Source organism: Arachis ipaensis, chromosome B6 (assembly GCF_059453495.1).
Source record: "Arachis ipaensis isolate K30076 ecotype BB chromosome B6, ASM5945349v1, whole genome shotgun sequence".
Lineage (NCBI taxonomy): Eukaryota > Viridiplantae > Streptophyta > Magnoliopsida > Fabales > Fabaceae > Arachis > Arachis ipaensis.
This window is the reverse complement of record NC_142441.1, coordinates 32,159,660-32,231,536: the sequence shown is the minus strand read 5'-3', so window position 1 is coordinate 32,231,536 and position 71,877 is coordinate 32,159,660. Positions and strand designations below refer to the sequence as shown.

The following is a 71,877-nucleotide window of genomic DNA, read 5'->3' as shown; positions in this document are numbered from 1 at the left end:
AATAAAACAAAACTTTAAAACAAACAAAACGAAATAAAATTAAAATTGAAAAGGAACGATCATACCATGGTGGGTTGTCTCCCACCTAGCACTTTTAGTTAAAGTCCTTAAGTTGGACATTTGGTGAGCTCCTTGTCATGGCGGCTTGTGCTTGAACTCATCCTGCAACTTCCACCAATGCTTGGACTTCCAATAAGCTTTATCAATACCAAGTAAGTTTTTCAAGCTTTGATGGAGTTCTTCACAAGTTTTGAGCTCCCAAATTTTATCCTCATATATGCCTGGATCCCAAATCTTGTTTCTGCACCCGTCTTCAAGTTGATCATCATGGTTCCATCCGGGTGGCAAGCACTTTGAATTCTCTATGGAGTACCAAACTCTTCTTTTAGATCTAACCAAATTATCACCAGTTGAGCCCTTACATCTTTCTCTTGAAGTATCAACCTTGATAAGCCTTGATTTGCAACTCCAACCACTAAACATTCTTCTCTTACGCTTAATGCCACAAAGGTTCCTAAGTTGGCCGTCCGTTTCAAGAACACCATACTCAAGTGGGATAGGAAGACGAACAGAGATAAGTTTTACCCACTCAAGTGAAGGAGTAGACAACAACCTAGGTGGAGAAGTCTCCAACGTTCTTGACAAAGTATACTCAACTCCCGTCCATCCTTTTCGAAGGGCTTCTACTTCCACATTATTTGCAGACTCAATCAGAGAAGAGTCTTTATACTCAAGGAGTTCGTTTGCGGATGTAGATTTATCACTAGGAGGACTTGATGCATGATTCTCATCACCAAGGGAACTTACTTCTTGATCTATCCCATCCAAATCTTCATAAGGAATATGCCATGAAGGTTGTGCACTGGCCTTCTTGACATCAATTTCAATCTTATTGGAGGGGTACTCTATAATTCTACATTCCCATGGAGGTTCAACATCTCCTAAATCTTCAACCACTTCTTCCTCTGCAACTGTTATGACTTCCTCCACTTGTTCCAATACAAAGCCATGTTCCTCGTTGTCCACAGGAGTTTCTAGTGTCTCTTTCATGCTACGCTCTTCTTTTGATTCTTCACATGTAGCCATGGGAGTACTTTGAGTGCTCAAATGTTGGGAAGCTAATCGATTTATTACCTCAGTAAAGGCAGTCGTGAATTCTAGTACTCCCCGTTTTATCTCTCTTTGCCCTTGAAGAAGAACACCAATAGTATCATGCATTGAAGGTTGAGGTGGATGCGAGGGCTCATTATTTGGGAGGAAAAGTTCATGATAAGAGGGTGGTTCATCATAAGAATGTGGTGGTTCATCACTTTCCATCTTTTCCACTTGTTGCACAGCACACTTTAATTCCGTATTCTCAAGTTGAGATTCTTTAGCCATGAAAGCTTCGGGTGCTGTTCGGCTTATCGCTCGGTCCAATTGACGCAGGGTTGCTTGAAATTGATCCATTATTTCCTTGAGACGATCCCTTGACTCTTGTTCTGCTCGGATATCATAAGTAGGATTATAAGGCTCTTGGATTGATGGATATTGATGTGGTGTATATGGAGGTGGTGGTCCTTGGGAGTAACTGGGTTGGAATTAGGGTGGATCTATCTATGGCTCATATGGCGCATAGGGTGGTTGATATGGTGGATAAAGGTTAGAATCATGTGATGATGTTTGGTAGTAGGGGGCTTGTGAGTATGGTGGTCCAGAGTTATGTTGAGGAGGCGGTTCATAATCATATGGTAGGCCTTGTTGGTAACTACAAGGGGGTCCATCATATCCATCATCTTGGTACACTCCCTGGAATGGCTCTTGACTATAGTAATTTGGTGGAGGTTGGTTGTCACGAAAGGGTCCACCATAACTATTGTCTCGACATGCATTGTGGAATGGTCTTTGTCTGTGGTACTGTGGAAGGTGTTGTTGCCGAAAGGGTTGATCAGATCCTCGTGGCTCCTTCCATCTCCGATTGTTTTGACCTTGATGCATGTTCCTGTTATAATTTCCATTCCTTGCAACGAAATTGGAACCAAACTCAAAGCGATGGGGTGAGAACTCATAGCAACTAATAAAAATTAAAAATAAAAATAAATAAACAAGCAAAGGAAAATAAAATAAAATAAAATAAATAAGAGAAAAGGTTTGAAAAAGATTTTTAAGATTAAAAAAAAGATAAGATAACTTAGGTAAGAGAAGATAAGTTTTTAAATTAAAAGGTTTTGAAATTCAAATTTTTGAATTTGAAAATTAAATTTTGAATTTTAAATTTTGAGATTTGAATTTGAAATTTGAGTTTTAAATTTTGAAAATTGAATTTTGAAATTTTAAATTTTAAAATTTGAATTTTTGAAAAAGTCAACAATATAAGATAAAGATTTAAAAAAGATTTAAATTTTGAAAAGGTTTGATTTTTAAAATTTTAAATTTAAATTTTGAATTTTGGAATTTAAATATTGAGATTTGAAATTTGATTTTTAAAATAAGATAAGATAAGATTTTGAAAAAGATATGATTTTTGAAAAAAGATTTGAATTTTGAAATTTAAAACTAAGATAAGATAAGATAAAAAATTTTAAAATAAAAATCTGAATTTTTTTTTCGAAAAAATCAATTTAAAAGTAAATATTTACAATAACCAATAATAAGGCACACGTTTGTAATTCCCCGGCAACGGCGCCATTTTGAAGAACGAAACTCTCGCGCGATCTAGAATTTTCACAAATAAATTTGCGTTGTAAGTATAGCTTCTAGACCGACAAGAATTCCTTTCTTACAAAAGTTTGGTTGTCACAAGTAACAAAACCCAATAAAATTTATAACCGAAGTATTTAAACCTCGGGTCATCTTCTCAAGGAATTGCAGGGAGGTATGATTTATTATTGGTTATGTAAAAAGATATGTTTTTGGGTTTTTTAAAATAAGGAACAAGTAATTTAAATGACAAGAAAAATAAATTAATAATAATAAAATATCTTGGCAAGGTATAAGGAATCGAAGTCCTATCCTAGTTATCTTTATCAGGTGTGATGAGAATTGGATTTTTGCTCCCACTTTTAATTAACCCTTACTAAATAAAGGAAAGTCAAGTGGACAAATTAATTTGATCCTCAGGTCCTAGTCAACTCCTATGGAGAGACTAGAGTTATTGGAGTGCAAATTAACTAGCTAAGAATTCCAATTTCAATCAACAGCTGAGTTGATAACTCAAGTGTTATAAATTACTTAACCAAAGTCAAAAGGGAAAAATAAATCTAATTTGAATTGAAATCATTCATAAATAAATTAAAGCAAAATTAAATCTGGAATACCTCAAAATGTATTAATTAAGAAAATCATAACATGAATGGTCCATAAGCAAAATCTAGAAGATAAATATCAATTAAATTAATGAAGTAAATAAAACTAGAAAGTAAATTAAAGGAACATTGAACCTGTGATTGAAGAGAAATAATCCTAAACTTGAGAGAAATCCCAATCCTAAATCCTAAGAGAGAGGAGAGAACCTCTCTCTCTAAAACTGCATCTAATCCTAAAAATTGTGTGAATGAAAAGTATGATGATTGAATGGATGCATTCCCCCACTCTGTAGCCTCTAATCTATGTTTTATGAGCTAAAAATTGGGTCAAAAATAGCCCAGAAATTGCCCCCAGTGATTTCTGGTACGTACAGGTCGCTGCAAAGTCACGCGGAAGCATCGTCCACGCGTTCGCGCGGATTGCGTTTTTGCCAGGTCACGCGTCCGCGTGACCCACGCGTTCGGTCGTCTGGCTTTAGGATAGATATGGAAAATTATATATTGTTGCGAATCCCCGGATGTTAGCTTTCCAACACAACTGGAACCGCGTCATTTGGACCTCTGTAGCTCAAGTTATCGTCAATTTAGTATCAAGAGGTAAGGCTGGACAGCTTTAGCAGTTCCTTCAGTTTCTTGTATTCCTTCCACTTTTGCATGCATTCTTTCCATCCTCTAAGCCATTCCTACCCTGTAATCCCTGTAATCACTTAACGCACATATCAAGGTATCGAATGGTAATTAGATAGGATTAATATTAGCAAATATAAGGCCAAAGAAGCATGTTTTCAATCATAGCACAAAATTAGGAAGGAGAATGTAAAACCATGCAAATAGTATGAATAAGTGTGCAAAGACTTGATAAAAACCACTCAATTGAGCACAAGATAAACCATGAAATAGTGGTTTATCACCATCACATGCACTTGCTATGTTTCCTTTGATGAACTTTTCACATGTAGTCTAGACCATGTGTTAACGACATCCTTCCTTACCGTGCATTGATTACCACTCATAATATTCGCTCCCTTGCTCGAACCCTTCACTTTACATATTACTTTCTCTTTCCTTTTTCAAGATGGCCACCAAGAAAGGCAAAGAGAAAGCTACTCCCAAACCACCAGCAAGGAGAGGAACAAAAAGAGCATTAGTGGCAGAGCCATCTTCAACAGCAGTAAAGCCCTCAACAAAAAAAATCAAGAGGATCATCAAGGTCGATGAAAAAGAAAAAGCCTTCCCAGCAAAGGACACTGCGCGGTTTCCTAACCGCTACTGTGAGCAGATGTTCCCCATCCTGGCAGCAAGGAATTATAACAACGAGCACCTTCTCATCCTTCCGACCCGCATTGCTGAATTTGTTGAGCCACAAATTGAACAAAGACAATGGGGATTCCTACAGAGACAGCCACGGCAGGTTAATCTCTCATGGGTAGTAGAATTCTACTCCAACTTTCACATGCCAACCACGCAGTCTGTTTATGTCTGTCAGAAGCAAGTCCCCATAACTGAAGAGGCCATTCAACAAGCTTTAGATCTTTCCCCTGCTCCAGAAGGATTGGACGCATTTCAAGAAACCTCACTCAAGCACCAGACATACCAATTTGACTGGGACGCCGTTCTCAGAGTTATAGCAGAACTTGGCAGCAGATGGATCTACGGATACTATCGATCCCGACCAAAAGGGATATCAGCTTCAGCACTTACCTTGGAGGCTCGAGTATGGGCACAGATTATGTCTCATTACGTCTTTCTGAGCATTCACGAGTCCTCCTTCACTACAGACATGGCTGTTTTACTTTGGTGTATCCTTACAGACCAGCACCTAAACTTACCAAGACACATCCGGAATGCAATGGGACACGTACAAATTGCGGGCAACTTACCTTTTCCCGCCTTGGTTTCAGATCTCGTCTCGGCAGCCGGAGTCTCCTACAGAGCTGGGGACACCAAAGCCTTACTTCCACGGGATGACCAGTACGTCCCTAACGGGAAATATATCAGACCGCCAGCAGCCACTACAAGCCAGCCTACAGAACCGGCTGAAGACATTCCTCCTTCAACACCACAAGCACCTACAACAAACCAACTGCTTCATCAGATACTTGAAAAGTTGGATCGGCAGGAACACAAAGCAAAGTTAAGAGAGCGCCGTAACAAGCACCGATTCACATACCTCAAGGAGCTACTTATGGAAAACTACAAAGACCCAGACACCCCGGACTCCACTTCATTTACCAACACAGGGAGCCATGACGGTCCCGATGGTGGAGATGCTGCTACTAGCCCCACTTTGTTCCTGACAGATGGCACTGAGGACGGTGCAAAGCCTTAAGTGTGGGGAGGTCGGTCAGTACCTGACTTCCGGAGGTAAATTCTCTTCCTTAAACACCAATAAAATAGGATATTTAGTTAATTTTTCTTTTGTTTAAGATAGAATAGATTGCATAGTAATAGGTTAATTGCATGCATGTTCTATTTAGTTAGAAAATAATAAGTTTCTTCTAAGACCTTATTTTTTGAAAAATTTCACTAATTTAAATCAAAACTTTTGTGTAAATTTGCTTGAAATTGTATTTGGAACATAGTTTAAAAAGCTAAGAACACACAACCTGTGAGATTTGAGCTTAATTACATGGTTACATTATTTAACCATAAATATTTTATTCTTGTGTGTTTACTTCTCTATGATTGCAATCTTATTTTGTTTCATCCTATATGTCCAATATTTAATATGTTATATGCATGCGTATGATTAAGGTCATTATTTGTTTAGCTCACTTGTCCCAAATAAGCCTACCCTTTAAATTACCTTTGTCAGCCACTTTGAGCCTTTTTTATCCCATTTGTTCTATATTTTACCACATTACTAGCCTTAAGCGGAAAAACAATTAAATATCCCAATTGAATCTTTGGTTAGCTTAAGATAGAAAGTGTGTGTTAATTGAGTATGGGAAGATTGTGGGAACAAGGGTTAAAAAGGGGGTGTGTCATGATAAAATAATGGGAATTTGGGTACCTACTCATGTGAGACCGGAAAAATTAAAAATCCATGTGCATTGATAAGTTATGTTTATTTTTTTTATTTTAATTTATAAAAAAAGAGAGAAAAATCCAAAAATAATCAAGTAATTAAGTAATTAAATAAATGAATAAGGGGACAAAATTACCCCAATGTTAAGTCTAATGAAAAATCAATGGATATGTGATGCAAGTTAAGAGAAAAGTTGATGCATGAGTATGTAATGCAAAAGTGAAAACTATGGGTAGCTAGACATGATTCTAAAGTTATATAGAGTATATGTATGTTAGGTGAAAGTTTAGGTTAATTAAAAATTCAATTTATAAGCTCACTTAGCCATATATATATATATATATATATATATATATATATATATATATATATATATATATATATATATATATATATATATATATATATATATATACCCTCACCCTTACCTTAGCCCCATTACAACCTTAAAAAGACCTCATTATGTTTGCATTGGTATGTTAAATATTGTTGATTGGTTAGGTGAAGAACAAAATTTAGAAAGCATGATTAGAAAGAGTAGAGTGATTACCCTATACACTTGAGAGACTAGAGTGCACATACACCATTAGTGAGGGTTCAATGCTTGATTCTATGTTCCCCGCTTTCATGAGCTATCTTCTTGCATTTTTACCTGTTTTTACTATATAAATTGAATTAGTGGAATTTGATTTATACTTGTCTTGAAGAGTTTATTTACTTTTAACCAAGTAGACAAGGATCATATAGTTGCATTCATATATATATATATATATATATATAGGTTGCATTGCATTTCATGAGTTTTACATTTCCCTACTCATTTACTTTATCTCCTTCAACTAAGCATGAGGACATGCTAATGTTTAAGTGTGGGGAGGTTGATAAACTATTATTTTATGATTTATATTGTATTTAATTGTGTGGTTTTATCAAATCTTTACCCACTTATTCATATGATTAGCATGTATTTACAATTCCTTCCCAAAATCACTCCATGGTTGAAAACTTGCTTCCTATAGACTTTTAATTATGTATTTTAATTCTCCTTTATCTCATTCGATGCCGTGATCCATGTGTTAAGTGTTTCAGGCTTCATAGGGCATGAATGACTTGGAAATTGGAGAGGAGGCTTGCAAAAATGGAAGGAACATAAGAAACTAAGGAGATGACCAGCGAGCAATGACGCGAGCGCATGGCCCACGCGAACGCACGAAATGGAGAATTCGCAGTGACGCGAACGCGTGCCTGACACAAACGTGTGGATTGGAGTCTGCACGAATGATGCGAACGCATGAATCACGCGAACGCGTGACAAGAAAAATTGCTGAATGACGCGAACGCGTGGACGACGCGTACGCGTGACCTGCGCGATCTGCAAAAATAACAGAATATGCTGGGGGCGATTTCGGGCCGCATTTTGACCCAGTTTTTGGCCCAGAAACACAGACTAAACCTAGGGAACATGCTGAGACTCAACACGCATCCACACACATTCAGATTCATCACATTAGGATTACGTCAGTTTTAGATCGGAGTTTTTTTAGATTTGCATTACATTGATAGTTTATGTTTTTGCTTGGATTTTTGGATGCTGAGAGTCATTACCTCCGTTGAAGACATTACTTTAGTTTGTTTCCTTACTCCCTTACTTTCAATTAGTTACTCATTGACTCTGTTCAGATAATTATGTTGCATTTTGAATTTATTAATATATAGAGTTATTTTTATTTTAATTGATTTTAATTCCCTATTTTATTTTATTTAATTATGTCTTCTCATATTTTTATGATTATTAATTTCATGTCAATGGAGTAGAATTTCTACTTGACATGGGGTTGATTAAGAGGAGATACTTGAGTTGGAATGCTCAAGTGCTTGGTTGAATTGGACGTTGTTAGCTAATTCCATACTTACTAGCACTAGACCTCCCCAAGGGAGAGGACTAGGATTTGAGGGTAAGAGTTAGTTTAATCACCATACTTTTCCTTATTTAGTAAGGGATAACCGAGTGAGAACAACACCCTTTTACACTACACTTGAGAAGATCCCAACAAGGATAAAAATTCCATTTAATTATTCCCCCAGTCAAGGCCTTTTATTTAGAGTATCAATAATTATTCTTAGTTTATTTTTATTGCTTTAATTTTTAATCATTTTAATTACTCGTTATCAAAACTTAATTTTTCTGAAAACCCCTAGTTAATAAAATAGCACACTTTCCTGCAACTCGTTGGTAGACAACCTGAAACTCATACTCCCAGTATTTTATTTCTAAAATTTGTGACAACCCCTTTTTTAAATTGGTGAGGTAGATCTTAGCCGATTAAGAGCTATACGTGCAACGCTGTCCTCTTAATTTAAATCTCTAAATTGGTTAACTTCTGCCATGCATCAGGACCCCAAAGAAAATTAGGGATATATGTTGGATATGATTCTCCCTCTATAGTGAGGTATCTTGAGATACAAACTGGAGATGTATCTAAATCCCGGTTTGCGGATTGTCATTTTGATGAATCAAAATTCTCAATATTAGGGGGAGAGAATAAGCTTCCTGAAAAGGAACTTAATTGGAATGCATCATCGTTGATGCATTTAGATCCTTGATCAGGGCAATGTGAACTAGAAGTTCAAAAGATTATACATTTGCAAAGAATAGCAAATGAACTGTCTGATGCATTTTCCGATACAAAGAGGATAACTAAATCTTATATACCAGCGGAAAATGCCCCAATTCGAATTGATGTCCCAGTAGGACAAGTAGCCACTGAAGCAAATTCACGCCAGAAGCGTGGCAGGCCTATCGGTTCCAAAGACAAAAATCCTCGAAAAAAAAAAGAGGTAAATATGATTCCTGTTGAAAAAGACATAGTAGAGACAACTGCAGTTATCCAAAATTCTGATATAGTTTTAACGCCAGAAGACGTTTAGGTACCTGAAAATTGTGAAAATGACGAGATCTCGATAAATTATGTCTTTACAGGAAAGAAATGGGACCGAAATAAGACAATTGTCAATGAAATATTTGCATATAATATGGCATTAAATATCATGCATGAAAGTAAGGATCTTGAGCCAAGATCAGTCGAAGAATGTCAACAAAAAAATGATTGGCCAAAATGGGAAGAAGCCATGAAGGCTGAATTAGACTCACTTGCGAAACGTGAAGTCTTTGGACCTGTAGTCCGTACACCTGAAGATGTAAAACCTGTTGGATACCGATGGGTATTTGTGAGAAAATGAAATGAGAAAAATGAAGTTGTGCGCTACAAAGCCCGACTTGTGGCACAAGGTTTTTCACAAAGGCCTGGTATAGATTATGAAGAAACGTATTCCCCTATAGTGGATGCGATAATATTGCGTTATTTGGTCAGTTTATCTGCATATCATAAACTGCATATGCATTTAATGGATGTGGTAACAGCCTATTTATACGGCTCATTAGATGGGGATATCTATATGAAAGTCCCTGAAGGACTAAAGATATCTAAACCATCCAATGAATATTCGCAAGGGTTATACTCAGTCAAATTGCAAAGATCTTTATATGGTCTGAAGCAATCTGAATGAATGTGGTATAATCGTCTTACGGAGTATCTGGCCAAAAATGGATTCAAGAATGATGATATCTGTCCATGCGTTTTCATAAAGAAATCTACATCTGGATTCATTATAATTGCTGTGTACGTTAATGATTTAAATATCATTGGGACTCCTGAAGAGATTCCAACAATTATAAAAACTCTAAAAGAAGAGTTTGAGATGAAAGATCTTGGAAGGACTAAATTTTGTCTCGGCCTGCAGATCGAGCATATAAAAAATGGGATCTTTATTCATCAAACAACATACACAGAGAAGATCTTGAAAATATTTTATATGGATAAGTCACATCTCTTGAGTACCCCAATGATAGTAAGATTTTTGGATGTGGAGAAGGTTCAATTCCGTCCTAAAGAAGAGAATGAAGATATCCTTGGTCCTGAAGTATCATATCTTAGTGCCATTGGAGCGCTAATGTATCTTGCTAATAATACACGACCAGATATATCATTTGCTGTGAATTTACTAGCAATATATAGTTCCTCTCCAACCAGAAGACATTGGAGTGGAATCAAACAAATCTTTCGATATCTTCATGGAACGGTTGATATGGGATTGTTTTATCCCTATGGATCCAAGTCACAACTAGTTGGCTATGCAGATGCTGGCTACTTGTCTGATCCACATAAAGGGAGATCTCAAACAGGATACCTGTTCACATATGGTGGTACAACTATATCATGGAAGTCCACGAAACAGATGATAGCAGCAACCTCCTCTAATCATGCTGAAATACTAGCGATTCATGAAGCTAGTCGCGAGTGTTTTTAGCTGAGGAGTCTGATTCAATATATTCTGTCATCATGTGGGCTGATTGATCATAAGATAGCTCCAACTGTCCTGTTTGAAGATAATACAGCATGCATTGCTCAACTTAGAGGTGGATACATCAAAGGTGATAGAACAAAGCATATTTCTCCCAAATTCTTCTTCACTCATGATCTTCAAAATTAAGGGACAATTGATATCCAATAGATCCGCTCAAGTGATAATCTGGCAGATTTATTTACAAAGTCACTCCCAAAATCCTCCTTTGAAAGATTGATACATGAGATTGGGATGCACCGATTTTGAGACATTAAATGATGTCGACAAGAGGGGGAGACTGTACTCTTTTTTCCTTGGTCATGTTTTTTCCCATTGGATTTTTCTTGGCAAGGTTTTTAATGAGGCAGTTCCCATCACAAAGGATATTGTACTCTTTTTCCTTCACTAAAGTTTTTTTCCCACTGGTTTTTCTTTAGTAAGGTTTTAACGATGCATATTCCTAAATGGTCATCCAAGGAGGGGTGTTAAGATAAGTCTGGTGATGTGGATGCCCATTTAATGGGCGGTTCACTCTTCCCAGGATGAGAATTCAGTTTTTCAATATAAAATGAAATAAATGAAACCAAATATCAATACTTTTGTATGCCTATAAATAGGCATGACCTGATGCAGAAAAGGATACAACAGCAATAAAAATATTCCCTTCTCTCTCTCTCTTACTACAATATTTTACTCTTTATACACTCTAATAAATTCTCTCTTTTATCTCTCTGTGATTTCAAACTATAATATTTATAATATTAGTAAATAGATAAACTACTTATATTATAGTGAGATAAGAGTATATTTATATTTCTCTATTTTATATTTATTTCTCTTCATTATTTATTTATTTTACAACATTATTGACGTTTTAGACAATAAAAAAAAAATCCCGATCAACCAAAAATTACTGGCAATGACAAAATAATTATTTTTTAATAAATAAAAAATTTCTTATGTATCATTTTTTGTGTAAAAATTCAAATTTTTTATAATCCTAAAAAATGTTTTAAGTATTTATGTTTCCGTATAGTATTTGTTCCTGTGTGAAAATAGACTCCGAGGTATAGCTCGTTTTGCTAGCGCTTGAACTGGCTTTCCTTGGAGCGAGGGGAGTGGAATGTAGCCTTCTTCTGGGGAGACGATGTTGGGTACCTGAAAAGGGATTCCAACGCTCAAGTAAGTATGAGTGTGAGAGAGTTCAGAGTAGAAACTAGAATGAATAATGTACCTCTTTACTTGCAGGTCGCTGTTATATAGATTTGAATTATTGTTGTGTTGTTTGTTATTCGTATCATGTTTGTTATTGGTATCTTCGTTGCTAGTTTGACGGAGTCTATGTTGGTTGTTATCCGAACTTGTTGGGGTAGTGATCGTTTGAGTGGAGCGGTTGTTAGGGAGGTTATCTCTGCCAGTTATACCAGGTTCCGAGATTGTTGCTATTGTGGGTCAGGGTTTGAGTAATGGATCATAGCCTCCAGGCTTGACCTGTTTTTCAAGGCCGAGCTATAACAGGTCGAGCTTATTGTATAGCTCGGGACCGAGTATAATGGCAGCCCCCAAGGTCGACTTGTTTGATTGCGGGGTTTTTTGAAAAATTAGTCAAGGTTGAAATTTTGAGTGGTAAATTTATTGTAGAGGAGAGAGAGTTTCGGGAGACGTGTGTTTTTAATACTGTTATTGAGAATGGGGAGGGTCGTGGATCAGGGTCGTTGATATGGGAACCGGTATTCGCAATCAATGGTTAGTATGAGTTTAGGGAATTTGGTTTTTTATCTAGGGACGTGGTTAATGGGTTGGTGGATTTTCTGGACTCTTGGTCTACTGTTCTTGTTCTACTTCCTTTCTGTCGCATTTGGAAATGAGCAAAAAAGGTTAGTGTTTTCTGCCTTCTGTTTTTGCTTCTCTTCATCTGGTTTCGTTGTTTCTTTGCTGATGGATAAGGGGAAGGGTGTAATGGTTGACAAGAGAGTTAAGGGTAAGAAAAAGAAAGGGGTGGCTGATGACACCGATAAGATTGTAGAAGAGATTTTTGTCTGGGATCCTTTGAATCCGTACGGGTGGGTTGCCGAATCAGTGAAGGGCTGGGGTTCTGGTTTTGATGATGACCTCAGTGTGTCTCAATTGGGTTCGCCGTCGTCTTGGGTTAGGGAGGGTAGTGATATAAACCTTAGGTTCTTTCCATGCAAAGCTAGTGATCAAGTTTTCCATCGGGGTTAGGGATTTGAGTACTTCTATATGTACAGTGCTGTTTTCGTGGAGTTACGGGTTAGGTTTCCGTTTACTGAGTTTGAATGTGGTGTTTTAATGCAATTGAAATGTGCCCCATCACAATTGCACCCCAATTCTTGGGCGTTTGTTAGGGCTTTTAAAATCTTGATGGATGTTTTAGAGATTGAACTGTCGTTAGAAGTGTTCTTCGCGCTGTTTCAATGTAAGGGTGTGAAGAGGGGTGTTGGCTGAATCTTGCCAGTGCTCCCGGGCGTGCTATTTTCAGCTTATACCGTTTGTCGTTTAAGGGTTTTAAATCCATTCTTTTGAAAATCAGTGTGGTTGAAAGTGATTTTCCTTGGTATGTTGATCATTTCTTGCTTGAAAGATTTCCCTTATTCTGGGTTCCAAGGCCTAGACAAATTCTAGGTATGAACACGATGGAGTATAGGAATGAAATGGTTGTTGAATTCTTAGTAAATCATATATCATCGTCTTCTCTACTTTCTGTTGTGGATATTCTTGAACTTGAATCTGAGAAAGATGCTTTGTTTAAGTATATAGGTAAATGATTCTGGTCTTTTTTGTTTGTTTGTATGTATATGTTGCACGTTTGTTTATTCTACTAGTTTTGGCTTTTGTAGTTGAGAGAGTTCCCAAGGTGACATCCAGTAGTTTACGGGCTTACTTTCGGTCAAAGAATGTTGAGAGGCAAGGTTCGAGCAGTCAGGTTGCTGCCGAGGTGGGTGCTGAGGTGAATCAGGGTTCCCCGGTTAAGAAGGTTAGCTATAAAAGGAAGAAAATAGAGAGGAAAGAGAAGGACATTGATGGGGCCGAGGATAAGCTCGGTGGTAAGGGCATTGATTTGGAACAGCTTAAAAGATTTACTGAGAACCAGAGGGCTTTGCATGGGTATAGGGGAAGTGAAGATGTGACATCTGTCTGGGGTGAGCATTTTCCCTGCCCTAGTATTGCTGATGAGCATGCTCAAAGTCCCTCTGACGTGAAGCTTATCCATGAAGTTGGTTATGTTGGTGTTGCTCAGTACTTGCAGGTAATCCTTCTTATTTTTGTATTTTAGCTTTCCTTTGTATTGTTTGCTTGATTGAGGTTGTTTCTGTGTTATTCAGGTTCTTGGAGTTCGTTTGATGTGTATAGGTCGGACTCAGGAGCTTAAACATGCTCGGATGCCTTTGATAAAGCTTCCCTGACTCAGCTTATGCAGGAGAATGTTGAGAAGTTGAGCAAGCTTCATGATGCTCTTGACTTGGTGAACACCCTCCAAGAGAAACTGACGACCTGTGAGAAGGCTGAGAAGGAACTGAAGGAGAAAAACACAGCTTTGGAGGCGAGACTGGTAGTTCTTGGAGTGGAAAAGAAGCAGACTGAAACTGAGAAAGAGGACCATGGCTTGGAGATGTTCTCGGCTGGATTTGAGAGGGCTGTTGAGCAGGCCAAATTTCTTGCTCCCACTGCTGATCTTTCAAGAATGAATCCTTGTAAAGTTGTAGTGGGGGATGAATTAGTTGAAGACGATGATGGTGTTGAGGGTGAGGGGGAGAACCCTGATATTTGAGTTCTGTAATAGATAGTGTTATGAATTTGTTTGACTTATAATCGTTTTGGTGTTTTGTTTTGAACTGCTGGTCTGTTGGCTAAACAAATATAATGGTTGGTTTTGTTCATGTTTCATGATTTGAATATTTTGGCGTATTTGATATATGTTCGCTTTCGAGGATCGAATGATTTAGAGGATTGAGTAGGGTACAGGTGTTTGTACCTCTGGAAAGTTTGTGTTTTGGTTTGATGTATAGGGTTTGTGGAACTGAATGCTTATTATCAGTGCTGTTTAGGCTTGCAATCGATTGATTATGTATACTTGGTGCTATGCGTTTTTGGTTTGAGGAAGTTTGATAAGGTTAGAACTGGATTTGATAAGCTTGTTGGACGTTTGATTTGTTTTGCAACACTTTGAATGCGTCGGAAGTTCTAGTATTGTTTGTTTGAATTTAGCCACGCAAATGGTATGGGAGATAGGATATAAGCAGTAGTGTTTTTTAGTTTGCAATGTGATTGATTGAAAAGAATGCGGGGTGGTGTGCCTCATTAAAACTCTCCAGCAAAATCCTCCTTAGGGATAAAATCTGGTAGTAGAAAAAAGAGTGCATCACCATGTCCGACTTATAGACTAACTGAAGTACATTTTCAGAGAGGATATGTTCCAAGTATTTGGTAGTATAGCTCCGTCGAGTCTTTGTATTTTGTATGCTCCCTTGCCGACGACTTTTTGCATTCTGAATGGTCCTTCCCAATTTGCGCTTAGCTTGCCATGTCCTTGTGGCTTTCGTATGTCCTTGAATTTTCTTAGTAGGAGGTCTTCTTCTGAGAATGTTCTCTGCTTGAGCTTCCTGTTGTATTTTCGAGCTATAGCTCGTCTTGCCGCTGTTTGTTGTAGTGCGGATTTGTCTCGAACTTCCTCTACAAGGTCGAGCTCGGCTCTTCTGCTTTCAGCATTGTCGCTTTTGCTTGTATTTGTGGTTCTGGTGTTTTGTAGGGATACCTCAATTGGTATCATTGCGTCGCTTCCGTAGACTAGCCTGAATGGTGTTTCCTTTGTTGCTGATTGTTCAGTTGTGTTATAGCTCCATAGTACTTCGGGAATAAGCTTGGCCCATTCTCCTTTTGAGTCATCGAGCTTCTTTTTGAGTCCCTGCAAAATGATCTTATTGGCGGCTTCAGCTAAGCCGTTAGTTTGTGGATGTTCGACAGAAGAGAACTGTTGAACTATTTTGAAATTTTATAAAAATTTTGTAAACTTTTCAACTATAAATTGTCTATCATTATTGATAAATCCCGATTTTGTGGTTTATCTTGTGCTTAATTTGGGAGATTTTATCACCTTTTCTCACATTTATTCAATGAAATAGCATGGTTTTGCAATTCTCCCTTGATTTGTGCTTAAATGTGAAAACATGCTTTTTAGGCCTTAATTTTGCCAATTTTAACTCACTTTAATTCCATTCGATGCCTTGATGTGTTTGTTGAGTGATTTCAGGTTCATAAGGCAAGCATTGGATGGAAGAAGTGAGGAGAAAAGCATGCAAGTGGGAGAACTCATGAAGAAATGAAGGAACCGTAAAGCTGTCAAGCCTGACCTCTTCGCGCTCAAACGACCATAACTTGAGCTACAGAGGTCCAAATGAGGTGGTTTTAGTTGCGTTGGAAAGCTAACATCTGGGGCTTCAAAATGATATAAAATCGTGCCATGTACGTGCGCACATCGATAGAGCACGTGGGTCCACTAAAGAGAAATTGTGGCCAGCAATTTCTAGCTCATTTTGGGCCCAATTCAACTCATTTCTGATGCTATTGAACCCAAAGATTAAGGGAAAAATGAACCAAGTAGTCATAGTTTAGTTTTCATCATGTTTTAGGGTAGAATTCTAGAGAGAGAGGCTCTCTCCTCTCTCTAGATTTTAGGGTAGTTTTAGTTAATTCTTCTTGGATCCAAGTTATAATTCTTGTTTTGATTTAGTCCTTCCTTTTAATTTCTTGTTATTACATCTCTATTCTTCTAGTTTTACTTGTCATTTCCTTTATTTTGTCATTTTTATGTTTATGAACAATTGTTGGATCTTAATTTTCTTTAATGCAATTTATGTTTGATGTTCTTTTAATTGTTGATTTGAGTTGTGAATTTACTTTTCTTACAATTGATAGTTGGTAGATTTATTATTCTTGCACTTTTACTATGCTTTCCTTTATTACCCACCAAGTGTTTGACAAAATGCTTGGTTGGGCTTTGGAGTAGATTTTGAGCATTCTTGGCTTGGAAAGAGTAATTGGGCAATCTTGAGTCATGAAAACCCAACTTATGTTGGTGACCTAGAGTTGTTAGCTAATATTGTTTTCATTGACGCTAATCTTTTGCTAATTTAATTAGTAAGTTGATTAGGACTTTTGGATTGAAATTAGCTAGTCTTATTAGACTTTCTCTCATGGAAGATAATATGATACCTTCTTCCAATGTTGGAGATGACGTAATAAGATAAATTCTTGTTATTATTGTGGTATGATTGATTAGTCTTGTTTGACTTTCTCCCTATTTGTTGGAGTTGACTAAATAAGATGAATTAATCATTGCATGGCTAGGATAGAAAGCCTATGATCTCAACACTTGCCATGAATGTCTCTCTTTATTAATTGCTTTTCTTTATTACTTGCTTTCTCTTATTTACTTGTTTGATTTACTTTCCTTGTCATTTAATTTCTTGTCCAATTATCAACCAACCCCCCCCCTTGCTCTTCATAGCCAATATGCATACACTTCATTGCAATTCCTCGTGAGACGACCCGGAGTCTAAATACTTCTGTTAATTTTCATTTGGGGTTTGTTACTTGTGACAACCAAATTTTTGTATGAAAGGATTCTTGATTGGTTTGGAAACTATACTTCACAACGAGACTTCATTAGCTAAAATGGCGCCGTCAAGAGTTCGTTCATCAAAATGGCGCCGTTGTTGGGGAGTTGCAATGGTGTTATGTTATTGGCTATTGTATATATGTTAATATGCTTCTTTGTTAGTTTTTGCTTGTTTTAAGAGTTAGTTTTTATTAGTTATTACTAGTTTTGTTTTTATTTTCTCTTGCTATTATGAATTCTCACCACTTTGGCTATGAGTTTGGCTTAAATTATGTTGTAGGGAATGGGAACTATAATGACAATATGCATCAAGGATGGAATGATCAAAGGTGGGAAGAGCCTCAAGGGATTGATCAACCTTCTTGGCAACAACAACCTCCGGATTCTTATGGGTATAACTCTCATCCTAATGCATATCAATCTAATGGATGTGGTAACCCTTATTGTGATTGTCAACAACCACCACCACATGCCTATGAACCACCTCCTCAACCTAATTTTGAACCACCTTACTCATAAGCCTCCTACCACCAAACACCTCCATATGACCCAAACCCTTATCCATCATATCAACCACCTTATGAACCATATGAACCACACATGGAACCACCACCATTCCAACACAATTACTCTCAAGAACCACCTCCATATACACCATCTCCATACCCTTACCAAAATGAACTACCTTCCAACTATAATGCCTTCCCCTCAAACAATGAACCCTCTCTTCCACCACCGCCCTCCGATGAAGCCTCCATGTTGGAATTGAGAGATCTTGAATCTCATATCTTAAGGCGACAAGAGGAGGATGAAAAGAAGTTTAAAGAGCTAGGAGGCAAGATGGCTATCCTAGTGGAAGCTGTTAGCAATATGGCCCCCTTCCGACTAAGCCTAAGCAATCAAGACACTCCCATTGACGAATGTGGAGAGGTAATTAAGGAACATAGTGAGGGAGTGAATTTAGAGCTTCAAGGTAAAGAAGAGGAGTTGAAGCAAGGAGTGCAACAAGAGGAGGAAGTTAAGATAATTGAGCCGGAAGAAGTGGTTGAAGCCTTTGAAGAGGTTGACCAAGAGATGGATTCAATCATTGAAGAGTTCCTATCTACAATTGAATCCTCTCCCATTGGGCTTGAAATTAAGATCAAAGAAGAAGATGCACAACCTCCCATGCCCTTGGTAAGCAATGAAGAAGAGATTGAATTGGAAGAGAGCTACCAAGAGGAAGAGGTTGAATTTGAAGAAGCTTGTGAAGAGGTGGAGGTAGTCAAAGAAGAGCACAAGGGAGTGGAACTTGCAAGATCATTAGGACTACCCCTTCCTAAGTCACCATCCAATACAACATTCAAGTGGGTAAAATTCTTATCCCTAAGCTTTAAATTCTCACTTGAATATGGTTTGCTTGAGACGGATTGGCAACTTAGAGCTCTTTGTGGAGTTAAGAGTAAGAGAGAGTTGTGTAGTGGTTGGAAACATCATTCTAGGTTCATTATGGTTGCTTGCTCAAAGTTTGATTGCAAGGTTTGGTGTGGAGCTAAATTTTATGGGTCTAGGAAGTTGTTTGGGGGCTTCTTTGAGAATTCCAAGGCTAAACCACCCAATTGGAATCATGATGATCAATTTGAAGATGGGTGTCAAAACAAAGTGTGGGATCCCGGATCGCACAAGGAAAATCAACTTTGGGAGCTCATGGTTTGTGAAGAACTCCATCAAAGCTTGAAGATATTAACATTGAAGAATGGAGCTTATTGGAGATTCAAGCATTGGTGGATGTTCCAAGATGGTTACAAGCACAAGCCACCTTAAGAGGAGCTCCCCATAAGTCCAACTTAAGGACAATAAACAAAAGTGTTAGGTGGGAGACACCCCATCATGGTAAATTCTTTTCATTTTTCCCTTTTGTACATATTGGTAATTAGTTCAATTTCATGTTTTGTTGAGTTTGTTGAGTATAATTGGTAGTTTAGTAGGTTAAATAAGGTTTTATGGTGTTTTGGTAGCTGTTTGGAGGTTTGGAATGCTTGGTTTGGTGCAAGAACTTGGAAAAATTTTGAAAAACAGAGCACCAACCCGCGCGTGCGCGCACATGGTGTGTACACGCGCCTCAAGCATTTTCGACCATCCACACGGACGCGCCATGTACGCGTACGCGTGGATGTAAAAATTTCACCCCTCCATACATTGACCCGAGAGTTGCGCCTACACTGCGCCAACACCATGCCTGAGGCACAAACCACCCGCGCGTGCGCGCACCTGGCGCGTACGCGCCGTTGAAGCTAATTGCGCAATGCGCGCGCATGCACGCTGTGCGCGTGCGCGCTAGCGCCACCTTCCCTCCTGGTACATGTTCCAGAGAGTTATGCCTAGCTTGTGCCTATTCTGTGCCTACAAGCCACGTGTGCGCGCACCTGGCGCGTACGCGTCCTTTGTCCAAACTGCGCATCGGCGCAGAAGCGTGCATGACGCGTCCGCGCCGGTATTAAAAAAAGGATTTCTTTTCTTCCATCATCTTTTATTGCATTTGCCTAGTTTCATTCATTGCATTTTAATTTTGTTTTTATAACTTGTTCTTGTTTTCTTTTCTAAGTCCTTGTTTTAATAATGGTGTTGGATTCTTATATTCAATTGTTGAGAATTTCTAGGTTAATCTTGGTGCTTTGTGACTTGTTTGGCATTAATCGTAATACTTGCTCTACACACAAGATTAGTTCTTTAGTTCTTCCTGACTCATGATCCCTTGTTTTCGTACATCATCATCATTGAGTTAGGATGGGACCAAATGCTCTCATGCTTATCATTAATCTTGTTTGTGTCAATTATTGATTGAACTTGATGCTCAATATGCTCTTCATGCTTTGACTTTACTCTTGCATCAAGTGTTAGTTAATATGCCTTAGCTTATATTGTTTTCTCACTCACATGTTGTAGCTACCATGTAGTGAGAACCTTACTCTTATTTGGCATTAGCCCTCGCCTATGTTCTATTTGCTTTGCTATCTTTGTTGTAGGCTTAATTCTCTTTCTTTCTCTTTCCTTTTAGGTTGGCCACCAAGAAGGAGAGGAAAAGGAAAACTTCTAGATGGAGCACCAAACAAGTTCACCCGCACAACCTTTGGAAGGAACTCATCAATTATAGAAATCCATCCACCTTGCTCTTCTTTGCATGTACCGAGGACGGTGCAAATTTCTAAGTGTGGGGAGGTCGTCCGACCGACCTCCATGGGTAACAACTTCCTTTTTCAACACCAATTTTTAATTTTTGTCTATGTTAGTTAGTTGTTGCATTGCATGATAGGTTGCATGTTAGTTATAATTTGTATATATTTTACCACTTCTTTTTATGTTAGGACTACTTGGTTAGGGTGATGATTTCTTTTCCAAGAAAAATTGTTTTTTTTTAGGGCACCCTACCAATTTGAAAAAAAAAAATTTGTGACAAACTTGCTTGAAGAATGTATTTTGGAACATAGTTTTTGAGCTAAGAACACAAGCATGTGAGTTTTGAGCCCAATTGTGTGGTTACATCATATAACCACTTATTTTCCATTCTTGTGTGCATTGTTCTCTTTCTATGATTGTAATCTTTGATTTGTTTGATTCTATATGTCCATTGTTCCATGTATATATGCATTTATATGATTGAGGCCATCATTTTAATTAGCTCACTTACCCAAATAGCCTACCTTTCATCAACCATTGTTAGCCAAATTTGAGCCTATTGAATCCTTTTTGTTCTTAATTATAGCACATCACTACCCCTAAGTGAAAAACAATAAATGTCCTTAATTTGGATCTTTGATTAGCTTAGGCTAGTGAAGGTGTGTATCATTTGGGTATGGGAAATTTGGTACATTGGTTGAGGTAAAAGTGTAATTTTTATTTTTGTTAAAAGTATTAGGAATTGGGTACATATTCATGCACCATATGTAAAACCATATGCATTGATATGTTTGTATATATTTTTCAAAAAAAAAATGTAGAAAAAAAAAATATATATATATATATAAAGAAAAAAATATAGAAAAAGAAAAACAAAAACATATAGAAAAAGAATACAATAAAAAGGGGACAAAAATGCCCCAAAGTAAAGTTCAATAAAAATCAATGCATATGGAATGTGAATTAAAAAAGAATGCATGAGTATGTGAAAAGTGGGAATCATGGGTAGCTAGGTACTATATTAGAATTTTATAGGTTGTTATATAGGTTAGGTGAGAGCTTAGATTAATCAAAGATTCAAATTTCAAGCTCACTTGACCATATGCATCCTACCTTAACCCTAGCCCCATTACAACCTATGAACAAGTCCTCATGATGAATGTATGCATGCATTGAATAATTGTTGATTGTTAGATGAAAAACAAATCATGGAAAGCATGAGTAGAAGAGAATTGAGTGAATCGACCCGATACACTTGAGCGACTAGAGCGGATACACTTCCGATGAGGGTTCGATGCTCAATTCCTTGTTCCCGGCTTTCATGAGCTTTCTTCTTGCAAGTCTATTTGAACCTCATTTTGATATTTGAATTGGTAGGATTTTTGAGTCGTCATATGACCTTTGCTCTACTTGTTCATACATGTTCTTGGAGATTGATTTACTTTTAACCAAGTAGATAGAGTCATTTTGCATCTAGTTGCGTTCATATAGATAGGTGTATATAGTTTCTTTGCATTGAATAAATGTTCATACCCCTTTTCTTGTCCTTCTTTATTCTTAGCATGAGGACATGCTTGGTTTAAGTGTGGGGAGATTTGATAAACCCTGATTTTGTGGTTTATCTTGTGCTTAATTTGGGGGATTTTATCACCTTTTCTCACATTTATTCAATGAAATAGCATGGTTTTGCAATTCTCCCTTGATTTGTGCTTAAATGTGAAAACATGCTTTTTAGGCCTTAATTTTGCCAATTTTAACTCACTTTAATTCCATTCGATGCCTTGATGTATTTGTTGAGTGATTTCAGGTTCATAAGGCAAGTATTGGATGGAAGAAGTGAGGAGAAAAGCATGCAAGTGGGAGAACTCATGAAGAAATGAAAGAACCGTAAAGCTGTCAAACCTGACCTCTTCGCACTCAAACGACCATAACTTGAGCAACAGAGTTCCAAATGAGACGGTTCCAGTTGTGTTGGAAAGCTAACATCCGAGGCTTCGAAATGATATAAAATTTACCATATGTTGCCTGACGCATAAAGGCGCGCACGTGCCATGTACGCACGCGCACCGATGGAGCACGTGGGTCCACTAAAGAGAAATCGTGGCCAGCAATTTCTAACTCATTTTGGGCCCAATCCAACTCATTTCTGATGCTATTGAACCCAAGGATTGAGGGGGGAATGAACCAAATAGTCATAGTTTAGTTTTCATCATGTTTTAGGGTAGAATTCTAGAGAGAGAGGCTCTCTCCTCTCTCTAGATTTTAGGGTAGTTTTAGTTAATTCTTCTTGGATCCAAGTTATAATTCTTGTTTTGATTTAGTCCTTCCTTTTAATTTCTTGTTATTACATCTCTATTCTTCTAGTTTTACTTGTCATTTCCTTTATTTTGTCATTTTTATGTTTATGAACAATTGTTGGATCTTAATTTTCTTTAATGCAATTTATGTTTGATGTTCTTTTAATTGTTAATTTGAGTTGTGAATTTACTTTTCTTACAATTGATAGTTGGTAGATTTATTATTCTTGTACTTTTACTATGCTTTCCTTTATTACCCACCAAGTGTTTGACAAAATGCTTGGTTGGGCTTTGGAGTAGATTTTGAGCATTCTTGGCTTGGAAAGAGTAATTGGGCAATCTTGAGTCATGAAAGTCCAACTTATATTGGTGACCTAGAGTTGTTAGCTAATATTGTTTCTATTGACGCTAATCTTTTGCTAATTTAATTAGTAAGTTGATTAGGACTTTTGGATTGAGATTAGCTTGTCTTATTAGACTTCTCTCATGGAAGATAATATGATACCTTCTTCCAATATTGGAGATGACGTAATAAGATAAATTCTTGTTATTATTGTGGTATGATTGATTAGTCTTGTTTGACTTTCTCCCTATTTGTTGGAGTTGACTAAATAAGATGAATTAATCATTGCATGACTAGAATAGAAAGCCTATGATCTCAACACTTGCCATGAATGTCTCTCTTTATTAATTGATTTTCTTTATTAATTGCTTTCTTTAGTTACTTGCTTAATTTACTCTTCTTGTCATTTAATTTTTCTTGTCATTTATTTTCTTGCAAAAATATAAAACCAACCCCTTAACCCCTTTATAGCCAATAATTGAGCACTTCATTGCAATTCCTCGTGAGACGACCCGGAGTCTAAATACTCCGGTTAATTTTCTTATTGGGGATTATTAATTGTGACAAACCAAAATTTTTGTATGAAAGGATTATTGATTGGTTTGGAAACTATACTTTACAACGAGACTCCATTAGCTAAATTCTAAACCGTCAAGAGTCCGTTCATCAATCATCAGTGATGATGGATTGAGGAATACTAAAACGGCATAGTATGTTTTTCCATACGAAAGAAATCATTTTTTCAGAAGTGATTTTTGCCAATGGTGTAGCCTCTATCCATTTTGTGAAGTAATCTATGGCGACAATTAAAAATTTAACCTGGCCTGGAGCGGTGGAAATGGTTCGAGGATATCTAGCCCCCATTTGTTGAATGGCTAGCATATCTCGGATGTGCGTAATTGCTCGGCTGGGTGATGGATGATTAGTGCATGACGTTGACAGTGGTCGCAATGTTTGACTTTATTCATGCAGTCTTGTTGTAACGTCGACCAATAGTAACCAGCTCAGAGGATTTTGGCAGCTAGACTTCGGCCGCCGATGTGTGTGCCACAGATTCCTTCATGAACTTCATCTATTGCCAGTTTGGCCTCTGCTGTATTTAGGCATCTTAGCAGGGGTCTTGTGAATCCTCTTTTGTATAAGTCGGCTCCGAGCATTGTGTAGAAGCTCGCTCTTCATTTAAACTTTCGTTGATTTTGGATGTTGCTGGGGATGTTACCTGTTTGCAAGTAAGTGATGAAGGGTGATCTCCAGTCATCCTCCTGCGAAATACTCGAGATTGATGTTAGTATAACACTAGGTTCTTCGAGTGTTAGTTGGGATAAGATGGGTGGTGTAGTTTGACTTCTTGTTGTTGCTAATTTTGAGAGAATATCTGCTCTGTCATTTTGTTCCCGAGGTATATGGGATATGTTGAATTTTTTAAAATTTTTGACGAGGTTATTGACTATGATATTGTATTTTTCTAACAACGGGTCTTTTACTTGGAAAATACCTGTTACCTGTTGCACCACAAGGAGGGAGTCGCATTTGACTTTTAGACGTGCTATTCCCATTGTGTGAGCCAGTCGAAGTCCTGCTATTAGGGCTTTGTACTCTGCTTGTTTGTTGCTTGCATGAAAAGTAAACTGCAGGGATTGCTCGAATTGTGTTCCGTGTTTGTCTTCGAGGAGTATTCCTGCTCCGGAACCTTTACTGTTTGAGGCACCATCAATATATAGTGTCCATATGTTATCTTCGGGATCTTGCTCTTCTGTAGTGAGTTCTGCAATGAAATCGGCTAGTGCTTGGGATTTGATGGCTCTTCTGGATTGGTATTGGATATCGTATTCTGACAGCTCGATCGACCATTTGATTAATCTTCCTGCTAGCTCGGGCTTCGTCAGTATTTGTCTTAAGGATTGTTCTGTTCGGACTACGATGGTGTGGCTTTGGAAGTAGTGTCGTAGGCGTCTGGCCGTTGTGACCAGAGCTAGGGCCAGTTTCTCTATCTTTGGGTAACAGACCTCGGCATTATGAAGGGATTTACTGACGAAGTATGTAACAACCCAATTTTCAGTACGCCTAGGACATACCAGAAACTGAGTGCTACCAATTTGTCCTCCTAATTATTATCTATTATTTATTATAGGAGCCTGGTTCGTTGTTAAAAACGTAGTTAATTTGCGGGGTATTTTTTTTTTTGAAAACATTTGGATTAATAGACGGAATCATTCATAATGAATTCACAACTGATAACAGATAAAACAGTTATAAGCAACCACACATAAATACATCACAAGTAGCTAGCAACATTCAGTTATCCAGCCTTTATTAGAGTATAGACCTTTAGTTAGAACACCTCTAGATATAGCTAAATAATATCTATGTACATATATATACATACAACATCCTAGGCCCTGACTTGTTCAAGAAGTCCCTAAGCTGGCGCCCAGGCTAGCCTAGACTCTATACTCACCTAGTCCCTCTAAACTACTAAAGCGAGGGAAAGTACGTTCTAGGTCTTCAAAACTCAAGTCAGGTGGAACGTCACCAAAAGGTAGAACATCATCTGCTACTCCTCTGCACGATCATATGTCATCAAAGAGCGTCTCTCAAGTACTTCATCGAGTGGCCACATAACAGCAACATCGTACGGAGGACTTAGGCTAAAGTTTGTAGAAAAGCGGGGTGCAGACGTTGGCTGGCCTCATAGTATATACATATAAACAGGTAACGGAGTTCACTCTAGACTCAGAAGACTATTTAGAGTGGAATCCTTTTTGTGAACGATCATCAGCGAACTACGGAAGGGTACTCATGCTTCCATCTGAAGGGGGAAGGGAGAGAGAAGGGGTAAGAACTGGGGAGTTCTTAGTAGGGTCGGGGTTATTAGTTAAGTTCATTAATTCTATGTTGTCTAGCAGATAAATAGCAGAATACCGAGAAGCAGTAGACAGAAGAAACAGATAAATAGAGAAAATAGAAAGCAAAACACAAACAAAAGAATACAAGAAAACAAAACACAAACACAGAGAATAGAATGAAAACAAAGAAAGCATACATTCAAACAACAATCATAACAGAGGAAATGCGCAACCAAGTATGATGCATGTCTGTCCTATGCAGGTCATGAGCTCACGTGTCAGTTTACACCCTGCAGCCCGACATTACCCAGGAACTAGTCCTAGATATGGCTTATTCTCTGTAGGTGAACTTCGGCCTACAGAAACAGCACTCCTGTAAGTGAACTTCGGCTTACAGAAATAGTTCAATCACAACATAACAACTTTCTATAGGTGAACTTCGGCCTATAGAAATGGCACCTCTGTAAGTGAACTTCGGCTTACAGAAATAGTCTAATTACAGCACAACAACTTTCTGTAGGTGAACTTCGGCCTACAGAAATGACACCTCTGTAAGTGAACTTCGGCTTACAGAAATGGCGCCCCTGTAAGTGAACTTCGGCTTACAGGTATCACAACTCACTGTAGGTGAACTTCGGCCTACAGGAGCAACACCCTGAGATACACAATTGATATTCACTGCAGGTGAACTTCGGCCTACAGGAATAACAACTTACTGTAGGTGAACTTGGGCCTACAGGACCTCTAGGGCCAACAGAAAAGCAGCAGTTGAATATACAAATATCTCTGGAGTTGCCTTAACGCAACAAATGACCTTTCAACAGGCCCTCTGCTTGTTCTCTATTCTCTTTATCATATTACTCTTTTCACTTTGTCTTTTTGCTCTGCTCTGATTACTCTATTCTCTGTATCTCTTTACTTTTTTCTGATTACTCTTTCTTCTGTATCTATATTACTCTTTTTCTCTTTATCTCTTTACTTTACTCTGGTTGCCCTGTTCTCTGTGTTTCTCTACTCTGCTCTGATTTCTCTATTTAACGTATGTATTTAAAGCTTATGTAAATTTCGGTATGAATAGTTAGTCTGTCCCAAGTATAGGTTCATTAAGTCTATACTGAAATAATTTAACTTTTCATATAATACCTAACCCTAGTCGCAACTCAAGGACTAACTATGTTTCCCTAGTTCATTCACTAATTTCTGTCTGTTTTTCTGTCATTAAAACTTTACAGACTTTTTCTTCGATTTTTATCTTTTCTTCAACTTTTTATCTTTTATTTATCTTTGCCTCACTAATATGTTTTTACCACTCCCTAAGTATTTTATGAAAGTAATTATGAAATTTTGCACTTAAAGTTGTCTTTCTAAAGCTTTTACAGAAAACTGCCTTTTCCGTATTATTTTATTATTTTTATTAAAATATTATTTTTAATTAAATATTATTATTTAATATTTTATTATTTTTTATTATTTTATCATTAAATTTTCGAAAATTAACTTACTTTTACTTTTAACCTTTAAAATTCACTTTTTACCACCCGTAACTTTTAATATTTCTACTTTTACCACCCTAACTTTCAGAAATTACTAAATAACCCCTAAAACACCAAAAATTTTACTTCCTTGCCTTTTTTAAGATCTAAGGCCTGTTCTTCATTGTTCTTCATCACACTCAAAGTGTTCTTCATGTTCTTCATAAATTCTTCAGATTCCTTCTCTGTTTTTACCCGTTTTTCAGTCTTTTCAGCAACCGATTTTTACTATAATTCATAATAAATTAGCAGCCACTAAAGCCCCATCTTTTCTACATGATTTTAACACAAATTGATCCCCAATTTAAGCTTAGGGTTTCGTTTTTCCAGCTGCCCAAGAACATGAACTTTAAAGCTTGAATTTCATCAAATTTCATCAAAATTTCACCAAATTTTCACCAAGAATCAATCATATATGCAACTAATTTTTAGCACAGCCAAATAATACAACATTCACACAACTCAAACACAAATAATCAAGATTAATTTCGTGACACCCTACCTTGATTTGCTGCTCCAAATCCGGTTACTCTTTGAAGTGTTCTTAAAGCACTTTTTCCTCCTAAAACACATCAAAAACAACTTTAAATCCACAAACTCTCAACTGACCAAATCTCCCTCAGAATGTTAGGAAGAGATATCTCACCTTAGACTTGGAGGAAATTAACATTTCTTGGCCCTCAAGTCAAGTTAAGCATGATTCCTAAGGAAGAACATCAAGAAAACACATGTTTTGCATGGTTTTCCTTGAAAACCGAATTTAAATGGGAAAGGGACAGCCATCTAACCTTATTTCCAGCCTTGATAAGTTACTTGGTTATGTAGAGGAAGAAGAGAGGATCATTTTGGTGAAATCGGAGTTTTGATTTGAGTTTTGGTTCAGAAGAAATCAAGCTTTGAAGATTAAGTGTTCATGAAAGTTTCTCTCTTTTCTCTCTTGTTATTTTTGGCCAAAATGATGAAATGAGACAGCCTTGGAGGTCTTGGGGGTGTAAGGTGAGTTGTGATTGGTTGGCTTGGAGGTGGATTAAAATAATATTAAAATATCTCTGGTGTACAACTACTAAAACTAGGTGTATCGGAACACTCGTAAAAACATCTCTAAAAATTATTTTCTGAGCTACTAGCATAAATGACACTAGTAACATATTTATTATGATAATAGAACATGTATAATGAGGCCTTAGCATTGCTAAAGTCATCAGAGAGTGCTGGTGCTAAGCTGCACTAGTAAACCGTAAATACGGTTAAACCGATTTTCTGTTTTTAACTAAAATAGACCAGGTAACCTTATAATATTATTCAAGAAGCTTCTAATACTAATATAATGATGATATTATCATATTATCTCTCTTCTCTCATGAATCGAGTCCGGTTCATCAAATTGAGACTATTTACGAAAAACCGAATCAAAACTCCTAACCGATACGGTTCAAAAACTAGGTTCTTCGTGACTGCGTTATCGAGCTTGCCTCAGAAAAGGTTCTAGCTTAAAGATGACATAATGACAATGAGTATCGAGATACTTGTTGATATAGAAGAGGTGTTCTCTTTACTGATCTTCCGGAGAAATCCGTGCCTTTAGAAAAGATCTCGCGTACTCGAAAATCAGGATTGTTACAAAGTACACTGGGTGTTGTTGCTTTTCTGCTTCTGTTACCAAGACAGAACTGATAGCCTGGTCAGTAATAGATAAATATAGATAGAGTGGTTTACCAACTTTTAGAGTTTGGAGGATTGGAGGAGCTGAAAGTATGGCCTTGAGCTCGGTGAAAGCTGTTTCGCATTCCTCGGTCCAGTGAAACTCTTCTTGTTTTCGTAGATTTTTGAAAAAATTGTGTGATCGGTGAGCTACTCGAGGCAGAAATCTGGCTAAGGCTGCGAGTCGGCCAGTTAGTTGTTGGACCTCCTTGACTGTTTTTGGGCTTCTCATGTTTAAGATTTCTTGGCATTTTTCGGGATTTGCTTCAATACCTCGGCCAGTGAGCATGAAGCCGAGGAATTTTCCGCTCTGTACCCCAAAAGCACATTTATCAGGGTTAAGCTTTATATTGTACCTTCGGAGTTGTTGGAATATCTCTGTTAGGTCTTTAACGTGGTTTTCCGTGTGTGTTGATTTCACCACCATATCATTGACATAGACTTCTATGTTTCGTCCAATTTGATTTGTGAAAATTTTGTCCATCAGTCGTTGGTAGGTAGCACCTGCATTTTTGAGTCCAAATGGCATAACCTTATAACAGAAATTTCCATTGTCAGTAATAAAGGCAGTTTTATCCTGGTCAGCCTTATGCATAAGGATCTGATTATAGCCAGAATAAGCATCCATGAAACTTAAACATTGGAACTAGAAGAATTATCAACAAGTTTATCAATGCATGGGAAGGGGTATGCGTCCTTTGGGCAGGCCTTGTTAAGGTCTGTATAGTCCACACACATCCTCCACTTACCGTTGTTCTTTTTTACCATTACCACATTGGCTAACCAGGTAGAGTATCTGAGTTCTTTGATGAATCCAGCGTTAAGTAGCTTTTGAGTTTCTTCCAAAGATGCTGCTCTCTTTTCCGTGCCGAGGTGTTGTTTCTTTGGGGCTATAGGTCGGATTGTTGGATTGATGGCCAACTTATGGCAAATGACGTTAGGGTCTATTCCTGGCATGTCTGCTGGGGTTCATGCAAATAAGTCAGCGTTGTGTCTTAGTAGCTCAGTTAGTTGATTATGTTCTTCTTCTTTAAGCGCATCGCCGAGGTATGTGCACTTGGATTCGTCGTCCTTGGTTAATTGGATTTTGGTTAGATCGTCTGTTGGCATCGGCCGCTCTTGATGGTTTGTTCTAGGGTCCAGGTCGGCCAGGGCAGGCAGTTGATCTGAGTTATATACTTCTTGGACGTATTTTTGTTCGGGTTGTTTTGGCTGTTCGCTTTTCAGACTGGCGTTATAACACTGCCTGGCTTCTTTCTGATCTCTGTGGATAGTAATTACTTTGTTGTCCTGCGAAAGAAACTTAACACACAAATGCACAGTAGAAACAATAGCATTGAATGCGTTCAAAGATGGTCTGCCTAAAATGATGTTATATGGACTTCTGCAGTCCACAACAAGATACTGTATGTCTATTGTCTTACTGTTGGGGTATTCCCCGAAAGTGGTTTGTAACCAGATATAACCCCGAATGGAGACACGCTCACTTGAGAAACCTACCAGTTCTCCGGAAGATGGTTGGAGATTCTTGTCGCTTAGTTTCATCTTTTGGAAAGTTGAGTAGAAAAGTATGTCGGCGCTGTTTCCTGGGTCCATCAGGATCTTCTTTACTAACGGTTCCCTGACTTGTGCTGTGATGACAACTGGGTCATCTAAGTTTCGATCGTTTGCTTTATAGTCTTTGGGGACGAATAAAATTTCTGGCTTGTCCTTGTTGACGGGTTGGGATGGGGTGGATTCTGTCATCGTCATCATAGCTCGGTACGACCTTTTTCGTGCCGAGTTTGTGCATTCGCCACCTGCAAAACCACCAGAAATGCAGCTTATTATCCTGCGTGGTGGATTGATATCGTTGTCTACCTTCTTCCCTTTGTCTCGGGAATTGTCAGTTGCTTTGGGTTGTTGGCCGAGGTCTTCCACATTCCGCCTTCGTCCTCAGCTGTCAATGTACTTGTCAACGAGTCCCTGGCGGGCCAGCTTCTCAAGGACATCCTTTTCTATTACGCAGTCGTCTGTGGTATGGCCGTACTTTTGGTGGAAAGCATAGTATTTTGATCTGTCCACGTGTCGCTGGTCCTGATATGTCCCATCTCTATTTGGGGGTTTAATGAGCTTTGAGTGTAGTATGTCTTTTATAATGTCCTCTCTTTTTGCGTTGAGGGGGGTATAGCTATCGAACTTAGGAGTTAATCTGAATGATCTCTGTTCTGTCCTGCCGGTTGGGTGTCTGTTTCGTCTTTCTTCTTCCCTATTTGTGGTGGGTTTTTCCGCTCTTCGTAGTGCCCGAAATTCTTCGATTTCAATCTGAGTTGTTTCCTTTTCTCGAAACTCGGCCAAGGTTTTTGGTTTCGCAACCACTATGGATTCCTGGAATTTTCCTGGTCGGAGGCCACTTTTTAGGGCGTGGAGGTGTACTTCGGGGTTCAGGTTGGGTATTTCGTTGGTTGCCTCCGCGAATCTAGTCATGTAGTCTTTCAGGCTTTCGTTCAGTCCTTGTTTGATGGTGCTTAGGTAGTCGGAATTGTGGACATATATTTTGGATGCGGCGAATTGATTGACAAACTATCGGCCAGTTCATCGAAGTCTGAGATGGAGCCTTCGGATAGGTTGGAGAACCATATTAAGGCGGCTCCATCCAGGAAGGTTGGAAAGGTTCGGCATAAGATCGGGTCAGACTCCTTATTCATGAACATCATGGCGTGGAACTTGGTGACATGGACATTCGGATCTCCTATTCCTTGGTAGGGTTTGAGGGTTGAAGGTAATGTGAAATTTTTAGGCATTTCGAAGTTCATAACTTCTTTTGTGAAAGGGTTGGTTCTTTTGGCGGTTGTTTTTGTGGTCTTTGGGTTGGTGTGTTTAGTTTTCGATGTGTGCTCGTCATTGTCGTCCTTGTTTTCAGCATTTTTGTGTTCTCCTTTGCTGCGCTCATGCTCCATCTGTCGCAGGAGCTCGGCCATTCTTTGATTTTCGGCCCTGAGGGCCTCATTGATTGCCAAGATTTCCGCCTGATTGATGGAGGGAGCATGACTGTGCTCGTCCGCCATCTCTCGTGTCCTGCAAAAGGAAATGAGGAGATATACAGAATAAAGGAAAGTGGGGTTAGAGAGATTTCGGCCCACGGTGGGCGCCAAATGTTCCTGTGTGAAAATAGACTCCGAGGTATAGCTCGTTCTGCTAGTGCTTGAACTAGCTTTCCTTAGAACGAGGGGAGTGGAACGTAGCCTTCTTCTGGGGAGACGGCGTTGGGTACCTAAAAAGAGACTCCAACGCTCAAGTAAGTATGAGTGTGAGAGAGTTTAGAGTAGAAATTAGAATGAATAATGTACCTCTTTACTTGCAGGTCGTTGTTATATAGATTTGAATTGTTGTTGTGTGTTTTGTTATTCGTATCATGTTTGTTATTGGTATCTTCGTTGCTAGTTTGACAGAGTCTATGTTGGTTGTTATCCGAACTTGTTGCGGTAGTGATCGTTTGAGTGGAGCGGTTGTTAGGGAGGTTATCTCTGCCAGTTATATCAGATTCCGAGATTGTTGCTATTGTGGGCTAGGATTTGAGTAACGGATCAATATTAAATAAAAGAGCTTATTTAACAGGCACATAAATCGCAATTTATTTCTTTAATTTTACACACACTATATATATATATCGGGAAATTAACAAAATACGTAAATAAATAAATACAAGTACCAAGAATTTTGCTATAAGCTTGGGAACTTTTTGAACTAATCATATATGCATAAATGCTTTTTGCTTCTTAGAAGATGACATTCTCACTTTTATAAGCTAACAAGAATTTGGAAAATAATAAGAATCAATAAAATTATTAAACAATTAAACATGCCAAAAAAATTTTGTAAAAGTAAAGATAAAAAAATGAATGATTCCATTACTGGACAAATTTTGTTTTGCTTTAACGTTCATTATTATATATCTTCAGCTATCTGATATAATCGACAGAAATTAGTGATTTGAGATGGTGCGAGCACGAAAATTGAAACGCCATAGCATAATTTTGGAGCAGTCCTCTGGTGGAATTCCCTTTAGTTTTGTCTCATCTTCTAGAACCACTTGCTTCACAAACTTGATTGAATTCTAAGAAAACCAAAAAGACAAGCTAATAAGTACAAACATGATATTCAGAAGTAAAAAAGAGACAAGAATTAAAAGCAACAAAATTCCATTGTAGAGATTCTTTTGCAAAAGTGATGAATGTCTTGCTATTTTGTATTTAAAATATATTATTTTAATTTTCTTATTGAGATAATATTGTTAGTATGTTGGGCTGTGTTTTCTAATTAAGATAATATTGACAATGGGTTGTACCTGTATCTTGTAGCAAAAGGAAGAAGGATTGCCTTATAAGTAGAAAACACAACATAATAATAGTATTCTGATTAGTTGAACTAGTCAATCAAATTTTTTTTTTTTTTTTGGTTTCCCACGGTATCCCCCAACCCGGCAGGTCAAGGACTAATCCGTCGCGGTACTGAGCTCCATTTAAGGGTTTGCCGCTGGCCAATGGGTTGCTGCATGCACAAGGCGGGATTCGAACCCCCGACACTTGCTTAAGCGGACTAGTGAGCTAACCACTAGACCAACCCAACTTGGTTAGTCAATCAAATTTTAATTACCTAATATCTTACTCTTCTTTTTCACCTTGATTTTTTCTTTCTAAAGTAGTTGGAGGTTGGCCAAACGTTAACTAAACCTAAGTAACAAATTTCAAGTTGTTAAGGCATAATCATGTTTATCACAGATCATTTAGATTTAGGAAATATATGAAGATACCAATTTTTTAAAGTCTCAACAAAATTATTAAATAGTTAAAACAACTTTTTGTTTTATGTTTTAGGGATAGCATTTGTATATTGGCGAGAAAAGTCTACTCTTATGCATATTGAATATGACATCGACTCATATATTATTTATTATTAAATTGAATGTGTATCGGCTTAAATAAATTTATATTTATCTAATCAATTAATCTAATATAAATCAACATAATATCTTATGTTATTTTTTATGTGCGTATATTCTCTCATAATGATATTCAAAAATATTATATACACACAAAAATCAATTATCAAATCAATTATCAAATTAATTATTATACAATAATGCTAGAGAATCAAGATGGTTCTAGCAAAAAACCAGCCAAATATCTCTGAGTAAATTCAAAGTCTCTACGTAGATGGTACTTATGTTAGAGATTAGGATGTTTCTTTTCTTTATAAATTGGATGGTTCTGAATCTGTTTTCTGATTTATCATATTTTAGGCATTTGGAGAGAGAAGGAGGGTGAAGAGACGGAAGTTAATTGAATCAGTTTCCGTGATTCACGTTGCAATGATACTGAATGTATTTCCTCCTAATTTGAATGTGGTAAAACATTTAATAACCAATATTTTAAATTATAAATAAATAAAACTAATTACTATATTTATAATTAATTAAAGGGAGTCACTTAGATAAAGGTGTCAAAAACGTCTTTTTTTTAAAATGTTTTTTAAAAATTAAAATTTAACACGTATAATCAATTAAATTATATTATTTTATTAAAATTAGATCGGATAAATTAGTTTAGCAAAAAAATTAATAAATTAAATTTTGAACCGATATAAATTAATATTTTTTATAAAAAATTACTACAATATCCCTATTATAAAAACACAACTAAAATATCCCTATTTTATATATATATATTGAAAATTTTAAATTCTAATCCTATAACGATAGCAAATAAAAGAACTAGAATTTAGGATTCTTAAAATTAATATATATAATAAGAATATTTTAGTCATTTTATATAATAGAAGTATTGTAGTCATTTTTTATAAAAAATAATATTAATTTAGACGGATTCAAAATTTGATTCACTGTTTTTGGGTTAAATTAATTTGTCTGGCTTAATTTTGACAAAAATAACATAATTTAAGTGATTATATGTATTAAATTTTAATTATTAAAAAATATCTTTAAAAAAAAAGACGTTTTCTGCGTCTTTATGGGAGCATCTCCCTTAATTAAATTGTTCCATTCTCAGCTGATTTGGAGTTGGTTCCACATACTTTTCCATTATTATATATTTATGTATAAATATATATATTATTTAATATTTTTTGTATATACATAATATGATTGGATAATATTTACCTGCGAGGTGTCTTGAACAGATGAGGTGCGGCCCCATCTTTCAGGATCCCAGAGAATGGAGCTGTTGAATGCAAAGCTTGAAATATGAATTGGAGGAGTGACTGTCTCGGTTTCATTGTTCATATTCCTAAGATGCCAACCAATGACTTGTCTTGAATCACACACAGGTCCTTCTATTATCACTCTCTTTCTGTTTGCAGCTAACAATGCCGTTGGCCATGTTCCAAACACCCTACAATATTAGCCATTAACACATAATCATAATAATAATTAACAATGGAAATCTTAACTTGATTGATATCACACCTAAGATGTGAAATATAATGCATAATAATTGTTGTTACTATCCCCCAGCTAGTTTGGTATACCTAAAGAACTCCCAGTCGCTCCTTATTTTTCTAATGCTTCTACCCACTACATGGAAATATAGAATATAATAATTAATCTATACACACTAATCCAAGTTCACGAGCTTCCCATAAATATATATGATTATATTGATTAAAAATTTAAAGTGTTTTATATTATGTGAATTAAAATTATTATATATATAAAAAATCAGTTACTAAATTAGTCATATCATATATTTGTATATAAATATATATCTTGTTTCACATATTTTTAATATTTATTTTATATTTTAAGATATATTTAATACAAGTGACTGATTTAATACTAATTTTCTGTGTAAACAAAATATGATGGTACATGAATAAAACAAGATTAGCAAATAGGAGGGAAAGAGTGACATACTCAATGTCTCTAAGTTGTTGGAAGAATTGGAGATCATAAACATTGGAAAGCTCAGCAAAATGAACAATACCACTTAGCCTATGGTGTTCAATGTGCTTAAGAGCAAGGTTCCTCTGGTGATTCAATTCAGCTTCCAAATCAGTGAAGTTCTCTTTGAAAACCACATGCCTATACATGATCCCAGTCTTCCTCAACATCCCTGGAAGTTCCATGGATTCGGTTTTTGCTTCCACGACGATCCAAAGCAATGGTTGTGGAACAAGCCTAATGGTATTTGCCAACCGCCGCAAAAACACTGCTTGGTAAGGAAGCTTTGTGCTTGTTGGTGTTACAATGATGATGAGCCTTCTAGGCTTCAATTGTGAATGTGACCTCACATTCAACATTGTTGTTTTTGAGATTCTTGGCTTCATAGGAACATTAACTGAAGAAATTGGAGAAATGCTCCAACTTCTATTGACATTTATCGAAGGTTGTGGTGAAGAACCTGTTCTATTTGAAGAAGTAACAACTTTGGTTGAAGAGAACATAGAAGATTTACCGGTTGGAGCTAGGCCTGTGAAGAACCCCATAACAAAACAGAGAGAAAAATGGAGCATGGCCTTCTTCCATAGCTGGGTTTTCTTCTTTGATCTCTCAACTACTGAACCCATTATTATTTCAAAACTTTTAGAGTGGAACAATGGAATGAAAGAGTTGTTGTGGTTGGGAGAGAATGAAGAGGAATAATTAGGCCATGTAATGGAATATAAACATTGGTGCTTGAAGGGCACAACAACATGGTATTTTTGATTAAGGAAAACGTTGGTGCTAACTATTGAGGTTATGATTGGTACCGCCAAACTGAATGCTTAGCTTTTGTTTGGAGGTATTTCATTGCTTCACTTGGTTGTCACTTGAAGTAAAAGTAATAATATTATAAAAATAATTAATTAAAAAAGGTTTTTTTTTTTTTTAAGAGCATGAGTTGCTATCTGCACCAAATAGCAGTTGGGGTGGTACCCATCTAACTATAGAATATGTACCAAGTGAATTAACTAATATTAGTGATTAAGCCATATATGGTTTGGGGTTTAATTTTTAATTTAGGGTTGACCAGGCCAGTCCACCAAAATGATGCTAAATTAAAAAAAAAAAATCAATTTAATAATGACATTGGAATCTCATGTCAAAATAATTATGATTTTTCTTTATGATAAGACGGAATTATAGAACTAATTATTATCAGCATGATGAATAGTTTATCTTTTGCAGTTAGTTGGGCAGTGTTTATATATTTTTAGAGATTAGAATTAAGATTGGGAGACTAGAATTTAGTATTTAATTTGGTGGTTAGAGACTAAAATTAAAATTTCAGTCGCAAGACATAAAATTTCAGTCTTTTCAGTATATCAAAAAAAATGGAAATAGAGGGGATTGATATTTCTAGGATTGAAGACTGAAACTTTAATAATATTTCTTTCTAAAAATATTCTCATTTAACTTTTTAAATTCTAAATCTACCACTCAATATTCATATTTATCTTAAATTAAATATGAAACTTAGACATAACTCAATTCAATACATTTTACACCAAATATAATATAAAGACTTAATTTAGTCTCAATCTCTCTGTCTCTATCTTTCAATCTCTATATCTCAGTCTTAGTCTCCACTCCAAATACAGCCTTACAAAATGCATGCTAAGTAGCATATACACATAATCCAGAGTATGCCTAGAAGCATAGTTAGTCTGTCAGGCTCTACAGGAACGAACTGTTAGCTTTATGCTTAAGTCGTAAAACAAAGATAGTGAAGTATTACGACCTCTAAAAATTAAAATATATACGTAGATATAGTTGAAGTAATTCATAACTAAAAGTTTTGAAGGAAAGTTGAAGCAAAACCGTAAAAAAAAAAAAAACACAACACCCTCGAAAGCGTAAAACCGGAGACAGAAAGGATAAACCATAACTCTAAGGAATAAAATACCAATAATATAGAATATCAAACTCCAAGACTCACCTGCGAAACCAAAAAAAATTCTTCTTGCTCAAAACGGGTTGCAAAATACATATGGGAGCAAAGCATATAAAAGAGAAAAACGGTCAAATCAATGTATACATGTCAAATATGCACGGCGTTTTAACACAATGCACCTACAAAACGCAAATTGCATTTTGCCATTTTGCTCTTTCAAGGGAAAAGTGGTCAAAGCTGCAGGTTTTGCGTTTTGCAGGTGCGAGTTTCTTTTTTTTTAATTGCTTTGCGTTTTGCAGGTGCGAGTTTCTTTTTTTTTAATTGCTTCTACTAACAAACGTAGGTTGAGGACGAAAATCCACATTTCTGCATAACACACCAAGATACACCATTTTTCAACCTATTTTTAAATTAATTTCTGTTGACAATTTATGACCAAAAAAAAGAGAAAAAAATAGAAAAAACATATCCAAGGAACCCGCAAAATATATCTAAGATCACAAGGCAAGGGACAAATCGAAATCCCCTTTCAAAAACATAACACAACATGGCTCCACTTGGATATGCAGGCAATATAGTACTGTTTACAAAAATCAAGGTGTGAACTTCCATTAACAAAAATGTTTACGCCCCACCCTCTCACTTGTCTCGATTTTAAATTTCTCTATTTTTTGAGGCGAGGAATAACTCCTAAGATTCCTGTAAATTCCTCTACTGTTAAATATCCGTCATTTTTTTGTTTCAAAAAAAAAAAGTAATCTGATTATATATCTGGTTTGGTTGAGATTGAATCTCTTTTTGGCCGGTGTTTTCTCCACTTCTTTTTTTGTAAGTCCATGAGCCATGATGGAACCTCACAACCTGATGCTGCCATTAAATTAGCTACGTTCCGCAAGAATGGAATGTCTTCCTCCGTGTACAAAGTAATTGCTTCTCCTGCCCTCCCTGCTCTGCCAGATCGACCTATTGAAAAATTAACAATTTCTATTCAACAAGGCCCCAGGAGAAAATGAATGAATAATCCAAACTATAGTTATCCTAAATGTTTCTTCAAGATTTAAACAGGTATAGTAACTACACGTACCAATCCTGTGGATATATGCGGCAGCAGAATCTGGGAAATCATAATTGATCACACAGTTCACACCTTTGAAATCCATGCCCCGAGCAACTACATCAGTGGCAATCAAAACCCATGTTTTGCCAGCTCTGAAGTTATCAACAGCATTTTCCCTCTGAATACATTTCAAAAAATTAAAACAACGAAAAACTACTAAATTACCATGTATTCTGTAGTAGTTAGTGTAGTACATACTAAAATCAGAAGCGAACATCAAAAACAGATTTCGCTGGAACTATACTAATGATGAGTAGAAGAGCTATCAGAAGAATACAAGAACAACATAATTTGACTATATTCATGAGAATTACCTGTTCTTGAGACAGATCAGAATGGATGACATCCACTCTAATATTGTCAAATGCAAGTTCACCATACAGCTCCTTGGCTCGCTCCTTGCTTTGCACAAAAAGCAATACTGGAGGATTTAGACTCTACAGGACATTGCAGTGAGAAAAAAGCTCGTTATGAAAGTCAAATAAAAGGGAAATACTGCAAGGAATGAGCTAATAGGCAATGCTGCAATATTACACCGTGGATGAATTCCAAAGGTAACTGTTACAGCACTGCGGTAAACATTTTAGTCAAAAGGAATGTTCAATTAAATATAGGAAAGCACATAGTGAGAAAAAAAAAAAAACATCAAATGATCAAAAAGATAAATTAACAATTGGAAAATACAGATCAATTATAAACTGCATTAGCCAGTGCTTCTGATTTCTTTTTAAATTAACATATTACAATAACTAACTGTAATCGTGAGACACAAATCTCTTTATGCATTGGAAAATCAAAATGAAACGTAAAGCATTCATGTACCTCTGCAAAGCTTTGACGAATTGCTAGAAGTTTTCCTTCTTCACTTCCAGTAAAAATCAACTTTTGCTTAATTGTTTCAGAAGCCATATTCCTGATTTACATAAAGGCATTAGAATGTGAAGGCAAGTTAGAATAATATAATGCTGTGTAAAACTTTTGCAACGAACTTACTTTCTGCCAATAATTACCCGAACAGCATCATGCATGAGTTCTCGAGCTCGATCCTCAACAAAATCAGGTAAAGTGGCACTGAATAGTGAGCGTATTATTGAGGGATTTGAACATGCTTTGATAATAGAATCAATCTGCTTAAACAGTTCAGGCTCAAACAGCTTATCGGATTCATCCAATACAAGAAACTCAACTCTGCAACATCCAGAATAGTTGGAAACAAAACCAACACATTATAAGCAATTCAGTAGATGACATTGAAACATTGAATGTCTACCAGTTCATTGAAACAGAAAAACCCTTATATATTTATATAAACAACTAGTCCGGTTTAGAATTCAATTCTTGATATTTGTTTTGCCAGTTAACGGAGTAATTGACTGATCAACTGGTCATGTGTCTAATTCACTGGTGTAAAGGGAAAAAACAAATCAGATAAACAATGGTAAAAGTCCACCTAACTACCAGTTGTGCCCACTAGTTTAGGATTTGAAACCAGTAGTAATAAAATGTTGCACTACAAATAATCTCCACAAACAAAAACAAGGTATGTAGCTTATTGATATCAGAAACTCTATTATAACTGTGACTGCATCCTAATTAATTTCACCACCAAGCTAGCGCTTTAATTTTTGAGTTAGCACACTTCCATTAAAAGCAACAAAGTGCTCCTCATGGTTAACATACATACCATCCCAGGAAAATATTTCCAAATTTTGACAGGAATGTTCCTCCTAAAATGCTAAAAACAAGGTTCTAACAGATTTAAAACTCACTACATAAACGATTCAACTAAAACGACAGGACAAGCGTCTAGGCTATATCTATCAACAAAAAATGCAAGTCATCAGTAGCAATCCTAGGACTTCAAATTTTAGTCAAGAATAGAATACTCATCATCACACACCTGCTGAGATCAACCTTCTTCCTCCGGATAGCCAAGCGTAACCGAAGTGGCGTGGATATAAGTATATCACATGGAAATTTTGAAAAATCAGCATTTCTAGAAAGATGTTTAGTCATTAACTTGATACGAAACTTTTTTCCCTTGGCAAGCTTTTTGCACTCTCGGTATGTTTGAGCAGATAATTCACGCGTATGACAAAGTATAACAGCGCGAATGGCACCTGTTTCTGGCCCCTGTAAAAATACAGTTAGTTTATAGGAACCATGGACATGAGGAAGTTGGAAAATACAAAGACAGTTGAACAATAAAAGGAACACCTTGAGTTTCATAAGCATAGGACACACAAACGCGAAGGTTTTTCCAGAGCCAGTAGGTGCACAAGCAAAGCATTCCCGATCCTAACCCAAATCATTGAAGGAATATTCAATTCAACATAGCAGTAAAAGAACATCACTAACACCTAAGTTGGGCAGTAACAAGACGAAACGAATCTTGATCGAACCACAGTAATAATCTCTAAGGAACAAAAGACTTCAAAGCAACTCAATGCAGAATCCAGACCTGCAAAAGTACTGGAATAGCCTGCCTCTGGATTGGAGTTGGTTCTTTGAATCCAAGTTCTGTGATATTGCGCATTAAATATCTTGGACATTTGTATCTGCAACCAATTTTCAGATTCTGAATCATGTTGATCGTGTAAACATGATAAGCAGAACAAACATCAAACAAAATATAGACAGTTCTAGTAGATGAAATATTTGTTATAACACGGAACATTAAAAGGCTAAATAACATACCTAGTTTTCAATTCATCAAAACTTTGAAGCGGGGATGGCACGTTATACCCAGCCACATGGATGTTATTCTTCTTCCTGAATATAGCATCTCGCTGAAACAAACATGGCGAATATATATAAGCTAAATTCAAATTATAAGTTCAATCGAAATTATTAAGTTGCAGAAGAGACATAAAAGAACCTCAAGTTGCCTATTGTGTTCCTTCTTCAGCTGAATGGCCTCATCATCAGCCCTCACTGCATCATTCGATTTATCCACAGGCTCCGCCGCAGAAGCAGAATTTCTAAATACACTGAATCCTTCAACCGCATCTTTTATTTGTCAAGTAATTGATTAATCAAGAACAGAAACGAAGTTAAAGAGTAAGATACAGAGTTCAATAGAATAAATCGGGTGCTAAAGAGGCAGAATAAGCAAAAGAAGAAAAGTGAGAGAGTACCAGAAGAGGTTCCCTTGCGCTTCCGCTTCTTCGAAGAAGGTGGTTTCTGTTGGAATTGTTCCCCCGTCGTTTTCTCGGTTTTGAGTTCAACAGGGTCTGTAATCTTGAGGGCGGTATCGTCATCAGTGGTTTTGTTCTTCCCGAACCTGGCAATGTCGTTTCCAAACTTCTTTCTGTCAAAACGAATGCCGGAAAACAAAAACGACGAGTTGTTGGCCATAGCGATTGAAAATCTCTTTCCCCCACTAGCTACTCCCCTCTACACCTTCTCAAAGATAACTATTTCCTGCTGAACAATCTACATGACCAACAAAATTTCTCATTTTTAGCAACACTTGCCAACAAAGGTATCTTTATACTAAATTCCAAGATTTTGAAAACCAAACCGGTCATCGAACCGCTCTAGCTACTGGTTCATTGGTTCACTGGTTTCACCGGTTCAACTGAAATAACCGTTCTATAATAAAATATAAATAAGCATACTAAACATAATTACAGTGAACTCAATATTTGTATGGAAATCTTAATTTTGCTGTTTGACTTGATAAATCTGAAAGAAAGCATATGTAAAAAGACAGATTCAATGAAAATAAGTAATCCCCACTTAAAGTGAGAACAATGTCAAATATTTTTAAACCAAATGTTTATATTATTCAGCTTTCAGCACCAAAAAATTCTGTGCTAATTCTGCACATAGTTAGGGTTATTTTAAATGGACCTCTCACTCAGGTAAAGTGGCCGTCTTGAGATATTTACATCATAGAGTTTGATCATAGCTTCAGCATAATTGAAGCTAAAGCATGCCAGTTAATAGCTCGTTACTCATTCAGCCCTCACTCTCATGAATCAGTAAACATCCCTTTTCTTAATCCTTAAAATTTGTGACACAAGAAAATTGATCTAGCTTAGTGTGGTGAAATAATAAATTTAATGAAGAAACTTTTTGACAACAAGACAAATGATAAATCATACTCTTAACTACTTCATTCAAAATAAGGGCAACAAAGTTCACCAGATGCACATATTCTTTGCTGCTACCAAACTTCATCGTAAGATGCAACAATGCAGAAGTTACATTACAAAAATCATTATCATGATAAGAAAGACAAAGCTTCAGAAATACATACACGATAAATCGTTAAATTCATAAATAAAGAAACAGGATCCACCTATTAGTTACCTCTTAGAAACTCTACAGCTTCATCTAGGACAAGGTTAAGCAACTGATCATAACCCTTTAGAGTTCCTGTCACTTTAATTCAACAAAGTAAAATGTAGTGAAAGTATGTACAAGAGTCTGCAGCCATTTTAATTCAAGAAAGATGCACAAAATCTCAACTTAGTATTGATTATCAAATGTTCATAACTTGCAGTTGAACACTATTCATTTGAACTCAAAATGAACAGCAGTGATTTAAAACCAAAAAAAAAAAAAATTGCCAAACTGACATGATTTTATTGTTCAGAAAAAACAGGAACTACATCAACATTCAAGAGTAAGCATAACAGAATCAAGAACATCATCAACAATCCTAAAACCACAGTAATAACAACAATAATTGAAGAAGAAAAATCAGAGAGTAACAATCCTAAACCAATTAAAACAACAATAACAGAAAAAATACCTTCTAGAGCAGAGGTGAGGGAGCACGACGGAAGACTGGACGCGGTAGAACTGGAGAAGAGGTGGTCCGGACCGGCGCGGAACTGGAGCCGATGAGGGTGGTGCACGGCGGAACTGGGGCAGAGGAGGGTGGTGCGCGGAGGAACTGGAGCAGAGGAGGTGGGTCGTGGCGGAACTGGAGCAGAGAAGGGCTGGAACGAGGTGGAACAGAGCCGGCGCGGCGGAACAGCGGCTGCGCGACGGAGGAACGACGCGAGACGAGTTGCAATGGGGACGGCGGCTTCGAGAACTGTCGGAGATGATCGTACTGGGAATGGCGGCCTCGAGCAGTTGCGGCTTGCGACGACGGCGGGGGCTAGACGGAGCAAGTGATGGGACGACTTCTGAGGGAAATGCTGAGTAAGTGAGTAAACTGCTGACTGCTGAGCTTAGGGAACTGAATTAGGGTTCTCCTTTTTTTTTGCATGAACGAAACGGCGTCGTTTCCTTCAAAATGTGAAAACCGGCCGGTTCGATTTGACCAGGCGGTCTCTGACCGGTTCGACAGTCCGAAAGTTTTTTAAAACCGGCAATCATGTCTATTAGTCGACTCACTTTCTTTGCTGGTTCAATTCGACCAGTTCGATTGGCCCAGTTCAAACCAATTTTTAAAACCTTGCTAAATTCTAAATCTTAAACAAAAATAAATAAATAATATATAAGATTATAAATAAACACAAAAAAATATAATTATATTCTACATCATATGAAATTTTAAAATATCTTTTAGACGGTCACTCCAATGAAATCATGAAAAATGACTTCCGTTGAATCTAAAAGCTGGACCATTGGATATATTTTGGGATTAAAGATCTTATGGATATGTGTCCTTTTTTATGGACAGAAATTAAAATTAGAATAACATAATTTTTTTATTTTAGTTTAATGTGTTGAATGAATCTGGTTGGACCAATATAAAAAATAAACTGGTTTATGACAACAGTTAAATTTAATTTTAATTATTTTTATTAATTATTAGTTGGTATATCTCATTCCTGCCTTCTCTCTGAGCCAGCAATTTCTAAAACCCTTACTCCCGCCCTCCCTCTTCTGAGCCATCAATTTTCAAGACCCTCAATCCCACTCTCTCTTCCTTTCTCTGAACCAAGGGTTAAGAATTTTAGAAGGGGAGGGTAAAAATTTGTTGGAATTTCTTGTAATAATTTTTCAGAAGAAGTAATAGAAGTTGTGTTTCTGCAACAAGAGGTAAGTAGAGTGGTGATTTTGAAGGAGCCCAATGTTTCACTAATCCATGTCCCTCCCACCACTAAATTTTCGATGGTCCTCTCTCACAGGAGGTATAACACGACTGTTTAAATCTCGTCACCACTAGCACTCTCGACAGCTGTTGTCGCATCTTTCGTCAGGTAAGCATCCACGAACCACTAGCACTTTACTCCTTTATTCACTACCTTCCAACAAAAATGAAGTAATGGATCTCTATATTTTTAATTTTTTTCTGTTCTAATTCTTGGTTTCGTTGATAATTTGTAATTGTAATTGCTAATTGTTAGGTTATTCTTTTTAATTGATAATAGTAATTTATGTTGCTGAACTTTAATCATTGATATAAATATTAATTTGTAAACTATTTATTTGTTCAAAATTTGTGGTGATTACTTGCATTGAGCCTAATTTTAGCTAAACACACAAGGAATAAATTTTGTTTTCATGTATTCTAGAATATACTCTTTCATATTAGAGGTAAATGGTGATAAAATATCATAAATAAATTCTTTAAATTAATAAAATTCGTTGACAAATTCTTTGCCAGAATAGGGTTTTAAGGATAGTGTTTCATGACTTTTGAAAATGGGAATAAATAGCCATCCAAAAATTTATAAAATTTTTACCTGTTTTAAAGTTGAGCATATTCAATAATAACCCTTGTAATAATGTAGAATAATGTTTTTTCTACCACATCATTTTTTGATCATTATTCTAAAAATGAGTAATTGTCCCCTCTAATTTATTAAGCTAGGTCTTAATTGAGTGAATTGAGTAATATTATATTATATACATATTTACTTTGATATTAAATTGCACATTGATATACTTTATTTAGGTAATTTTCAGATAGCGATGGAAACTATGGAAGTGAGTTCAGCTAATGACAATGATTGTAGCTTGGACTAAGAGATGAGAACGGAAAAATATCAATGTAGTGGCTGCAAGCAGTGTGGAATTGTTATCGCTGAAGATATTATCAATCATACATTTTCAACATTTGAGGTAGCATATGATATGTATGTGAGATATGCCAAATATGTTGGCTTTGGAGTTTGGAAAGGTGATTTTGTGAAAACCAAAGATGATTGTTACTCAAAGCAAAAATTCTTTTGTAATAGGGTCGGATTGAGAGAGAAGAAATACTATGACAATGTTCACAAAAAAGGAAACGAAGGGTTGAGACACCAACTAATTGTCAAGCTAAATTGTGTTTATACTTTGATAAATGTGCAACTGTTTAGAGGGTTAAGAATTTGTTCGATGAACATAACCATGACTTAGTACCACAATGCATGGTTCACCTAATTCTGAACCATCGGCAGTTAACTAATGCAAACAAGGCACAAGCTGACATCATCCATATGTATGGTGTGCCAACATCTCAAATTATGGGGTTTATGGCTGGGCAAGGTGGTGGGTATGTCAGAGCTGATTTTACAAAGAAAGACTTAGATAACCACCTTGATAGGAGTCGATGGTTACGCATTTTAGGTGGTGATGCCAACGCCACCATAAGCTACCTATTTGAAAAGGCTGACGTTGACCCGATGGCTATGGCACGATATAGTTCAACTGCGACGGATCGGTTGGGTAGCTTATTTTCGGCCGAAGGAATATGCCGAGCTGATAAGTACAAGAAACCCTTGGTAATCTTTTCTGGGAGTAACCATCACAAGCAAACGTGTATATTCGGGTTTGCCATACTTGATAATGAAATGACATCTACGTACAAGTGGCTACTGGCTAATTTTTTAGAGGTTATGATGAACAAGCATCCTAAAGTTGTTGTAACTGATGCAGACGAGGCTATGAAAGAGGCGATGAATGAGATTTTTTCAAATATAACCCATAAATTGTGCGGATGGCATCTTCAAAAAAATGCTACTTTGAGAATCAAGGACCTAGACTTATGTGAATCATTTAAAAAGTTCATTTATGCCAAGTAGAATGTTGATGAATTTGAGGAGGAATGGTCAAAATTGGTTGAAGAGCTTGGTGGTAGTGACACGTCATGGATTGACAAACAATATGAAAACAAAGAAAGTTGGGCTAGGGCGTTTCTTTGAGATAAATTTTGTGCTGGTTTTAGAAATACTTCATAAAGAGATTTTTTCATTCAAGGCAGCATTTTAGAGTTGGTGGAGAATCTTGAGCGGGCTTTACGAGATTATCGCAACAATGAGATGGTTGCTCAATTCAAGACAAGCAATTCTGATCCTGTTTTGACAACTGGATGGCTTACAGTCTCTCAAGTTTTGTGCTGCAAACATCTACACTAGAAAGATATTCAAACTAATGAGAAAGCAAATTGAAGAAGTGGTTTCTTTAGACATTATACATAGTTAGCCCCTTTCCACAACTATAGTATACAAGATTTGTGCTTTTTAAGATAGAGTCAAAATATTTACAGTTGTATATGATCGCAATGAGAAGAAATTGAAGTGTGAATGCTGTCATTGGGATCACGAAGGGTATCCTTGTAGTCATATGTTGTGTGTGCTGAGACGAGAGAATATAGATGAATTGCCAGAAAATCTAATTCTAAAAAAATGGACCCAAGATGCAAAGAAGTATACTAATAATCAAACAGTCAAGCACTGCAAATGATGCTAAAAAAGGTTTGATGTATTGCATCTTGTTGCTGAATTTGTTGGTGATCCATGTGTCGCAAAGACTAAAGGTGCACCCAAACTCAAGAAGAGTGAAACTAGGAAAAGGTCATGTTCAAATTGCTTCGTGAAGGGTCATACAAAGAGGCATTGTCCAAAGTTGGTTGATGAAGGTGACCGGAGCTATGACCATGTCCCTTTTCGATGTACAGATACAGATGAGGATATTTATGCAATGATTGCTAAATTTTGTTTTTGGAAAATTTTTTATCAATTATTTTCATATTAGTATGTTAATCATATTTATTCTCATAGCATGGTTAAATATTTTGGTTGTGTAATTCCATCTATGTATAGATATAATAAGGAAGAAAATGTGACAATAGGTTGTAATTAATTGTTTTTTATTTATTTTGACATGCTTGATAGGCAGCAAAAGAGACTCTTGGTGCCACTAGGAGTGAGAATAATGGGCGTAATTGTACTGCGGAGTCTAGTACTAAGCTCATGGATTCTCAATCAAATATGGGAGAGGCGGTCATAGGATCGCTTTCAAGGGTCCAATTTTATCCAACTCTTACTAACTTGTTTCCAACACCACAGGGTACAGTAGCTGCCCAACCAACGACTCTGCAAAATATTAGGCATCAATGGCTCTTACAGGTGAAAATTATTTGTATTTTGTGCTTTAACCTCTACAAAATAATTCTTCATGCTTTTTGACATGACCATTGATATGTTTATATAGGCCATGAAAGCTAGGAATACTTGGAACCAATAGTGAAAAATAACTTAATTTACAGAACAGATGAGCTTTTTGCTTTTGAGATGTTACATTGTCTTTCTGAACCTTTTCAATATTCTAGTGTTGTTAGTATGTGAACTGTACAGATATTTTGTCCTTTTGTAATTTATTTTTCTTAAATGAATTGTACTCACGGTATTAGTTCAATGAATTCTGATGGCTGTGTTGAAGTATTTGATATGGAGATTCTTGTGGACAGTAACTCTGATGAATTGTACTCACGGTATTGTACTCACAATATTATTGTTGAACCTTTATTATTTAAATACTTAGATCAACCATTCTGATAAGATAATACCATGAGTGCATGACTTACAAACTCTAATGAATTATCTTCATCAATGTCTTTTTTATGTTGTATATTCAAATGCAAAATGGCTTTTGTAGTAAATTTTTTTTTGAAAAATATTGAATGAACCAATTCAATTGCAAAAGTATTTTTGTAATAAAAAAGTTCTTATGAAAATAAAGTCAAGAAACCAATCCAAATGTACATCTTAATCCAAATAGTCTATCAGGTATTTATAAGGGGTATTTGAACCATCTTAAGTGTAAAAGTAATTTTGAAAGACACAAACCATTGATGCCTATAAGACCAGAATTATTACAATGAGAAACTCACTTAGATATATACTCATCACGTCATCATTACTTTTGGGTTTTTCTTGGCATAAAAATTTTCCCATTCATCTATAGTAAAGAAAAACAACTTGAACTAGTTAAAAGTATATAAGGGTTGGCAGTGACAAAACACAAGGCAAGGTAATTACATTTCTACAATTTTAGAAATTATATAATTTTTAACATGGACTCTGAAAGATTACACAAGGCAATAAAGACAATTACATTTTCACAATTTTAGAAATTATATAATTTTTAACATAGACTCCGAAAGATTACACCTTAAGACTAAGTGATATTTTTGGGCATCTTCTTATTCCAATTTTCAATAGTAAGTCTTTGAATGTCTTCTCTCCTTAGATTATGAGGTCCATACACCAAGTCTATGGTCATCCTTACTCTACCTTATTCGTTGACCATCTAATATTTAAGGTGTATGCATCCATCGTTAAATTAAGATAGATGTTATAACAAAACAAAATCATAGTATATAATGCAAATTGGAGCAGGTGATCGTACTGGTATGGCACCACGCAACCATAGATGACAAAGTGTCTACTATTGTGCAACCCACACACCACAATCATTGCTTCAAAAATAAGAGTTTCATTATTTTTTACAACAAATTAATGCCTCTTCCATCAACGAATTAAATTTAAGCATTTAACTTACATGGTTTTGTATAATCCTAAATTATATCATGAGTTAAGTAATTGATTTATGATATTTACGATTAAACATCTTGTTGTGGTACCTCTGGCACTTGAAATTTGAACTTTGAAATCATCGACCTTTTAGTATTATCCAATTGGTAAAACCAATAGTCCAATAGTAGATTCTCTAAAAAGAAAATCTGAAAATCAAAGTACACAATTTGACTTGGGATTGGTTTCACAGTCAAAATAGAGATATGTTTTTGAAGGTTAAAATTTCATTGAACATACCACATCATCTATTGCCTTCATGCTCTCGTACCTTTGTTTTGAGCACTTTAAAAAGTCTAGATATGTAATCAACCCTCTACTTTTTTTCACAACTACTAGGAACCAATGATCTTTAACATTAATTGGTACGTATATCTGTGTCATTAGGTGATGCGTGAGCATCTTTTCTATTTTTTCCTAGTGAATTTGCACTTAAATTGTTGAATTTAATTAAGAATTAATTATATTTTAGCCACTATGGATGCTATTTTGAGTTTTGTGCAATTTTATTTATTTTAGGTAGCATTCGGATGGATTTGATGAAGTTTCTGCAGGGAAAGAGAAGAAGCCAAGGAGATGACCAGTGAATACCGACGCAGACGCATGGCTCACGCGACCGCGCGGAATGGAGGAAATTGCAATGACGCGATCGCGTGCCTGACGCGATCGCGTGCCTGACGCGAACGCGTGGACTAGAATCTGCACAAATGACGCGAACGCGTGGACGACACGGACGTGTCGCATGAACGATCTGCAGAATTGACAGAAAACGCTGGGGGCGATTTCTGGGCTGTTTTAACTCAATTTTCAGCCCAGAAAACACAGATTAGAAGCTGTAGAATGGACAGAACAAGTGGTCTCCATCCATCAACTGAAGATCTGTTAATTAATTCAAATTTAAATTCAAATCTTAAATTAAGAAAAGATATTATTTTAATTTTTAGTTTTAGATATTAGATTTTAAATTTAGGAGGATTAGTTATAAAAGGAGGAAGCTTTCCTTCCTTTGGAGAGGTCCGGGGGAGATTCCACCTCATCCCATCAGGGGAACATAATTGACAATCCTAATTTTCTCTCTTTTCTATGAGCAACTAAACCTCCACTGTTAAGGTTAGGAGCTCTGTCTATTTCTATGGATTAATTTTATTGCTTTTTTTATTTTAATTCATGTATGGATTTATAATTTAAGAATTGTTTTCACTCTTTATTTTATAAATTTGGGTGGAACGGAAGTATGACCCTCTTTCTATTTGAGTTCGTGTAAAACTTAGAAAAGCTCTTTACTTGAACAACAGCTTGAAAACATATTCTCCTAAATTTTAATTATTTAGACTTAACGGGATACGTGACATATAATCCTTTTATTTTTGGGTAATTAGAGTTTTGTGGCATATAAACTGTAATTTGATTATCACCCTCTAATTGGAATTAATTGACCAAGGAATTGGCTGTTGATGAATTTTAGAGGAGACTAGGAAGGTCTAAGGAATTAGGGTCTAGTCACATATAGTTTGCTATAAATTAAATCCTACATGATTAAAATAGTTAGTAAGAAAAATTAATCCGGGAAAATAGATAACTCTGAAACCTTAACTGCATTCTCCATATTTTATTCCCAACTTATTTATTTTACTATTTTATTTTCTGCACGATTGAATATTCAAATACTCTTTTCTATTTGTCTAACTAAGCCTATCAAACGCTATTGTTGCTTAATCCATCAATCCTCGTGGGATCGACCCTTACTCACGTAAGGTATTACTTGGTACGACCCGGTGCACTTGCCGGTTAGTAAGTGTGGTTGTAAATTACCGCACCAAGTTTTTGGCGCCGTTGCCGGAAATTGACTGTGATTAACAACTATTAGTTGTTTGATTGTTTAGATTAGGCGTTTTAATTTTAATTTTATTAAAAAAAACTGTTTTATTATTTTTCGAAAAAAAAAAAATTCCTTTGTTTCGCGTTAGCAATCCCCTGTTTCGTTCTCTTTAATTTTTTCTTTTATTATAAAAAAAATAAAAAATAAAAAATAAATAAATTTAATTTTCCTTATTTTTTTTTCGTTTGCTCCCTTACTGTTTCGTCCTATTTTTATTTTTTATTATTTTTTTTGTTTTGTTTTTTTTGTTTTGTCTGTTTTTAATTTTATTTTTGTTTTATTCTTTTTTTATTTTATTTTCATTTTATTTTTATTTTCGTTTTTTTTCTTCCATTAATTTTTTTATTAGTTTTGTTTTATTTTTATCTTTAATTTTCAATTAAAAAATTTATTTAATAATAATTTAATACTAGTAATTTTTTTTTAATTTCTGAAATTAAGTTTGGTGTCTCCTAGTTAATTTTATTTTGATTCTTCTTATTTTAATTTTTAGAATTTTGTTCTTTTTTTCTTTGCTTTCCTGTTTACCACATGGTGCGTTTAATTCCTTTTGGTGTGTTGTGCTAAGGAAAAATAATGGAGAGAGATCATATGAGTTACTGCTCACACCCGAGTAGTGATTCATATCATTATGAATGGGGAAACCACCCAAATTTTGGTTGGCAAAGTCAAAACCAAAGAAACTTCAATGCTCTATGTTCCAACTATCAAGAACCACCATCCCCATATCCATACCAAGAACCACCTCCTCTCTATCCATATCAAGAACCATCATCTTTCTACCTATATCAAGAGCCACTATCTTCCTATTCATACCAAGAACCATCCTCTTTTTACACTTATCAAGAACCATCACCTCCTTCTTATTCATCTCAAATACCATCGGATCTTGAGCTTCTCATGAAAGAATGTTTACATGATATAAAGACAAGTGTCAAAAATATAGAGAAGCATATGCAGTCGATTATCAAGTACCAGGAAGAGGAACAAGCAAATTCCTTCCCAAAAGATACAATGCAAGATCCTATGGAAGAAAGTGAGGAAATCAATCAAAGGAGTTTATACTCCAGTGCATTAGAGAACTTTCCATCATCATACATGGAAGAAGAAGAAGATGCAAAAACAAAGGAGGAAGATGCACCCACAAAGGAGGAAGATACACAACCTCCCATGCCCTTGGTAAGCAATGAAGAAGAGATTGAATTAAAAGAAAGCTACCAAGAAGAAGAGGTTGAAATTGAGGAAGCTTGCAAAGAGGTGGTAGAATTCAAAGAAGAACACAAGGGAGTGGAGCTTGCAAGACCTCTTCCAAAGTCATCACCATCCAATACAACATTCAAGTGGGTAAAATTCCTATCCTTAACCTTTACTTTCCCACTTGAATATGGGCTACTGGAGACGGATGATCAACTTAGATCTCTCTGTGATATTAAGAGTAAGAGGAAGATGGTTAGTGCTGAGAATTGTCAAGCAAGGTTCAATATGGTTGCATGCTCCAAATTGAAGTGCAAGGATTGGTGTAGAGCTAATCTAAATGGGTCTGGATGGTTGTTTGGATGTCTCTGTAAGAATTCAGATTGCTTGCCACCCGGTGGGAACAATGGTGATACACAAGAAGACGGGTGTAAAAGCAAGGTTTGAGACCTTGGAATTCATTCCCACAATCAACACTCTTGGGGCCCTGTCACTTGTTTCCACTTGCTCAAAGGCGTTATGCGCCTAGTTTGGGATCCCGGTAGCCATTGGATTAACAAACATTGGTGGAGATTCCTGGATCAGTACAAACACAAGCCACCATGACAAGGAGCTCACCACATGTCCAACTTAAGGACTTTAACTAAAAGTGCTTGGTGAGAGACAACCCACCGTGGTATGATCGTTCTTCTTCATTTTTAGTTATTTTTCGTAGTAGTAGTTTTTACTTAGTTGATTTTTATTAAGTTCTTACTAATTTTCTGATCATGCAGCTATTTTATCACAGGAACCGAACACCTCAGGCTAAAAAAAAAAAAGAGCGCACACGATGCACACGCGTCCGCGTCAGATGGGTGTGTGTGAAAAAAATAAATTTGACAGAGAGTTGCGAGGGAGTGGCGCTGGAATAGTGCCTTTGGCACAAATTATTCCACGTGACCGCGTCGATGACGCGCCCACGTCATATAGGAAAACTGCCTCCCACGCATCCGCGTCACTCACGCGAACGCGCGACCTGCAGAATCGACGTAAAAGAGTGCTTGGGCAGAGAGTTGTGCTGGCTTCGGGCAAGAAGTGTGCTAAAAACACAAATTTGGTCACGCGAACGCGTACCCCACGCGTCCGCGTCGTTTTTTCAATATCGGCCATCCACGCGATCGCGTCACCCACGGGATCCCGCCACTTCAACAACGCGCTAACCGCGCGATCGCGTGACTCACGCGTCCGCGTCGCTTGCGCCGCACTAATTCCACCCAGTTTTCTTTCCCTCTCTCTCCCAATCTTAATTTTCTCTTATTCTTTTATCCTCTTCTTTTTCTTTCTTTCATAATAAATTATCTCTTTCTATTTTCAGTTCTTCTTTGCTTGAGGACAAGCAAACTTTTAAGTTTGGTGTTGACACTTCGCTTAGAAGTTTTCTGTTTATTCCTATGGCACCAAAAGGGAGGCGAATCATCTTCAGTGAGGAGCACAACCTGAAGAATAAACGATTGCTAGGATAACTAAGGTGGTTGAGTTCCTTTCATTTTTTATTCCTCCCCTCTTTGTCTATGTTATGTTCCGATTTTCTGCTATTTTTCTTTGTTTGTTGCATGATTCTTTATTAGTTAGAATCCTAGGATTAGTTTAGTTTTCTTTTAATTACTTTAATGCTGAAAAGATGTTTCATGTACCACTCACTGAATTTGAACCTAAAAAGAAAAGAAAAAGAAATGACGTAGTGCATGAGAATTTGAGTTTAATTTTTAGAGTAGTCTTATTTACTTAAATGTGGTGGTATTTTCTGTGACTCTGAATGCATGCTTGAACAGTGCATATTTTTTATAGTGAAGTTTATGAATGTTAAAAATTATTGGCTCTTGAAAGAATGATGAAAAAGAGAAATGTTATTGATAATCTGAAAAATCATAAAATTGATTCTTGAAGCAAGAAAAAGCAGTGAAAAACACAAAGCTTGCGAAAAAAATAAAATAAAATAAAATAAAAAGCAAGCAGAAAAAGCCAATAACCCTTTAAACTAAAAGGCAAGGGTAAAAAGGATCCAAGGCTTTGAGTATTAATGGATAGGAGGGCCCTAAGCAATAAAATCCTGGCCTAAGCGGCTAAATCAAGCTGCCCCTAACCATGTACTTGTGGCGTGAAGGTGTCAAGTGAAAAGCTTGAGACTGAGCGGTTAAAGTCGTGATCCAAAGTAAAAAGAGTGTGCTTAAGAACTCTGGGCACCTCTAACTGGGGACTCCAGCAAAGCTGAGTCACAATCTGAAAAGGTTCACCCAGTTATGTGTCTGTGGCATTTATGTATCCGGTGGTAATACTGGAAAACAAAATGCTTAGGGTCATGGCCAAGACTCATAAAGAAGCTGTGTTCAAGAATCAACATACTGAACTAGGAGAATCAATAACACTATCTGAATTCTGAGTTCCTATGGATGCCAATCATTCTGAACTTCAAAAGATAAAGTGAGATGCCAAAACTGTTCAGGATTGCAGTTGTAAACCCCACTATAAGAGAAGACATGGGCTTAATCAAACTCTCATTCTCATGCAAATTCACATCCTAAGCTTATATTAGTTTTGGTTGCTTGAGGACAAGCAATAGTTTAAGTTTGGTGTTGTGATGCGTGAGCATCTTTCTTATTTTTTCCTAGTGAATTTGCACCTAAATTGTTGAATTTAATTAAGAATTAATTATATTTTAGCCACTATGGATGCTATTTTGAGTTTTGTGCAATTTTATTTATTTTAGGTAGCATTCGGATGGATTTGATGAAGTTTCTGCAGAGAAAGAGAAAAAGCCAAGGAGATGACCAGCGAATACCGACGCGGACGCATGGCTCACGCGACCGCGCGGAATGGAGGAAATCGCAATGACGCGATCGCGTGCCTGACGCGAATGCATGGACTAGAATCTGCACAAATGACGCGAACGCGTGGACGACGCGGACGCGTTGCATGAACGATCTGTAGAATTGACAGAAAACGCTGGGGGCGATTTCTGGGCTATTTTAACTCAATTTTCAGCCCAGAAAACACAGATTAGAAGCTGCAGAATGGACAGAACAAGTGGTCCCACCCATCAACTGAAGATCTGTTAATTAATTCTAATTTAAATTCAAATCTTAAATTAGGAAAAGATATTATTTTAATTTTTAGTTTTAGATATTAGATTTTAAATTTAGGAGGATTAGTTATAAAAGGAGGAAGCTTTCCTTCCTTTGGAGAGGTCCGGGGGAGATTCCACCTCATCCCATCAGGGGAACATAATTGACAATCCTAATTTTCTCTCTTTTCTATGAGCAACTAAACCTCCACTGTTAAGGTTAGGAGCTCTGTCTATTTCTATGGATTAATTTTATTGCTTTTTCTATTTTAATTCATGTATAGATTTATAATTTAAGAATTATTTTCGCTCTTTATTTTATAAATTTGGGTGGAACGGAAGTATGACCCTCTTTCTATTTGAGTACGTGTAAAACTTGGAAAAGCTCTTTACTTGAACAACAGCTTGAAAACATATTCTCCTAAATTTTAATTATTTGGACTTAACGGGATACGTGACATATAATCCTTTTATTTTTGGGTAATTAGAGTTTTTGTGGCATATAAACTGTAATTTGATTATCACCCTCTAATTGGAATTAATTGACCAAGGAATTGGCTGTTGATGAATTTTAGAGGAGACTAGGAAGGTCTAAGGAATTAGGGTCTAGTCACATATAGTTTGCCATAAATTAAATCCTACATGATTAAAATAGTTAGTAAGAAAAATTAATCCGGGAAAATAGATAACTCTGAAACCTTAACTGCCTTCTCCGTATTTTATTCCCAACTTATTTATTTTACTATTTTATTTTCTGCACGATTGAATATTCAAATACTCTTTTCTGTTTGTCTAACTAAGCCTATCAAACGCTATTGTTGCTTAATCTATCAATCCTTGTGGGATCGACCCTTACTCACGTAAGGTATTACTTGGTACGACCCGGTGCACTTGCCGGTTAGTAAGTGTGGTTGTAAATTACCGCACCATTAGGTTAAATTATTTATTAGTTACAAGGATAAAAATAGTTAATTATTTTTTACCACAGTTGAAATAACTCATCAAGGTAGTCTATTACCTTATAGAGGTCTTCAACCTTGCCCATAAAGTTTGTTTTGATGTATTCTATTATCCCAACAGAAATATCTCGTTGTTGGAGTGCTATTTGCTACAAGATCTTAACAATAACAAGAGTAATATGAAATCAAAGCTTAACTCAAACTATTTTGGGACAATAAATAAATAATGACCATAATCAAAAGCAAAATTATTTATGCCATTTGAAACTTAGAGCAAAAGTTGTTGGGAGGAACCATTTGTTGCCTTCCACTGTAACTGCTGCATGTTTCATAAGCATTGATGCCACCAGATTCAAAACCTATAGTTGACGAGCTAGAAATTATAAGTCATCAATCAAATTCAACAGAGTCAAAAAGGTATGTCACATGAATTACTTCATGACTTACATTATCTCCAACCTGATTTTTCAGACAAAGGGCCATCAATGCTTCCCGGCTTCCACAACAATGTTCATTAGGCACAAGAATCTCTCTATTAATGACAAAATCGCAGGTTATATCACATGAAATAAGCGTTTGATTTCAAATCTTCAAAATCAGTAGAAGTGACCTTTGGGGTCATAATCAACTCTAAAGATATAGGCAACAATAACCAACTCACTCCCCATGAAAACCATTTTCGATGTTGGCCTAAATGCCACCTCCAAGAACTATCAATTTTGGATAGAAACATGTCACTACAACATTTTGGGTCTATGGCTACAATATTTTGTCACGATTTTTTATCGTGACAAATTTGTCACGGTTTTTTACCGTGACAAAAAAAGGCTATGGTGATGGTTTTTTTGAAAATGGTGACCATAGATTACCTATGGTCACAGTTTCTTAAAAAAAAAGTGGCCTAAAAGGTCTATGATCACGGTTTACGGAGGTGACCTAAAGGAGTCTATAGTCACGATTTTTTGGGTGACTAAAAAGGGTCTATGGTCATGATTTTTTAAAAAAGAATGACCTAAAGAGGTCTATGATCACGGTTTTTTGGGGTGACCTAAAAGGATCTATAAGGGTCTTTGGTCACGATTTTGGGGGTGACCTAAAATGGTCTATGGTCACAGTTTTGAGGGATGATCTAAAAGAGTCTATGGTCAAGTTTTACCAAAGGTGACCTAAAACGGTCTATGGTCACGGTTTTGGAGAGTGGCCTAAAGGTATCTATGGTCATGGTTTTAAGGGGTGACTTAAAGTCTGTGGTCACGGTTTTAGGGGGTGACCATAGAGTACGATTTTTCAATTTTTTTTAAACCCCTCCCCAAACGGCGTCGTTTCCTCCTCCAGATTCCCCAATTCCCCCCAAAATCCCCCTTCCCTCACTCGTCGTTTTTCACTTAGGAGAAAAGGGTGAAAATAACCCTTGGTGCCAAAATCTCTCCCAGCCACGCACCCTCCTCCTCGTCACATACAGCGCCACCTCTGGTCGTGCTCCAGCTCCTCTCATCATTCGTAAGTCTATCGCCAGCACCTCTCCTCTGCTCATCAGTCGCCAACCCACCATCCCTCATTATTATATGTGGAGTCATCTATCGTGGTTGTCTCTCAAAGCCCCAAACCTCTCATCGTTCGTCTCGTCATTCTCGAAGCCTCAAACCAAACCCTAGATTCGCCAATCACCAGCGTCCACGGGCCCTATTTTGCTGCTGTTCGCTTGTGGTTCGTTGTGGTGGTCATCGTAAGGTTGCCGTTGTGGTGGTCATCACTAGGTTGCAATCATCTATTGCATTCAACTGCTCTTTCTCAAAATTTGATTAGCATTTCCTCCAGGAAAGTTCCTATTTATCTTAGTAATCATGTATCTATCTATGCCTTTGTGAGGAAGTTTAAAATGGTTTGAACTTTGAACTTGTTCATTTATTATATGTTTCTGTTTCATCGATCTGTTGAAGAGTATCCTTGATCAGTCTCTCCTTTTGGTTGAAATAATTTGAATATTTTTGCTTATTATGTTTTTGTTTCATTATTGTGTAAACTCTTTAGAACTTTCTGATGTCATTGGGGTTTGCTTTGAAGTGTTTTTTTCATTCATTAGTGAGATTTAATTTATATGGACATTGATGTTGTTTTGTATGTAATTGGTGGGGCTTAATTGATTTAATTTAACAGTGTATATCATTCTGTGTGTCTGTCATGGTAGAAATCCCTTCTTTGGTTTACTAAAGTAAATTTTGATAATGTACTTTAAATCTTGAAGACTTATATCCGTTTTCCACTCCTTATTTCTGTCTTGTTGAACAAAGTCTTGTAGACATTGAAGATGCCATATTGAGACAGTTTGATGTTAAAGATACGATAGTTGTTCTAGCAGCTTTATCAGTTGATGGCTTGAAAAATGTAATAGGTTCTGTTGAGGTTGGAAAACTAAAGTTTGATTAAAGTGATAAACAAATATTATTGGGTGATTATCAATTGTTTGTATAATTTGTTTGGTTAAGTGTGCAGAAACTAACTTGAATTGAAATAGGCCTAGTAAGCAAGCCCACAAACACAAACACATTGGCCAACATAAATTCTAACCCTACTTTCCCTCAAATCCTGATCCATAAAGGCTGGAAAGTTGAACTATAAGAAAGAAGGAAATCAACTGAGCCCAAATAGAGATCCAAGCCCAATACGGTGGTGACATTCAAACCCATCTCTTTTGAACCTAGTATCTAATCGGGCAAACAACTCAAAATTCAATTGAATTTTGTTTCACCTCCACCGAACACAATCCTTCTCTCTTCTCTCTCTTCCTTTTCTTCCCTATCATATTAAGTCACTAAATAAAGAAAGAAAAAAGAGGAAAGATCTGAAGCTAGGGCTCGACGAAGTGCCAAAAGCTTGTTTCCAATTTCAAACAAGAAAAAGGGCTACAACAAAGAAGTAAATCTCATTTGGACAAAGCATCTTCAAAAGTTACTTTCCCCATTTGTGCTACACCAAGGAACTATGAAGAAAGCTACTGAGCTTCAAGCATAAATCTAGCAACCATAGAAAAGAAGAAGTCAATGGTACTCTACCTTGAATCCACAGTACAAAACCAAACTTGGAGCCAAAGAAAAGACTCACGATCCAGATCAAAGGAGCTTGAAGAAAAGGGATAAAAGAGAAAGGTGTGTTGCATGTCAAAGAATAAAAGACTCAATGGTATAACTATTAAAAAGAAAGAATAAAGATCTTTGTTCAATCGGTGGACTACAACATATGAAAGATCATCATGAATGGTCCCCAAGTCCCTACCAAAACAGGAGCAGATGGTGTAGTTGTTCCCAAGATAGAAGTTGAATGGAATGATGAAAACAAGAAGAAAATAGAGCTCAACACTAAATTTGTCAACATGTTTAACTGTGCAATTAGCTTCGAGGAATACTGAAAGGTATCTGATGAGCGGATAATTTATACCCTTTTGGCATTGTTTTTACATAGTTTTTAGTATGATTTAACTACTTTTTATTATATTTTTATTAATTTTTATGCAAAAATTACATTTTTGGACTTTACTATGAGTTTGTGTATTTTTCTGTGATTTCAGGTATTTTCTAGTTGAAATTTAGGGACCTGAGCAAAAATCTGATTCAGAGGCTGAAAAAGGACTACAGATGCTGTTGGATTCTGACCCTCTTGCACTCGAAGTGGATTTTCTGGAGCTATAGAAGCCCAATTGGCGCGCTCTTAAATGCGTTGGAAAGTAGACATCCTGAGCTTTCCAGCAATATATAATAGTCCATACTTTTCCCGAGATTTGATGGCTTAAACTGGCATCCAAAGTCAGCCTAAAACATCTTGGCGTAAAACGCCCAAACTGGCACCCAAGCTGGCGTTTAACTCCAGAAATAGCCTATGTACGTGAAAGCTTTAACGCTCAGCCTAAGCACACACCAAGTGGGCCCCGAAAGTGGATTTCTGCACTATCTGCACTTAGTTATTCATTTTCTGTAAACCTAAGTTACTAGTTTAGTATAAATAGCACTTTTTACTATTGTATTCAGAGAGAGGCTATCATAGACCATTATTCATGTTTGGAGGCTGGCCTCACGGCCATGCCTAGACCTCTTTTCACTTATGTATTTTCAACGGTGGAGTTTCTACACCCCATAGATTAAGGTGTGGAGCTCTGCTGTTCTTCATGAATTAATGTAAGTACTATTGTTTTCCTTTCAATTCACGCCTACTTCTTCTCCAAGATATACTCTCGTACTTAATTCAGTTAAGTCAGAATGAAGGGGTGACCCGTGACAATCACCCAATCTTCGTTACTCGCTTAGCCAAGATCCGCGTGCCTGACAACCACAAAGTGGTCTACATGATGTTCAATGTAGTCATTGGACGACAGCCGGAGTATATTCTCTTGGATAGCTAATACATTGACCGAGTCCGTGAGATTAGTATCTTTGTGGTATAGGCTAGAATCATTGGCAGCATTCCTGGGATCCGGAAGTCTAAACCTTGTCTGTGGTATTCCGAGTAGGATCTGGGAAGGGATGACTGTGACGAGCTTCAAACCTGCAAATGTTGGGCGCAGTGACAATGTGCAAAAGGATCAATGGATTCTATTCCAACGCTAGCAAAAATCGACAGATGATTAGCCATGCGGTAGCTGTGCCTGGTATTTTTCATCCGAGACGAGAAATCCGACAGTTGATTAGCCATGCAGAAATCGTAGAGGACCATTTTCACTGAGAGGATCTTACAGCTTGCCATGGAAGGGAGCACGCATGATTGGAAGAAGGCAGTAGGAAAACAGAGGTTCAGAAGCAACAAAGTATCTCCAGACGCTTATCTGAAATTCCCACCAATGAATTACATAAGTAACTTTATTTTATTTCATGTTTTATTTATATTTTAATTATCAAAGCCTTATAACCATTTGAATCCGCCTGACTGAGATTTACAAGATGACCATAGCTTGCTTCAAGCCGACAATCTCCGTGGGATTGACCCTTACTCACGTAAGGTTTATTACTTGGATGACCCAGTGCACTTGCTGGTTAGTTGTGCGAAGATGTGAAAAGTGTGAATCACGATTTCCCACACCAGTATCAAGGTGCAAAACAGCAAAGGAGATCTGGGATAAGCTCCAAGTCACACACAAAGGCACTATCCAAGTAAAGTAGACCAGAATAGACATGCTATATAAATAATACGATATGTTCTCTATGAAGGAAGGAGAATCCATTGATGATATGTTCGAAAGATTCTCTATTATCATCAACGGCTTAGATGCTATGGGGATTACACACTCTGAACCAGTACTCGTAAGGAAAGTCCTGAGAAGTCTCACAAAAGAGTGGAAAACAAAGGCTATCGTTATAGCTGAGAGTGGTAACATTAGTCAAATGACTTATGATGAACCGAGAGGAAAATTACTTGCTTTTGAAATTACACACTTGAAAAATGATGCAAAAAAGAAAGGAGTTACTTTAAAATCATGTGCTGAATCACTAGGTGATGATTCTAATGATGATTCATCAGATGACAAGTTTGTATTTTTTTGTCAGAAAACTCAGGAGAATGATGAAAATGAGAGGAAGAGGCAAGGGAAGCAGTTCAAAAAGACCAAAGAAAGATCTAAGCAAAATCATCTGCCACAACTATAAAGAAGCAGGACACTACAAGTTTGACTGTCCTAAATTGAAGAAGAAAGACAAAGTCCACAAAGACAAGAAGAAAAGGCTTATGGCCTCGTGGGAAGATCTGGAGAATGATTCAGATGAAGATGAGGATTCAGAAAATAGTTCTCAAGCCTGTCTTATGGCCAACCACTCCGAAACTAATGAGGTAATTTTCATTGAACCCTCTAATGAAGATCTTCATCTCATGATTGATCATCTCATTGAAAAATTAAGAAGTTTTCTGAACCAATGTCACGATCTTGAATCGGTAAATGACATCCTAAAAGCTGAAAATGCTTTTCTCAAAGAAAAATTAAGAGAAGCTGAAATCACTGTTGATCTTATTTAAAAAAATAAGCGGCTTAAGGCTGAACTTAGTGGTTGTGAGAAACAGGATTCAGTGATTGCATACTTAAACTGTTTTGAAGAAAATGATAGGTTGCATAAAGAGGTTAAAAATTTAAAACAAGATCTAGTCATGTTTGCTCAAAGTTCTAAAAACTTAACTAACCTATTGGCTAGTCAAAGACCTCTTTATGAAAAGGCTGATTTGGGCTTTTATGAAAAATCTAAAACTATTTTTAAAAGATCACAATTTGAAAATATGGCTTCCACTTCTAATGACACAATATTTTAAAGCCCAAACATTCTAAAAGAATAGCAACCTAAAAGATTTTGTCACTTATGCAATTGGGATGGACATTTTCCCATTCAATGCTTTATAACAAAAAAACTGATTGGTGATAAAGTCTACAAAATAGTTGGCAACTATAATGGTCTTGGCAAAAGGAGATGGTTTAACATTAAAGGATCCAAAAAGATTTAGATACCTAAGGTCACTTAATAATTTTTTGTAGCTTTGCCTAGCATCCAAAAGAAGGGACAACATGTGGTACTTAGACAGCGGATGCTCTAGGCATATGAATGGAAAGTCCACGTTCTTTATCAAGCTAGAATGATGGTGGCTTTGTGACTTTCGACGATAATGGTAAAGAAAAAATAGTGGCCATAGGTAAAGTAGGTAAAAGCTTCTCTTCCTTCATTAATGATGTTTTTCTTGTTGACAGATTGAAACAAAATTTACTGAGTATTAGCCAATTATGCGACCTAGGATACTTGGTTATCTTTAGGAAATTGGATTGCCTAGTCATTTGTGAAAAATCCAGTGAAATTTTGTTTGAAGCAAAAAGGTGCAATAATGTGTACGAATTAACTCTAGAGGAATTAACAGAACAAAATGTAGCATGTTTTACTTCCATGGAATCTGAAAAATTGCTATGGCATAAGAAATTAGGACAGCAAGCATGTATCAAATTTCTAAGTTTGTAAAGAAAAACTTGGTTAGAGGCCTTCTTAACATAAAGTTTGACAAAGACATCACTTGTGATGCTTGTCAATTGGACAAACAAACCAAATCTTCTTTTAAGCCCAAGGATGGAATCTTTACCAAAAGGCCATTGGAAATGCAACACATTGATCTTTTTTGTCCTACTAAAACACAAAGTTTGGGAGAAAAACATTATGGTTTAGTAGTGGTTGATGACTTCACTAGATTTAGGTGGGTTCTTTTCTTAGCTCACAAAAATGATGCATTCATTGCTTTCTCTTCTCTTTGCAAAAAGATTCAAATGAAAATGATTTAAAAATTATTTGTATAAGAAGTGATCATGGAAAAGAGTTTGAGAATCAAGATTTTGAAAACTTTTGTGATAAATTTGTAATTTCTCATAACTTTTTGTGTCCTAGAACTCCTCAACAAAATGGAGTTGTTGAAAGGAGAAATAGAAGTCTCCAAGAAATGACTAGCGCAATGCTTTGTAAAAATGAAGTTCCAAAATTCCTTTGGGCAGAGGCTGTAAACACAGCTTGCTATATTTTAAATAGAACCTTCATTAGAAAAGGGTTAAAGAAAACTCCTTATGAGCTATGGAAAGGAACACCTCCAAATCTCAAGTACTTTCACATATTTGGATGCAAATTCTTTGTGTTAAATAATAAAGATAATCTCGAAAAATTTGATCCAAAATCATATGAGAGTATATTTATAGGATACTCAATCAATAGTAAAGCATATAGGGTTTATCTCAAAGAACATAGAACCATAGAGGAATCCATACATGTCTCTTTTTGTGATACTAACACCATTCCAAGTTCTGTTATAGAGGATGATACAGGTACTGAAGCTGAGCTGAACTAAGGAAAAGATAAACCAGTTTCCTCTGTGGGGAATACTAGCACTGACCCTATAGTTTAGAATGCAGGAAACAATTTGGTTTTGTCCCCTGATGATGCTGGAGATTCCAAAACTGAGAGTGCTGCAGAACCAAATCAAAGCCAAACTGAAATCATATCACAAAGACCCAGGGAATAGAAGTTCTTGAAGAACTATCCTCATGAGTTCATCATTGGAGATCTATCCCATGGAGTCATCACTAGATCCTCAAGCAAAAAGAAAGTCGAAGTCAACAACTTTGATTTGCTATCCCAATTGGAGCCACAAACTGTAAAAGAAGCACTTGAAGATCTTTTTTGGGTTAAAGCTATGGAAGAAGAGTTAGGCCAATTTGAAATGGATGAGGTTTGGGCTCTTGTGTCTTACCCTAATGGCAAGAAGGTAACTGGCACCAAATGGATATTTAGAAACAAGTTGGGTGAGGATGGTAGTGTGATTCAAAATAAGGCTAGATTGGTGGTCCAAGGGTACGATCAAGAAGAGGGCATTGACTTTGATGATTCATTTGCTCCGGTGGCTAGAATAGAAGCAATAAGATTATTGCTTGCCTATGCTGCCCACAAAGGTTTTAAACTATTTCAAATGGATGTCAAATGTGCTTTTTGAATAGATTTATTGATAGAGAAGTATACGTAGCTCAACCCCCCGATTTTGAAAACAAAGAGTTTCCAAATTATGTTTTTAAACTTTCAAAGGCTCTTTATGGCCTTAGACAAGCTCCTAGAGCTTGGTATGAAAGGCTTAGCTCATTCTTGTTACAAAATGATTTTCAAAGGGGTACTACGGATACTACTCTCTTCATTAAGGAGTCTAATGATCATTTCTTGCTTGTTCAAGTGTATATGGATGATATTGTGTTTGGATCGGCTAATAATGCCTTGTGTGAAGATTTTAGAAAACTAATGACTAGTGAGTTTGATATGAGTATGATGGGAGAACTTACATTCTTCCTTGGACTCCAAATCAAACAAACTCTTAATGGAATCTTTGTACACCAAGGTAAATATACCAAAGAGTTGGTGAAGAAATTTGGTTTAGAAAACTCCAAACCAATGAGCACTCCTATGTATCCAAATACTAAACTTGACAAGGATGAGAAAAGGAAAGATGTTGATGAGACATGGTATAGAGAAATGATCGGATCTCTTATGTATCTAATATCTTCTAGACCGGATATAATTCAAAGTTTGGGTGTATATTCTTGTTTTCAATCTCATCCAAAAGAATCACATCTTTCGACTGTTAAACAGATCATTAGATATATTAAAAGCACACCTGACCTTGGTTTATGGTATTCTAGAACTAATGATTTTTGTGTAGTTGGGTATTGTAATGCAGATTTTGTATGTGACCGTGTGGATAGAAGAAGCATTTCGGAGATGTGTTGCTTTCTTGGGCAATCCTTAAATATTTGGTCAAGTAAAAAGCAAACTACTGTTGCTTTATCCACTGTTGAGGCTGAATATATATCAGCATCCTCATGCTGTTCACAATTAATTTAGCTTAAAACTCAGCTTGCCAATTATAAACTGAAGATTAATAGTATTCATTTACTTTGTGATAACATGAGTGCCATAAATATATCTAAAAATTCTGTGTTGCACTCAAGAACAAAGCATATTGAGGTTAGGTTTTATTCTATAAGGGAACATGTGCAAAAGGGAACTATTGATATTCAATTTGTAAAGTTGAAGGATCAATTGGCTGACATCTTCACAAAACATTTTTGTGAAGATAGGTTCTGTAAACTAAGAACTGCTCTGGGAATGATCGATATCAAATCTGTGGAATAATTGTGTCTAATGTTTTTCTAGTTGTTTTTGTCTCTCAGGTCGCAATGAGAAAAAACTGGGCAAGTGATGAACTCCTCTATAAGGCTTGAACAAGGCCCAAAAATTTTCTAAGATATGGGCTTAAAATAAGACTCATAGTGATCTCGAGTGAATCCTCATCACCGTGGGGCTAAGTGAGATAAGCTTTGTTTAATAAAATGGGCCTCATACTTACCTTGATCATTAAATTATGAAAATTAAAAAATTTTGTTTCTTTTTATCTTTCTTCTCTATTTCAAGTTATATCAGCCAGTTATCTTTCAAATCCATCTTGTTATGTCACTTTAAAAAATTGCATATTTTTTTAATTTCAAAATTTCCCTTGAAACCCATTTTATTGAATAAATTCATGTTTTCAAGAGAAGTTTTCATTGTGCATTAAAGATGGTTTCTTAATCAAGAAAACCTTTCTCTTCTCCACTACTCCACTATGTCGTTCCCTCTCCCCACTATTCACTCCTATCTTCTTCATTATGAGAAAGAAGGTTGCTACTAGAAGAGGCACTGGCTCCTATATACCTCCTCGCAACCCACCTCACTCAAAGCAACCTCAATCACACACTCACATACACATTCATTATCACTCTTCTTTTTCTCAGTCACCTCAACCAACAGAATCCATAGCAAGAAAAATCATTCATCCTAGGGCTTCCTCAGCACAGAAGGGGGCCAAGTCATCTCGGGCTAAGGGAGAAAAAGAAAAGGGTCCTATGCATAAAGAAGATCATCCACCATCTCCACCTCCTCGCTCTACGCCTCATCCTTTAGGATGATCTTCCCCTTCTAGCTATCCCTCCAAAGCCTCCAGAAGGCCAGTTCTCAAACCTACCAGGGAACCTCCTAACATTGACTCCCTTGACTACAAAACTAAATTTGGTAAACCTTCTCACTCTCACTATGATCCTCTCTGCTTTTCTTCCTGTATGGATTATGAGTTTCACAAACAAGTGCTTTCAAAATGTTTTCTCTGTTCTACCTTTTTCATTGGCCTTGAGGCTCTGGCTAAAAAAGAAATTAATTTTAAAGTTAACGTTGATCTTTTGAAATGGAAAAACATCTTCAAGATTCGAAAACCAGTATATCCAAATTTGGTCAGAGAATTTTATGCCAACTTGCTTTTTCATAAGGGAGAAATCCACTCTTATGTCAAGGGTTGTCAAATTGTTTTGAATAAGGAAACCATTACTGATGCCCTTGGTTATGAAGACATCGGAGTGAGAACCTGCATGTCTAGAAAATGGGATGACCATCTAGGTATCTTTTATCAGGATGCCTTGGCTAGCATTTGTGAAAATTTTTCACTTATGGATGGTATGACTCCCACCCATAAGGCTCTAGGTCCTGTTAGAGCCCAACTCCACCGAATCATCACTCACATAATTCTTCCCCAAAGTGGATCACACCAGCGAGTTACCATATGTGATATTTTGGTCTGTATACAATTTTGAATCTTGCTCCTATTTCATTTGCTTACCTCATAATCCGTCATATGCTAGACTGTGTTAGAAGTGAGAAAAATGTTTCTCTTCCTTATGGAATATTTCTAACTTGCATATTTGAATATTTTTCAATTGATCTAAGTAATGAGCATGTCGAAAACAAAGTATCCTCTCTAAAAAGTGGTGGTGCAACAAAACAAACCAAAGACAAGGGTCCTAAGATCACTAAGGATCCTATTTTGGATGAAAATGAAGATGAAAGCCTTCTCTCATCTTCCATAGTTGGTACTTCTGACTCCCCCAAGTACTTAATTACTGGGGTTGTCAAAGATGTCCTTCAAGAGTTTGTGTCTATGACCAAACAGATGGTCCAATCAAGTAAACAAACTCGAAAGATTGCTATTCAAACTGAGAAATATTTGATGAAATCCCATGACAGGATTAAGGTACTTTTGAAGCACCTTGACTCACTTGATGAGGATCAGGAAATGTCCGAGAAAGAGGAAGACATCCTGGAGACTGAAGAAGAGGAATCTGACGCTTAGTTTTGTCCCCTGCTGCCCTTGGAAATTTGATGTGCTGTTTCTGAATTCTAAACTCTATTTTGATGGCACTGTGTTTCTTAGTACTTTGGATACTACTTTAAATACTGTTTTATGGATGACTATAATAGGATTAGCTTATTAACTTTGTTAGTAATATGCTTGTTTAACTTGCTGTTTTGGATTGCTTAGTGACATTCTTTCTGCAGGTTCCCTCCTTGATGACAAAAGGGGGAGAAAATGAGATGAAAAATGGGCCACTAAAAATAGCTGCTTCAATTTTGAATGGTTTGAACATGAGAAAAGGAACAAGGAAAAATAAATTGAAAATGGGCTGATAAAATTGTTTGCAAAACTCTTGGTTGCTTGGAATAGTTTCCACTTTGTTAACAGGTTGTTAAAAAGCAAACATTGAGGGGGAGCTTAGTAATCAAAGGATAGGGGGAGTTTCATCAAAAGAAAGTTTCTTACCCTCAATCTCTTTCAATTCATTTTTTAATAATGTTTGTCATTAAGGGGGAGATTGTTGAAGTTGAAAAACTAAAGCTTGATTAAAATGATGAACAAATATTATTGGGTGATTATCAATTGTTTGTATAATTTGTTTGGTTAAGTGTGCAGAAATTAATTTGAATTGAAACAGGCCCAGTAAGCAAGCCCACAAACATAAACATATTGGCTAACACAAATTCCAACCATACCTTCACTCAAATCTTGATCTGTGAAGGCTGGGAAAGCTGAACTATAAGAAAGAAGGAAATCAACTGAGCCCAAATAGAGATCTAAGCCCAATTCGGTGGTGACACTCAAACCCATGTCTCTTCAACCTAGTATCTAACCGGGCAAACAACTCAAAATTCAATTGAATTTTGTTTCACTTCCATTGAACACAATCCTTCTCTCTTCTCTCTCTTTCTTTTCTTCCCTATCACATCAAGTCACTGAACCAAGAAAGAAGAAAGAGGAAAGATCTGAAGCTAGGGCTCGACAAACCAAAAGCTTGTATCCAATTTTGAGCAAGAAGAAAAGCTACAACAAAGAAGCAAATCCCATTCGGACAGAACATCTTCAAAAGTTACTTTCTCCATTTGTGTTGCACCAAGGAACCGTGAAGAAAGCTACTGAGCTTTAAGATAAATCCAGCAACCATGGAAAAGAAGAAGTCAATGGTGCTCTGCCTTGAATCCACGGTCCAAAACCAAACTTGGAGCCAAAGAAAAGACTCAAGGTCAAGATCAAAGGAGCTTGAAGAAAAGGGATGAAAGAGAAAGGTGTGTTGCATGTCAAAGATTCGGCTTTCTCTCTCTCTTTCCACTAACCATGCCGCTACCATTTTTGATGAAAGAAGAAGAAGACAACTAAGTGTTGAACTTGGTTCAAACCTTGGAGGCTTCACTCTTCTATAATAGCCAAGGGTTAAGTAAGGAGAGTGGAATATAGCACTTGGTTCGGTTCTCATAGCTTCTTAAGCTATTCTAAGTTCTTCTCCTTCATGGTTGCCATTTTGTATTTCTTTTCTCAGTTTAGTCTGTCTGAGTCTCATTGAAAAAGGCGAACATGGTAAGATTTGTAAGAAAAAGCTAATGAGTGGAAAAGGCAAAGAGCTAGACTTGGAGAAAAAGTCGTAGTTATCTCAGAAATTCTTTGTATATTTTCCTGTTTTTTGTCATGATCCTATGGAGATTCCTTTACAAGTTGGGTTAGCATTTTTCTATTGAAAGCTAGGTTTAAGTCCTAGTCAAGTTCGGTTTGGGTTAAAAATAGAACTTGTCCCAAATAGGATTGGGTAGAATCCTAGGGAGAATTGGTGATTATAATCTATTGAATAGATAGTAAAATTCTGTCACAGTTGTGATAGAGACTGGATGTAGGCTACATTGCACTAAGTAGTTGAACCAGGATATATCTGTTTGTCAATATCTACTCTCATCTCTGTTTTTGATTCTGTACAATAGGAGACAAAACAAAAGTATCTCCTACCGAGTTAAGAGACAAAACCAAAATATCTCATGTATTCTCTTAACCGAAAGCAAGTTCACACGAAAAAGAAAAAAGGGCCAAGATTCAACCCCCTTCTCTTAGCCATTGATAACCATCAGGTTCTTCTAAGCTATTTGATTCACTATAAAATGTGCTGAGGAGATGTAGTAGCTAGCTGCTGTCAGGTAATGTATGGCATATTTGACACAACTTAGTAAAATATAGTATTTAGATTTACTTTATCTGATATACTAACTACTATAAATTTTTGGTTGTGATTATATATGAGACAGTAACTGGTTCTATATACACATGTAGAACACAATTGATAGATTGCGAGCATACATATTTTCATCCAGCCAGATGTTTGGCAAAATAATCTGTTTCTGAATTTATTTTTGTCAGTGATGTCTGTTAAATGTCGGAGTCGTTTAGAGCTTTAAATGAGAAAATCTAAGTCTACATGCTTTGGCGATTGGTAATTGCTTTTTTTGCAACATAATGCAACCAATTTTTGCTTTAGATACAACTTTTAATCTATACATATTCATAGTTAAACCCTTTTGGGATTGTATACTTAATTGTCCTACAAAAATCATGACATAATCAAAATTGAAATTGAAGAGAGATAATTTATTAAGGAGAATAGATTCAACTCAGCCAAACATTTATTAAGTTTAAGGCGTGTATATTAATTTTGAAAAATGTGTACCCGGGTAGTTGTTTCATGTTAAGTATATTCTATTTCACCTTTGGATAGGGATGAAATTAGCTTCCTCCGTATGTTTATGCTTTGGATTTATTTAAATAAATGTATTTGCTTGAGGCCTTTTTCATTGAGAACTTGTTCAGGGAGAATACATGGAAGGTAAATAAATAATTGCGTAACAGGAATAAATTGTGACGTCTGTTGCCTTGTTCTCTATTTTCTGTAGGTTCAATTTATAATGTTCGTCTAACAAATGAAGTTGCTGTCTCTTGTCTAAATAATGCTATATTATACTTTCATGATCATACTGATTACTTGAAGAGATTTGGTGGCATGATCTTTCCATTACTCCTTGTACTACCATCGGTTGCTTTCCACCTC

General features: G+C 36.5%; 4 protein-coding genes across 7 annotated transcripts; 1 reads left to right on the top strand and 3 right to left on the bottom strand.

The window, feature by feature from the left end:
* Positions 1 to 15,118: 15,118 nt before the first annotated feature.
* LOC148555062 (uncharacterized) lies at positions 15,119 to 30,974 on the bottom strand. The gene is made up of 4 exons (XM_088490588.1): positions 30,510 to 30,974; positions 29,585 to 29,829; positions 24,652 to 25,213; positions 15,119 to 15,706 (listed from the first exon to the last, which is right to left on the bottom strand). The coding sequence occupies exons 1-4, from the start codon at positions 30,972 to 30,974 to the stop codon at positions 15,119 to 15,121; spliced, it is 1,860 nt and encodes a 619-aa protein (XP_088346714.1).
* A 1,951-nt stretch (positions 30,975 to 32,925) lies between these two features.
* Positions 32,926 to 37,016, bottom strand: IRX9 (Nucleotide-diphospho-sugar transferases superfamily protein). Its single transcript, XM_088489392.1, has 3 exons — positions 36,139 to 37,016; positions 35,386 to 35,617; positions 32,926 to 33,324 (listed from the first exon to the last, which is right to left on the bottom strand). Exons 1-3 carry the CDS (start codon positions 36,789 to 36,791, stop codon positions 33,193 to 33,195), a joined length of 1,017 nt encoding a protein of 338 aa, XP_088345518.1. The 5' UTR covers positions 36,792 to 37,016; the 3' UTR covers positions 32,926 to 33,192.
* Positions 37,017 to 38,605: 1,589 nt separating this feature from the next.
* On the bottom strand, positions 38,606 to 44,419 carry LOC107648685 (P-loop containing nucleoside triphosphate hydrolases superfamily protein). 4 transcript variants are annotated; one of them, XM_088491553.1, is made up of 13 exons: positions 43,978 to 44,419; positions 43,533 to 43,604; positions 42,353 to 42,650; positions 42,094 to 42,224; positions 41,913 to 42,004; positions 41,677 to 41,773; positions 41,433 to 41,513; positions 41,116 to 41,348; positions 40,209 to 40,403; positions 40,038 to 40,128; positions 39,530 to 39,652; positions 39,183 to 39,333; positions 38,606 to 39,061 (listed from the first exon to the last, which is right to left on the bottom strand). In XM_088491553.1, the coding sequence occupies exons 3-13, from the start codon at positions 42,570 to 42,572 to the stop codon at positions 38,862 to 38,864; spliced, it is 1,614 nt and encodes a 537-aa protein (XP_088347679.1). In that variant the 5' UTR covers positions 42,573 to 42,650; positions 43,533 to 43,604; positions 43,978 to 44,419; the 3' UTR covers positions 38,606 to 38,861. The 4 variants fall into 4 exon arrangements, with proteins under 4 accessions (XP_088347679.1, XP_088347680.1, XP_016207980.1 ...); XM_088491554.1 differs by having other exon boundaries at positions 42,094 to 42,212; positions 43,978 to 44,406; XM_016352494.3 differs by lacking the exon at positions 43,533 to 43,604 and having other exon boundaries at positions 42,094 to 42,212; positions 43,978 to 44,406.
* A 1,735-nt stretch (positions 44,420 to 46,154) lies between these two features.
* LOC107646838 (uncharacterized) lies at positions 46,155 to 48,635 on the top strand. Its single transcript, XM_088489952.1, has 3 exons — positions 46,155 to 46,247; positions 48,284 to 48,517; positions 48,603 to 48,635. The coding sequence occupies exons 1-3, from the start codon at positions 46,155 to 46,157 to the stop codon at positions 48,633 to 48,635; spliced, it is 360 nt and encodes a 119-aa protein (XP_088346078.1).
* The last annotated feature ends 23,242 nt before the right edge of the window (positions 48,636 to 71,877 follow it).

Bases quoted from the DNA above. Each gene is read 5' to 3' on its own strand.
- LOC148555062 (XM_088490588.1), bottom strand. From the start codon at position 30,974: ATGACAGAATCCACCCCATCCCAACCCGTCAACAAGGACAAGCCAGAA. The intron at 29,830-30,509 runs GTAATTACTATC...GGCTATAATCAG, and splicing joins TTCTTTCGCAGGACAACAAA to ATCCTTATGCATAAGGCTGA. The intron at 25,214-29,584 runs GTACAATATAAA...GGTATGTCCTAG, and splicing joins ATATTCCAACAACTCCGAAG to GCGTACTGAAAATTGGGTTG.
- IRX9 (XM_088489392.1), bottom strand. From the start codon at position 36,791: ATGGGTTCAGTAGTTGAGAGATCAAAGAAGAAAACCCAGCTATGGAAG. The intron at 35,618-36,138 runs GTATGTCACTCT...CTAATATTGTAG, and splicing joins CAACAACTTAGAGACATTGA to GGTGTTTGGAACATGGCCAA. The intron at 33,325-35,385 runs GTAAATATTATC...TGGTTTTCTTAG, and splicing joins CTGTTCAAGACACCTCGCAG to AATTCAATCAAGTTTGTGAA.
- LOC107648685 (XM_088491553.1), bottom strand. From the start codon at position 42,572: ATGGCCAACAACTCGTCGTTTTTGTTTTCCGGCATTCGTTTTGACAGA. The intron at 42,005-42,093 runs GTTCTTTTATGT...TGTTTGTTTCAG, and splicing joins AACACAATAGGCAACTTGAG to CGAGATGCTATATTCAGGAA. The intron at 39,334-39,529 runs GTAATTCTCATG...AAATGTATTCAG, and splicing joins CTGATCTGTCTCAAGAACAG to AGGGAAAATGCTGTTGATAA.
- LOC107646838 (XM_088489952.1), top strand. From the start codon at position 46,155: ATGAGAACGGAAAAATATCAATGTAGTGGCTGCAAGCAGTGTGGAATT. The intron at 46,248-48,283 runs GTAGCATATGAT...CATGCTTGATAG, and splicing joins ATACATTTTCAACATTTGAG to GCAGCAAAAGAGACTCTTGG. The intron at 48,518-48,602 runs GTGAAAATTATT...ATGTTTATATAG, and splicing joins GGCATCAATGGCTCTTACAG to GCCATGAAAGCTAGGAATAC.